The following is a 72,089-nucleotide window of genomic DNA, read 5'->3' on the forward strand; positions in this document are numbered from 1 at the left end:
TTGAGGGATTTTCCCCAAATCGTAGAGCTGACAACAGGTTCAAGTCCCCAGGTCTTCTTTGCAATAACTTCTACTTCCTTGATGATTTCTTCTGTTCGTGGGTAATTCTTAGCCTTCTGCTAAGACTGGGGCCAGTTTTTCAGGGACAGCCAAGACATTTTACTTAGACATGGTCAAGTCCATAGCAACTCACTTCTATATGACACTGGTTATATGGCAGATATCATGCTAAGAACTTTTATAGGCATTGTCTCTTTTACTCTCTATAAGCACCCTGTAAAGAGGGACTCCACTAGTGTACCATTCTACAGATGAGAAACTGAAAACCACAGAGGCCAGATAACTTGTTCAAAGTCACACATGTATGGAAGTGGTCAAACAGAAACTGAAACTAAGTCATTCTGATTTGAAAGCCCATGCATTAAACCACTTTACTACATTGCCTTTCCACACAAACAAGAACATGCCAAACAATGAAAATCCACATTATTATTTTAAAACAAGCACATTTTCATGTCTATTTTTTAAAGACAGGTACATGTGAACAATGGCAATATGAAGTGTTTCTGAAATATGAGTTCAAATTTTGGGAATGCACATCTCAAGAACTCAGTACTTTATTTATTAAATTTTTTTTTCTTTAATGCTTATTTATTTTTGAGACAGAGAAGGGGGGTAGAGGGAGAGAGAGAGAGAGACAGAGAGAGAGACAGAGAATTAGCAGGGGAGAGGCAGAGACAGAGGGAGACACAGAATCCAAAGCAGGCTCCAGGCTCTGAGCTGTCAGCACAGAGCCTGACAGGGGGCTTGAACTCATGAACTGTTTGAGATCATGACCTGAGCCGAGGTCAGACGCTCAATCGACTGAGCCACCCAGGCGCCCTGAGAACTCAGTACTTTAGTGTCTAGGGATGCTCATGGTGGTTTTACATAAATACACCCTTTCTGCAGGTAAAATATCAAATGATGTGTAAGACACATGTGTAGATTATTTTTGCACAGGTATTAGCTACTATTTGTAAAACCCTATTAAGAAATTGTTGCCAACAACAGCTAGCACTGGGGAGCTGAACCAGTTTTTTAGTCATGTCAGTGATGTTCTTGTAGCTGACAGAATATTTATTCTCAGAGGTAACTGCTATAAATTGCATTTTGCCCCTTCAGTTGCTACAAGCTTGAGATGGTGAGTAGGCGGAGAGGACAACCTGTAATTCAGGATGGTTTGGAAGCTAGTTGCCTAGGAAACTGGGAAAAGTAACATCATGCACACCAAGACTGTCAACAGGAGAAAGGATTTTTTTTTTGATCCATGTTGCTTTCCAAATACATATTTTGTGACTTTTGTGAGTCTGATTAGGGCCATTGGTCCTTGGTGGGCAGTGCACGCCAAGTGGGACAAAGGTTAGTCAGAAAGGACGGGAAATTCTTTATAAATATTGTGCTGACAGAATACTGTGGGGGAAGAGATAATGGTGTAGTTCAAATGAGTTTATAAGATGACAAAGTTATCAACAGGTGAATATTTCACACAATGTGACATGCAAGCAATTCTTAGTCATAATTTACATCTAAATTTATAGCAGTGAAAACTTACTTTTTTTTAACATAAAAGTTTTATTTGCTGCAACCCACTCTTTGCTGCTTTTATGCTACTTACACCAGAAATTTTGGTTTACAAGGGAGTAGTTATTTTCAAGGGTAGCACTTGGAAATTCACAAATATTTGATGAAAATAATTTCTTAATATTTTAAAAATATGCATATTTAATTTTTTGTTTTTATTTTTATTTATTTTTAAAAAAAAATTTTTTTTTTCAACATTTATTTATTTTGGGGACAGAGAGAGACAGAGCATGAACGGGGGAGGGGCAGAGAGAGAGGGAGACACAGAATCGGAAACAGGCTCCAGGCTCTGAGCCATCAGCCCAGAGCCTGACGCGGGGCTCGAACTCACGGACCGCAAGATCGTGACCTGGCCGAAGTTGGACGCCCAACCGACTGCGCCACCCAGGCGCCCCGAATTTTTTGTTTTTAAATGTATCACACATGTACACATATACATTTTATAAGTGTGTATATGTGTGCACACTATTTAAGTAAATCATATGAAATTGCTGATTTTAGCCTATATTGGGTCTATAAAAATGACAATTTTATATATTTCAACTTATAAATAAATAGCAGAGATCACAGAAGGTATTTTTTTTTCTTGTCCTTCTTTGCTTGGGTCCACATTCCCTCTTTTTTCACCTCCACCTTACCCCTACCCTATATCAGTACTACCCTACCCTTCTCATATATCCTTGCCCTATTCTTGCCTCACATGAATAACCTAGTGTACATCTCTCTGGGCTCACAGAATCATGACCAGGTGCAAATATGTCTGTGCATCTATGTATGTGTTAGTGACAAAAACTTACGATGTAGAATCTCAGGCTTCCAGATTAATTTTTTCCCATTGATATTTATAGCTAAATATTCTCTTTCCTGTATTTGAATACTGCTTATCTTCTCTTCCTTGCACTTATTCTTAATGAATCTCAGCCTAATTTTAAGTAGTTTCTTCACTTTTGACATTCATTCACTTGAATTCTATTTCTCTCATATGTGGTAGCAACAGCTCACAAATGACTCAAGCTGCAAAATGTGGCAATGTGTCGCACAGATGGATTAGTAATTACTTTCTGGTTTCTGGCTTTGCATCCACAGAATAACCTATTACTTTGTAAAGTAAAGAGTAAGGAAAAATGAAAAAGAAATACTTTGGATTATTCTACTGACCCTAGACCCAGAATTTCTCCTGCAAGGAAAAATGTCTTCCTCCGGCCATTTATCTGGTTTCCATCTGTCAGAACCAAGTTAATGATTGGTTAGGCAATGGAGTCATATGAAAAGACCTTAGAATTTATGTTATGGATGACACTGTTTGAAATCTTAAAGATGTACAGCTTCACTGAAGATGTGATAGGAGACCTGATGCTCTCACTGTCAGCCAAAGATGACTCTCCCTCCCTGCTACTGCAACTGCCATTGAATCCCATGTTCGTCTTCAGAGACAATATTTATTTTATTAGGCCATTGTGGCAGATTTCTGCTCGGTACGGTGGGCAGATTCCCAAGATGCTGGGCAACTGGGCTATTCCATGACTACCCTACTCTGAGTTTTCTTACTAGAAAGTGAGTGTTGACAGAAGGAGAAGAAAATGAAGACTCAGTGGTTGGAGTTTTATGCCCTCTTCTCCAGTCTGCACTCACCCTCACCCCTCACGTGCATCTGTTCCGGTCCAGGATGTTCTTTGGCCTCCACACAAATGCTACCACAAAGGCCTATTGCCCTTGGGCTACAGTCACTTCTCTTACTTGGAAAGGAAAGTGCTGTATAATGAAATAAAATGTGAATTCCTAGGAGTTTGGGGGTTGAAGTTCTCTTGGGATTAACTCAGAAGATGCCATTCCTGAGTTGTCATTTGTTTGCCTGATAGAGTTTCCTTGAGTGAGTCTTTTATCCTTAGCAGAGGATACCCTGGCCAGGGAGAATATGGATCATTCCAGTTCTTGTAGGTATGATTGAGGGCTGTTACATATTTAGAAGCTGAGTCTGCCCTTTACCTGCCTGTCAAAAGGGCTTCAAAGCTGCTGCACCAGGAACTGTTTCAGATTGCAGACTTCGGTAACTAATGACCCATGTCCTCCCTTCAGTCGTAAAATCCCAAAATGGTCCTAGGAGAGGAGAAGTAAATCCTGATGGCTGCTGAGAGGTCATCTTAGAACTAAATCTCAGGAGAAATGCTTTTGGGTTGAGAGAGAGAGGGCCCCCTCAAAAAAAGGAAAGGAAAAGAAAGGGGAAACATGAGACTAGTATACAGAAAGGTGTTTGCGGTTCACCCAGCTGTATTCTAAAGACCAAACCCCCACATCAGCAATTAGCAGGAAACCTTTGAGCTCTTCTACCTCTGAGGAAGCATGATGGAATCAGATAGCATGGGAAGCGTGGGCACACACACACACAAACACACACACACACTTCACCTGATTCTACCTGCCTGTCTCCATAGGAAAGGAGTTTCTGGGGGAGAGAGAATGAGACCAGCTGACAGTCCAAGGAGGCCGTAATTTTAGCAGACCTACCAAGAATATTGATGTAGGAGGCTTGTTATTCTAAATCCCGGAAGCCTTTTTATTTTTTCTTTGGAAAGTACGTGAAGGGTTGTAATGCTGCTTTGCCCCCCAAACTGGACAGCAAGGTAAACAAGAGCAGCCACAACAACAGCAAGGAGCAGAAGCTCTCATCCTGACCACCATGGAGTTTCTTGAAAGAACTTATCTTGTGAATGACAAAGCCACTAAGATGTATGCCTTCACCCTAGACAGGTAACAGACATCTGTTTCTGCTTCACAATTTTCTGTCTTGACTAATCAGTAAACCCTTGGGTCCTACTGCTTCAAAATTGAGAACTTTTGCTGTGCAACTCAGAGGCATTTTGTAAACTTTGGTAAACTTTTGACTGACTTGTATAATTCAAATCCTGAAGAATTCATGATTTAATTCCTTAAATACCCTAAGTGCACAAAGGATACATTTTATTAATATATTTTTCATCTGTAGTTTATCTTCCAGAAAATAGGCATATATACGATCCAATGTGTTTACCTTTCTTTTCTTCAAGTTATTCCATTTTTAAAGTCCTAGGTAAATTTTACTAAATTACATTTAGAAAAAAATTAAGGCTTTTAAACTATGTGACTGAATTGTGATTATACTGATCTTTAAATTAATTGCTATTTTCTTAATCACAAAATAACATAATCAAATATATACAACTATAATAAATATAGCTGAATTTAATGTGATATATAGTTCTGGTTCCATTTAATATCTCCACATTACTACATGCAATATATTCATTCATTTTCCCCTTATTTAACTACTATTGATTAAATACACCTGGATATATAACAGGAAGAAGATATTCCTACTCTCAGATCTCTGTCCTCTTGAAATTTTGAGTCTAACGTGGAACCTATATAGGGAATAGGCAATTGCAAAACATCATGCAAGTGTCATTCTGGTGGTGTTTAATGAGAATATCTCAAAGAAAAGGTATTAGCTAGGCTTTAAGGGTCAGAGAAAGCTTTTCAGAAGTGCTAGAGTAAGAACTGAAAAATGAAAAGGAATTAGAGAGTAAGGTTAGGAAAACTCCACAGAGAAAATAGGGTTAGAGAGAGAGAGGCAAACCATAAGAAACTTTTAACTATAGAGAACAAACTGAAGGTTACTGGAGGGGAGGTAGGTGGGGGATGGGCTAAATGGGTGATGGGTATTAAGAAAGGCTCTTGTGATGAGCATTGGGTGTTATATGTATGTGATGAATCACTAAATTCTACTCCTAAGACCAGTATTATAGTATTTGCTAACCAGCTAGAATTTAAATAAAAATTTGAAACACACACAAACACAAAAGAGAGAGAGAGAGAGAAAATAAAGTTAGGGGACATTTTCCAGACTGAGATAATTGCCTGGAAAAAAACAGAGACATATAAGAATAAGAGTTTGGTGTGTTTGGGGAGTTCAACCTGAATGAAGAGCAAAGAGAAACATGCTTAGTACATATGGATGAATGAATGGAAATGTGAAATGAATTCATGTTAGGAGCAGAGCTTAAGAGAATACATACCCACTAATAATATGTATAATGTTTTTGTTTGTTTCGTGGAACCAAATTAAAATTCTGAAGAGTAATAACATTGTGTTTGAGAGCATCAAATGTTTGAACAACAGTAAAGGGACTTTTTATAGGACATTTATAATTTTGGTTTAAAAATATATGATAGATTCTAGCACATCTATTATCTCACATTATAAAAATTATTTTTCTTAGAAAAATAATATTAGATGTGATTTATTAAGACCATAAATAACCAAACCTCATTTTAGGTCAGGCAGAAATTAAATTTTTTTTAACTTTATTCATTTTTGAGAGACAGAGAGAGACAGAGCATGAGCAGGGAAGGGGCAGAAAGAGAGGGAGACACAGAATCCGAAGCAGGCCCCAGGCTCCAAGCTGTCAGCACAGAGCCCAACGCAGGGCTTGAACTCATGAACTGTGAGATCATGACCTGAGCCAAAGTTGGACGCTCAACCGACTGAGCCACCCAGGCGCCCAGGCAGAAATTTTAGACAACCAATTGTTAACACTATGGACACTATTAATAAAGCATCTCTATGTTATTAAAATAACACTATTTCCCTTCTCATTAAAATAGACCATTAACACTCTGTTACACAAATAAAGCCAATCATTTATAGTTACAGGGTCTCTTTCACTTCCTAAATGGGTATGATTTTCAGGATATGGTGATGATAAAAACTGTCAAACTCATTTTAATTTTGTTTCCATATAAAAACAGTTAAACCTGGGAGAGATGATTTATCCTGATTCCTGATTTATCAGTTAGGAACCTGAATGCCAAAGAGAAAAACTGCCTTTCTTTTTTTTTTTTTTATTTTTTTATTTTTGGGACAGAGAGAGACAGAGCATGAACAGGGGAGGGGCAGAGAGAGAGGGAGACACAGAATCGGAAACAGGCTCCAGGCTCTGAGCCATCAGCCCAGAGCCTGACGCGGGACTCGAACTCACGGACCGTGAGATCGTGACCTGGCTGAAGTCGGACGCTTAACCGACTGCGCCACCCAGGCGCCCAAAACTGCCTTTCTTAAGGTCAGATATCTAATTATGACAGAGTTGGGGTCTGGATCCATGCCTCCTGTTTGTGAATTCAGTGTCTGCTACCTCCTCCATATCTCCTGCACACACACTTTCATCTTGTGCCCTCCTGAATCCTTAATCTATTTCCTCCTGAGGTCACATAGACTTTGATTTCCTCAACAATCATTTTATTATTCGTAGTTCTGTGGGTCAGGATTTCCCCAAGGCCCCATATGAGGTCAGTGAGGTTTGCTCATGAGGGTGCATTCTGCTGGTGTCTGAACTGTGCCAAAAGATACAAGATGGCTTTGCTCACATGTCTGGGAGTTTTGTGTCAGCTTTTGGTTAGTCTTCATTCTCCTTCCTATGGCCTTAAATATCCCCTCCTTGTAAAGGAGCCTGCTGTGGACTGGATATTTGTATCTCCCCCATCCCCCAAATTCATATGTTGAAGCCTGAACTCCCATGTGACTTTCCTGGAGACAGGACTTTTAAAAGGTGATTAAGGTTAAATGAAGTCATTAGGATAGAGCCCTGATATGGTAGAACTGCTGCCCTCATAAAAGAGGAAGAGACACCAGAGATCTCTCTCTCTCTCTCCACCACGTGAGGATGTAGCAAGGCAGCTATCTATAGAATAGGAAGAGAGCTTTTGCTAGAAACTGAATTTTCCAGCACTTTAATCATGGACTTTCAGACCATGAGAAAATAAATTTCTGTTGTTTAAGTTACCCAGTCTGTGTTATTTTGTTATAGCAGCTTAAGCAGACTAACAAATGGTCCAGCTTTAATTGGATGGGATTGTGGAGAGATTTATGCCTCAGGGCATTGTTGAAAACACTAATCAATAAATGATTACATAGGTCAACTGTTAGATATGATACCCATTTAAGCAGAGTATCCAGAAGCTTAACAATGAGACCATGGAAAGAGACAGTCACAGCAAACATGATTAAAAAAGATCAGCATCCCTGGGCTGGGGTGGGGGTAGGAGGTAATGATGACTGTGTGCATCCCCAAGGCTGCACCCTTTTGCAAATGATAATAGAAGCTGTACATGTAGGGGATGTCAGAGGAAATAGATTCCACTTAAGTAGACAAGTCATTGCTAAACAAATAAAAAAGCAAACAAGTAAACAGCAGCAACAACAGGCCCACAGGAGATCAATATCCAGAATTGTTGTAGTGTATTATCTAAAACATCCAATTTTAGGCAAAATATTTTAAGACCTGCAAAGAAACAGTGAAGAATAACCATGAAAGAGCAAGTAATAGAAACTGCCTTTGAAAGGGCCCAGAAATGGAACTTAGAATTCAAAGAATTCAGAGCAGTCATTATAAATATGAATAAAGAACTAAATGAAATCATGTTTAAAGAATTAAAGAGAGGTATGATGCAATGTTTCATCAAGGAGAGAATGTCAATAAAGAGACAGAAATCATAAAAAAGAAAAAGAACCAAATGGAAATTCTGAAGTTGAAAAGACAGCATTACCAACAATAGCCAAATTATGGAAAGAGACCAAATGTCCATCAACTGGTGAATGAATAAAGAAGATGTGGTGTGTGAGTACAATAGAATACTACTCGGCAATGAGAAAGAATAAAATCTTGCCATATGAAACAATGTGGATGGAACTGGAGGGCATTATGTTAAATAGAATAAGTCAGTCAGAGACAGACAGATATATATTTTCACTCATTGAGAAACCTAACAGAAGACCATAGGGGAAGGGAAGGTGAAAAACTAATTTCAAACAGAGGGAGGCAAACCATAAGAGACTTTTAAATACAGAGAACAAACTGAAGATTGATTGAGGGGTGGGAGAGAGGGGAAAATGGGTGATGGGCATTGAGGGGGGCACTTGTTGGGATGCGCACTGGGTGTTGTATGTAGGCGATGAATCATGGGAATCTACTCCCGAAGCCAAGAGCACACTATATACACTGTTAGCTAACTTGACAATAAATTACATATTAAAAAAAAAGAAAAGGACAGTAAGTAGAATAAAAAAATTGTTAAAGGGGCTCAGCAGTAGATATGAGCTGGCAGAAGAATGAGTGAGCTTGAGGATAGATCAATAGATATGCAATATAAAGAACACAGAGAAAAAATAAGGAAGGAAATGTAACAGAGTCTTAGGGAAATGTGGAAATCATTAAGTGCCCTAACATAAGCATAATGGGAGTACCAGAAGGAGAGGGAAAAAAAAGGAGGAGAAAAATATTTGAAGAAATAGTGGCTGGAATTTCCCAAAATTTGGTGACAATATTAATCCACACATCCACAATGGTCAACAGACTCTAAGAAGAATTAAGGAAAAATGGATCTACTCTGATATATCACAGTGAAAATGCTGAAAGGAAAACACAAAGAGAAAATCTTGAAAGCAGTAAGAGAGAAGAAAAAGATTCATCATGTTCAAGAGCATCTCAGTAAGATTCACAGCTGACTTCTAGCAGAAACAAAGGAGCTGGAAGGTGGTAGAATGTCATATTTAAAGGGCTAAAAGAAAGGGCTAAAAGAAAATGACAAAAAGGGCTGTCAACCAATCATCTTATATCCAGCAAAACTATCTTCTAAAATGAAGGTGAAATGAAGACATTCCCAGGTGAACAAAAGCAGATGTTTTTTTTGCTTGTAGACTCACATTTCAATAAATAGTAAAGAAAATTTTTCAAGCTGAAAATAAGACACCAGACATTAACTTGAATCAACACATAAAAACCAAATAGCATCAGTAAAGGTAATTATAAAAGATAGTGTATTTACTTTTCTTTCTTCTCTTAACTGATAATAAATTGCATATATAAAATGTATACAATATTAGATGAAATGGAAAATTTATACAAAGATACAAACTACCAAACTAACTCAAGAGAAAATAGAAACTCTGTGTGGATCTATAATAAATAAAAATAATGAATTAGTAATAAGGAGATTTCATGCAAAGAAAATCCCAAACCCAGCTGTCTTCACTGGTGGTTTTTACCAACATAAAAAGTAGAATTAATAACAATTCTTCACAAATTCTTCCAACAAATAAAAAAGAATGAGCATTTTCCAATTCATTTTATATTTCAATATTTCACCGATAGCAAAACACAAAACTATCACAAGAAAATAAAACTACAGGTCAATATACCTTATAAATATAGATTCAAAAATCCCTGCTCCTACTACTAACAAACTGAACACAGCAAGATATAAAAAAATTATAAACCATGGCAAAGTCAGATTTATCCCAGTAATGAATTCTTGATTTAACATTTGAAATATATTCAGAGTAATATACCATATTAATAGAATAAAGGACAAAAACCACCATATGATTATCTCATTAGATGCAGAAAAAGCATTCAACAAAATTCAACAGCCTTTCATTACAGTGTTCACCAAACAAGGAATAGAAGGTAACTTCTTCAACTTGATAAAAAGCATCTATGGAAAATCTGAAGCTAACATTATACTTAGTGGTAAGGCCTGAAAGCTTTCCCCTAATATCAGGAACAAGACAAGGATGCCCATTGTCACCATTTCTACTCAGCAATTTATTGAGTGTTCTAGCCAGGGCAAACAGGCAAGTCAGAAATAAAAATGAAAATAAAAGCCATCCAGATTGGAAAGGAAGACATAAAACTTAACACCACGTGCAGATAACATCAACTAGTATATAAAAATCCTAAGGGATCCACTAAAATCTTTAGAGCTAATGAACAGGTTCAGTAAGGCTTCAGGTAGCAAGATAATATCCAAATAATAAATTGTATTTTTATATGGTAGCAATGACTAATCTGAAAATACAATTAAGACAACAATTCAGTTTATAATAGCATGAAAAAGAATAAAATACTTAGGAATAAATTTAACAAAGTACAAAACTTGTACACTGAAAATAACAAAATGCTGAAATTAAAGAAGATTTAGATCTTTATTTAGATCAATGCAAAAATATCCCATGTTTGTGTATTGAAAGACAATTTTAAGATGGCAATATTCTCCAATGTAATGTAGAGGTTCAGTGCAATCAGTACTAAAATCTCATCTGCCTTTTGAAGAAATTGACAAGATAATCCCACAATTCATATAGAAATAAAAGGGGCCTAGAAAAAGTGAAACACACTTGAAAAAAAATATTTGAAATCATTTCCTGATCTCAAAAGTTAATATAAAGCTACAACAAATGACAGCTAAATGTAAGAGCTAAAACTATAAAACTCTTAAAAGAAAACACAGGCATAAAACCTTATGACCTTGGGTTAGGCTATGGTTTCTTAATATGGCACCAAAAGCATAAGTGATAAAAACAAAAATTGATAAATTACAGAGCATCAAAATTAAAATCTTTTGTTCTGAAAACAATACAATGAAGAAAATGAAAATACAAGCCACAAATTGAGAGGAAATATTTGCAAATTAAATATATCAGAATATATAAAGGACAATTACAACTCAATAATAAAAAGATAAATTGGCCAATTTAAAAATAGGCTTTGGATAGACACTTCTCCAAGAAAATATACAAATGTGTAATAAACACATGAAAGATGTTTAACATCATTAGCCATCAGGGGAAATGCATGTCAAGACCACAATGAGATAGTACTTCATACCCACTAGGATGGCTATAATCAAAAAACCAAAAACAAGTGTTGGTGAGGATACAGAGAAATGATAGCTCTCAAGTATTGAATGTGGGAATGTATAATAGCATAGTGTTTTGAAAAACATTCTGGCAATTTCTACAAAATGTTAAATATAGAGTTTCCTTATGACCCAGGAATTCTACTGCTAGGTATTTTTTCAATAAAAATGAAAACATACTTCCAAAAAAGCTTGTATACAAATTTTCATAGCAGCATTATTCATTATTATGAATAAAGTAAAAACCCCAAATCAAAACCACCTAAATACCCATCAAATGATTAAAGAAAATGTTGTATATCCATACAATGGAGTGTTATTTGAAAATAAAAAGCAATAAAGTACTGATGTATTGATACTTTCTAAAACATGGATAAACCTTGAAAACATTATGCTAAGTGAAAGAAGTCATTCATAAAAACCACATGTTGTATGATTCCATTTATATGAAATGTCCAGAATGGGAAAATTTATGGAGGCAGAAAGCAAATTAGTGCTTGCCTAGGGTAAGGTTGTATGTAAGGAGATTGGGACATTGGGGAAATACTGCTAACGGGTACAAGGTTTCTTTTTGGGATGATGGAAATGTTCTTAGATTATGGTGATGGTCGCACAACTCTGCAAATATGCTAAAGCCAATTAAGTTGTATACATAAGTGGGTCATATGTGTGGTATATGAATTATACTTTAATAAAGCTGTTTCAAAAAGGAGAGGGTAACTGAATTCCTGTTCTGGGATAAGAAATTACATCTGATGCTGCAAACATTTCTATTCTCCACTCCCTCTAGCTCTCCCCTCAAAACACTTCTTCACATCACTCATATATTTCATAAACATCGAATCAAGTATAATCTCAGCAAATATGTACTGATATTTACTGTGTTCAAGACAAGGCCCCAGGAGCTGAATACTTAGGACTCTTTCTAGTGCAGACAGAGCACAGTGGTTGATAAGGGGAAACGGGCCAGGAACAGCTAAGGGATTTATGACTGTTTTCTCCTTCTTTGACATTTATCCTCTCCTTAGGATTAGAGAATCAAGCCCCGGGGTCAATTAATACAAAACTGATGATTTGTATGATTTATTGTCATTGGAGTAGAATCTAGAATGATAGATGTGGACAAAGGGGCAACAAAAGAAAAGCCTGCTTTTTGTTTATTCAAGCTCTGTTATAAAAATGCTTAGCCTAAAAGTTATTTCACAGTAAAACTTGCTTTATTCTTTCTCAAGAACAATGACAATAATGTAGTTTGTGAAAATGGTAGACTAACTTAAAAATTCACATTTTTTGGTGCATTTACCTTGTTCCAAACACACTTTGAAATATTTATATGAATTAACTAAAATATCACAGCTGCCCTGTGAGAGAGGTGTTATCATTATCACCATTTTGCAGTCAGGAAATTGAGGCACAGAGAGGTTAAGTCATTTTCTTACAGTCATATGATTAGTGAGTGGTAAAGCTGGGAGGTGACTTAGCAATGGGATGTCAGAGCCCAAATTCGCAGCCCCCTCACTGTGCTGCCAGTCACTCAGCCCATCTCTGAAACTGGTATGCCCTTATCCTAGCTGCTGTAACCAGAAATCCATGAGCCATCCTCTGGTCCCTCCCCTTCCTCATTCCCCCTTAACTGATGCTATTGATTAGTATGTCCTGTGGATCCTACGTCCCAAATAGCACTCAAATATGGCTACTTCTTCCCATTTACTTTGTCACCGCACTGGTCCAAATCATCAGCCTCTCTGCTTCAGCCAAACGTGGTCTCCATGTTTTGCCCCTTTATACTCAAACCTAAGCATCACCCAAAGTGATCATTTTAGAAATGTGAACCACCTAATGTTACTTCCCTGCTCAAAACTTGCCAACTTCCTTCCTGTAGAATTTGAAGAAAAGTAAATCCTTTTTTATTATTTTTTAATGTTTATTTTTCAGAGAGAGAGAGAGAGGAGAGACAGAGACAGAGCATGAGCAGGGAAGGGGCAGAGAGAGAGGGAGACACAGAAACAAAAGCAGGCTCTTGGCTCTGAGCTGTCAGCACAGAGCCCGACATGGGGCTCGAACCCACTAACCGTGAGATCATGACCTGAGATGAAGTCTGGCGCTTAACTGACTGAGCCACCCAGGTGCCCAAGTGAATCCTTTTTTAATGGCTCAGAGTTGTGCATGAGCTAACATCTGCCTACTTCTCTGACATCATCCAATGTTACTCTTTCTTCACACCACAGTGACCACATATGTAGTTCCCTTTCCATTAAGCCAAGCTTTTGAACAAGACAATCTCTTTCTTGCCTTTGTGCCCTTGCCCCAGCAACACCCTCCACTTGATGTTTCTCTTGCATGTAGGTCTACTCCCGGTTACCCTTGAACTCACCATGGCAGTATCTCTACAGAAGTGCACCCCCATTACCACTCTGTTTAAAGCAGCCCCACCTTCCCTCACCCAGTCACTGCCCATCATACCACACAGCCTCTGAAACTATCTGCTGGCTTACAGTTTGTGTCCCTCTGCTAGGATACAAGCTTCTTAGGTCAGGAGCTTAGTCTCAAAGACTATGGTGTCATTAGCACCTCTGATAGTGGAGGCATGTTGCAGGCATGCAGCACATATCTGTTGAATGAATGAATGAATGAATGAATGAATGAATACATGAAGTGTGGGAAATGCGTGGTGGGACCCAAGCTTTCATCTCCTGTTCTAACAGTCATAGTGACTGGAGGTTCTTGGGAGAAGTGATGTGAAAGTACAAAATGGGATTGATTTTATATGGTCAACATATGAAATAAGAGGGTGAAAAGTATTACCAGCTCTATTTTTAGAGACATAGAATAAAGGAGTTTAATGTCTATCATCAAGCAAAAATGAAATACAAAAGAAAAAGAAGGCTTCCCCAAGATTACAAAACAAAGCTCCATTTTCTAATTCATATTTTAAGAAATAAACTCAAATTTGTAGGCTATTACAAGAAAAATTTGGAATATTTCCCTATTTCTCCTGTTTTTCTCCCCCCCTTTTTTTTCTTTGATACTACCGTAAATTTCTTTGCTCGGGTCTACTATTCCTATCCTTCTGAGCTTCAACCATCTTTGAATTTGTGGGAATCTATGGTAATTTATTCACAATTCATTTTTTGATGCATCATAGCATTTGCTTTTTAGAACCTTCTTAAAATTCTTAGGATTCACATCATTTTTTATATCAAGAGCCTATTCTGCATCTATAGGTACCCAGGCCATTTTGCTCTAATGAGGTGATGAGAAATGTATTTTAATTTTGGATTTCAAGTTTGGGGAGGATTATGGACCCTTTTAGGAGCCCAGAGAAGACTGTGGGATCCTGCATCCCCCCCCCCCCACCATAAAACACACACACACATATGAACACACTGCATCCAATTTCAATGGACCCTCTGAAGCCCACCTTTGGATCCCCTGCTTAGTACCTCGAAGAGCAATCTCAGCTCATAGTAAATCCATATTGGTTAATCTCAGAGTCTGGGACAACAAAGCAGGGTTTAAAAGTAAAATTGGCCAGGGGCGCCTGGGTGGCGCAGTCGGTTAAGCGTCCGACTTCAGCCAGGTCACGATCTCGCGGTCCGTGAGTTCGAGCCCCGCGTCAGGCTCTGGGCCGACGGCTCGGAGCCTGGAGCCTGTTTCCGATTCTGTGCCTCCCTCTCTCTCTGCCCCTCCCCCGTTCATGCTTTGTCTCTCTCTGTCCCAAAAATAAATAAAAAACGTTGAAAAAAAAAATTAAAAAAAAAAAAAAAAAAAAAAAGGTAAAATTGGCCAGATTTCTTGTACTTTTCTTCTTGTGGCATTGCCCAGAGGCTGCACCCTTAGTGGGATTCCTGCCTTGGTCTGCCTTCTGCACTGCTCCAGAATAAGTTCTTTCTCCTGGTCACCACCTGGTTTTCTCTGACCACAAGATTCATGAAAAGTATAAAATAAAGCAAAGCTTCCTATGGCTTCAGCAAATCATATGGTCATATGAACAGTGCCAGAACAATTGGTGACCTTGTCTTGGTCATGTTGCCTTCTCTGCACAAAGGAAGGGAAACTTCTATCATGCTTCCTTTTTAGTTCTCATGCTCCTCTGAGTTGATGGCCATTGGTGACCCACACTGCTACATGACATGTTTTTTTTAATTATTATTATTCTAAGGGTATGTATCACATTACAAAGGCAAAGACTTATAAATATTCTATGTGCCTATTGCCAAATGGCTCCTATTCTAAAAAAGGAGATTATTTGGAACTGTTCAAAATCCTGAATGCTATTAACATCATCAGAATCCCAGTTCTGCTGTTTGCTGGCTATTTGGCCTCGGGCAATTACTTAACCTCTCTGAACCTTAATTACTTCAGCTAACAAACTACAAATCAAAACCACACTGAGATATCACCTCACACCAGTCAGAGTGGCTAAAATGAACAACTCAGGAAATTTCAGATGCTGGCGAGGATGTGGAGAAATGGGAACCCTCTTGCACTGTTGGTGGGAATGCAAACTGGTGCAGCCACTCTGGAAAACAGTGTGGAGGTTCCTCAAAAAATTAAAAATAGATCTACCCTATGACCCAGCAATAGCACTGCTAGGAATTTACCCCAGGGATACAGCAGTGCTGATGCATAGGGGCATGTGTACCCCAATGTTTATAGCAGCACTTTCAACAATAGCCAAATTATGAAAAGAGCCCAAATGTCCATCAACTGATAAATGGATAAAGAAGATGTGGTTTATATATACAACGGAATACTACTTGGCAATGAGAAAGACTGAAATCCTGCCATTTGCAGCAATGTGGATGGAACTGGAAGGTGCTGAGTGAAATAAGTCAGTCAGAGAAGGACAGATATCATATGTTTTCACTCATATGTGGATCTTGAAAAACTTAACAGAAGACCATGGGGAAGGGAAAGGGAAAAAAATGATTACAGAGAGGGAGGGAGGAAAACCATAGGAGATTCTTAAATATAGAGAAGAAACTGAGGGTGGATGGGGTGTGGGGGAGAGGGGAAAATGGGTGATGGGCACTGAGGAGGGTGCTTGTTGCCCTGGGTGCAAGCGATGAGCCACGGGAATCTACCCCAAAAAGCAAGAGTCCACTTTACACACTGTATGTTAGCCAGTTTGACAATAAATTGTATATATATAAAAAAAGAAACTATGGGATTGACTAAATGGTATCTATAATCTTTCCATCTATGAAATGCTAGAATTCTATTCCAGCCTGTAAATAATGCTTTATACTTGAGAAGAGCTGATATATACTGCCTGCTTTAGGAAGTGTAAGTAGGTTCAACTCACAATACAGCTTTGATAGATTGGTAGAGAGTGTGTGCAAAGCTGTGTTAAGAAGGATTCTGGGGGTCAACAGGGACTCAACAGGAGAAAGTGCTGTGGTCTATTAACAGTGCTGGTGTGGAGAAGAAAGGAAGAGTTTGGGCATGTGATAGTATTTGAATCTTCAGACTGGCTCATACGCACATACCTAACATTGCTCTTCACCCCTGCTTTTTAAAATTTGTAACACAGGGTCCAAAATCCTTTCAAAGTGGAGTAATTTGTAAGGAAATGCATCAAAATGTATCTGCTTCCTTTCTCCTGTTCCTTTAACATCTCTTAATCACTGCTGGTATAGCTTGGCTGAATAAAAAAGCAAAACCTTTAGTAGTTGAGACTTCAGAAGGAAATTTCTTGCTTGTTCCTTACACTTGATACTTCTTATAGAAGGAGCTGTGAACTGTAACTTCCTATCTAGTTAGCAAATGTCCTTCTATCAGTTCTGAGAATGGGTAGGGCTGTCAGTGAGGTATTTGTTTGCAACCGTGTTCACTTCTTGCTTCTGTCAAACTCATCCATAGTGTGGAACTCCAGCAGAAATCCTTGAATAAAAATCAATGTCCTGGAGAGAAGCCAGAGGAGCTGGACTCAGGAGCCATCTATCACTGCCACAGCAACTCCAAGGCCACAGAGAACAGAGCAAGCGAGCAAGTCTACGCCAAGTGGAAACTCTGTGCTGCTTCAGGAATATGCTTCGTTTTCATGATTGCAGAGGCCGTGGGTGAGTATTATTCAAAAAGACTTCTCTGATTAAACTAGCAAACAGACAAAACCCCACATCATTGCAGGAGGGTTACGTAAGTTCTTCTTTTAAAGAAAGATTTCATATTTTCTGTAAGTATGGAGTAACAATATGCTCATTGTAGATAAGTTGGAAAATATTAAGAAACAAAATAAAATTCATTACCATCCCACATTTGAATACTAACCTCTAATAACATTGTGGAGTATTTTTTATACAATATATTTTTCTATTCATAACTCGATTTTTAAAATATAACTGAGGGCATACTGAATGCTTTTGACCATGCCATCAAATATCCTTCAAAAACATTTTTATGCCTGAACAATATTCTATAATATGCTCCACTGTAATTTACATAACCATGTCTCTACTGTTAGAAATTTAAGGAGTTTTTTTTTCCCCCTGCTATGAACAATGCTGCAATGAAAACTCGTGAATAAAACTCCGCCTGCCTCTCTGGTTAATCCCTTGAAAGAGATTCCTAAAAGTGGAAAAATTGATTGAAGGATATAAATATTTTTATTACTTCTTGATTCATACTGCCAAACTGCTACCCAGAAAGCTTAAAACAATTCATATGTCTGCCTGCTGTACATGAGCATTACTGTCCAAATCTTTATCAAAACTTATTTTAATCTTTTATTTTTTAAGCTTATTTATTTACTTTGAGAGAGAGAGAGCACAAGCTGAGGAGGAGTAGAGAGAGGGAGAGAGGGAGAGAAAGAGAGAGAGAGAGAGAGAGAGAGAGAGAGAGAGAGAGGGAGAATATGAGAGTCCCAAGCAGGCTCCACACTGCCAATGTGAAGCCCAATGTAGGGATCGAACTCACAAACTGTGAGGTCATGACCTGAGCTGAAACCAAGAGTCTGATGCTTCACTGACTGAGCCACCCAGGTGCCCCTTAATCTTTTATTTATTTATTTTTTAAAGTTTATTTATTTTTTGGGGGGGGGAGGAGAGAACATGCAGTAGCAGGGTTGGGGCATACAGAAAGGGAGAGAGAACCCCAAGCAGGCTCTGTGCTGTTAGCGTGGAGCCTGACATGGGGCTCAATCCTGTGAACCATGAGATTATGACCTGAGCCAAAATGGGGTTGGATGCTTAACTGACTGAGCCACCCTGGTTCCCCATATTTTAATCTTTTAAAAATCTTTATTCATGTATAGGTGAATATGCTTTATTTTAATATTCATTTCTTTGTTACTGTTAGAATATTTTTTGCAAGCTTATTAGTAATCTGTATTTCACTTTGTTGATGCATTTCCTGCTTGCCTCTTAATGTCTCCTGATCATTTGTTTTTTAGATAATTTATAATGTTCTGTTCTGATCTCTGAGAGCTCTTTATAACTGTTAGGATATTGAAATTTTTATACTTGTTATAAGTACTTTTCTAGTTTTTTGTTTACTTTTTAGTTTTTGGTTTGATGTGGGTAAGTTTTAATGTTTTATATATGTAATTGTATGAAACATTCCATTTTGAGCTGATTTCTTTTATTGCTCTCACTACTTTAGTGCTTTGGTTCCTGCCTACTGAGAAGACAAATACCATGTTGTTGTTCAATTTTTTGCATGTAATTTCAAATTATTTTGTGAGATTAAATATTCTCTAAGGACTAAAGATTCTTTTTCTAAATAGTTAACAAAGTTTTCAGCATTATTTATAGAATAATTAATCACTCCTTCCATCAATATTTCATAAAGAACAGGGTTTGGTTCTAAGGTGGGTTTCATCAATCTGTATTGCTATTCTCTGTTAGTAGTAACGTATTTAAATAATGTACATTTACATGTTATAATATCTGTTCTTTCCTTATTATTCCTTGTTTAATAGAAAAAAGGAAAAGGCTACTTATTTCTGTTTATTATTCTAATTGAACACAAGAACCATTGTATTCTGTTCCCTCCAAAATCAAATTATGATTTTACTGGTATGTAAGTTGATTTGGAAACAAAGATCTTTTAAAAATACTCAGTTTTCTCTTCTAGGAACATGGAGTTTCTCCATTTATCCAAATACTCTATGTCTCTCGTCAATATCTTGCAATTTTAGTTAGTTTGCTTATTTGTTTGTTATAGTACAGGGACAGCCTGTTTCTTGCTAAGGTTATTTACATGTGTTTGTTTTATTATATTTCTCTTTTTTTCAATAATAAAAATATGTTTCATATTTTTACCATGTTAAATAATATCTTATGCTAAATCAAATCTTATGTTCAACTAGTTAACTGTTAAGTGAAATGCTTCCTGAGAGGTTAAGTATTTTCACTATGTTAATGAAGTGGGTTTTTTTCCCCTTAGTTTTTAAACGATAAACAAATAATCAAGGATGCTTGTTGACTTTTGTCAAGTACCTTTTCTTTTAAACATATTCTGTTAAAAATGTTTTTGACACATTGCTGGTGTGTGTTATATTCAGAGATTTCCTAATATAGTACAATCTCTGCATTTCCGGCATTACGATGATAATAACTAATATTTATTTAATACTTACTATGTGCCAGAAACTGTGATGAATGCTTTGCATCGTGTTACTTTACTTAATCCTGTTGAAATCCCTGAGAGGTAGGTCTATTATTATTTGTACTATGTAGATGAGGAACCTGAAACACAGAGAGTAAAGGTCTCTACTGGAGTACCACAGCTCGTAAATAAGTGGGCAGGCAGTCTGAATTCTGGGGCTCATGTTCATAGGCTCTCATTACAGTGCCACTTAAATGGACTGTGGTGGACCATTCTTTCAACGCATTGCTCAATCTGGGCCACTCATATTATCTTTAGGATTTTTTTTATCTTTATTGATAATTGAAATTTAACTATAGTTTTCTGTTATGGGGCTATTTTTCTAAGTTTTTGAATTAGAGTTACACATATGAAAATGAAAAGTTTAGTTTTAATGACACTTTTTATAAGAAAATGGAAACCATTTTTGTAACATTGTAACTATCTCTTCTTTTTTAAGAACTACCTGGTAAGTTGTCTAGCTTTGGAGACTTTCTTGGAAATAATTTTTAACATATGTTTGTTTGTTTCTTCCTCATTTATTGATGTACTCAAAATTTGTACTTCATGAGTAAGTTTGGGTCATTTGTGTTTTCCAGAGTCAGCCATCTCAATGAAATTTTCCATCTTATTATCATACAATGGAACATGACAATTTAATACTAAAACTCTCTAACTTATTCTACTTTCTCATTTTAATATCGTTTAAATATTTTCTTTTGCTTGATTTAACTTGGTAGATGTCTAATTTATTGATATATCTATCGAATATATTATTATCTAAATTTTTTTATTTTTAATTCATAATTTTGCCTTTAAAAATATTTGTTACTTCCTCCATCTTTCTTCAATGTTGTAGTCTTATTGCATGTTTTAATATCTTGAGTTATATCCTTCTCTGATTATTTTTATCCCATATTTTTATTAATAATAAAATTATGTTTAGCTATGCACTTAGTCTAAAAGTTTTGACTTTATTATTTATTTGACTTAATATTTATTTATTTAAAATTTTTGAATTTATATATTATTTTTGAGTTTATTTTATTTTTTAATGTAAAAGGAATACCAGAAACTACCTGGCATATAGTATCATAGGCTATGACTACCCTATTACCACTATTACCATTATACTGTTACTAATTTTTTGCCTTCATTTTCTATTACACAAGAGGCGGACCAAATTAGTAATTATTTGAGACTGGAAGAAAACAGAACTTGCTAACTTTTGTTTGTTTGTTTGTTTTTCTCATTTTTGTTTGTTTTTTGTCTTTTGCACTATCATAGATAGCAATCAGAATTAATTGGTTTCTTTTTTTCTGCTTTTTGCATTTATATTTTTTTATATTTTTTTTATATGAAATTTATTGTCAAATTGGTTTCCATACAACACCCAGTGCTCATCCCAACAGGTGCCCTCCTCAATGCCCATCACCCACCCTCCTCTCCCTCCCACCCCCCATCAACCCTCAGTTTATTTTCAGTCTTTAAGAGTCACTTATGGTTTGCCTCCCTGCCTCTCTAACTTTTTTTTTTCCCTGTCCCCTCCCCCATGGTCTTCTGTTAAGTTTCTTAGGAACCACATAAGAGTGAAAATATATGGTATCTGTCTTTCTCTGTATGACTTAATTCACTTAGCACAACACTCTCCAGTTCCATCCACGTTGCTACAAAAGGCCATATTTCATTCTTTCTCGTCAAGTAGTATTCCAGTGTGTATATAAACCACAACTTCTTTATCCATTCATCAGTTGATGGACATTTAGGCTCTTTCCATAATTTGGCTATCGTTGAAAGTGCTGCTATAAACATTTGGGGTACAAGTGCCCCTATGCACCAGCACTCCTGTATCCCTGAGGTAAATTCCTAGCGGTGCTATTCCTGGGTCATAGGGTAGGTCTATTTTTAATTTTTTGAGGAACCTCCACATTGTTTTCCAGAGTGGCTGCACCAGTTTGCATTCCCACCAACAGTGCAAGAGGCTTCCCCTTTCTCCACATCCTCTCCAACACCTATAGTCTCCTGTTTTGTTCATTTTAGCCACTCTGGCGTGAGGTGATATCTGAGTGTGGTGTTGATTTGTATTTCTCTGATTAGGAGTGATGTTGAGCATCTTTTCATGTGCCTGTTGGTCATCTGGATGTCTTCTTTAGAGAAGTGTCTATTCATGCCTTCTGCCCATTTCTTCACTGGATTATTCGTTTTTTGGGTGTGGAGTTTGGTGAGTTGTTTATAGATTTTGGATACTACCCCTTTATCCGATATGTCATTTGCAAATATCTTTTCCCATTCTGTCAGTTGCCTTTTAGTTTTGTTGATTGTTTCCTGTGCAGTGTATAAGCTTTTTATCTTCATGAGGTCCCAATAGTTCATTTTTTGCTTTTAATTCCCTTGCCTTTGGAGATGTGTCAAGTAAGAAATTGCTGTGGCTGAGGTCAGAGAGGTTTTTTCCTGCTTTCTCCTCTAAGGTTTTGATGGTTTCCTATCTCACATTCAGGTCCTTCAACCGTTTTGAGTTTATTTTTGTGAATTGTGCAAGAAAGTGGTCTGGTTTCATCCTTCTGCATGTTGCTGTCCAGTTCTCCCAGCACCATTTGTTAAAGAGGCTGTCTTTTTTCCATTGGATGTTCTTTCCTGCTTTGTCAAAGATTAGTTGGCCATACTTTTGTGGGTCTAGTTCTGGGGTTGCTATTCTATTCCATTGGTCTATGTGTCTGTTTTTGTGCAATACCATGCTATCTTGATGATTACAGCTTTGTAGTAGAGGCTAAAGTCTGGGATTGTGATGCTTCCCACTTTGGTCTTCTTCTTCAATATTACTTTGGCTATTCGAGGTCTTTTGTGGTTCCATACAAATTTTAGGATTGCTTGTTCTAGCTTCGAGAAGAATGCTAGTGCAATTTTGATTGGGATTGCATTGAACGTGTAGATAGCTTTGGGTAGTATGGACATTTGAACCATATGTATTTTTCCAATCCATGAGCATAAAATGTTTTTCCATTTCTTTATATCTTCTTCAATTTCCTTCATAAGCTTTCTATAGTTTTCAGCATACAGATCTTTGACATCTTTGGTTAGGTTTATTCCTAGGTATTTTATGCTTCTTGGTGCAATTGTGAATGGGATCAGTTTCTTTATTTGTCTTTCTGTTGCCTCATTATTAGTGTATAAGAATGCAACTGATTTCTGCGCATTGATTTTGTATCCTGCAACTTTGCTGAATTCATGTATCGGTTCTAGCAGACTTTCGGTGGTGTCTATCGGGTTTTCCATGTATAATATTATGTCATCTGCAAAAAGTGAAAGCTTGACTTCATCTTTGCCAATTTGGATGCCTTTGATTTCCTTCTGTTGTCTGACTGCTGATGCTAGAACTTCCAACACTATGCTAAACAACAGCGGTGAGAGTGGACATCCCTGTTGTATTTCTGATCTCAGGGAAAAAGCTCTCAGTGTTTCCCCATTGAGGATGATATTAGCTGTGGACTTTTCAAAAATGGCTTTTATGATGTTTAAGTATGTTCCTTCTATCCCAACTTTCTTGAGGGTTCTTATTAAGAAAGGATGCTGAATTTTGTCAAATCCTTTTTCTGCATCGACTGACACGATCATATGGTTCTTATCTTTTTTATTAATGTGATGTATCACATACATTGATTTGTGAATGTTGAACCAGCCCTGCATCCCAGGAATGAATCCCACTTGATCATGGTGAATAATTCTTTTCATATGCTGTTGAATTCGATTTGCTAGTATCTTGTTGAGAATTTTTGCATCCATATTCATCAGGGATATTGGCCTGTAGTTCTCTTCTTTTGTTGGGTCTCTGTCTGGTTTAGGAATCAAAGTAATGCTGGCTTCATAGAATGAGTCTGGAAGTTTTCCTTCCCTTTCTATTTTTTGGAACAGCTTGAGAAGGATAGGTATTATCTCTGCTTTAAATGTCTGGTAGAATTCCCCAGAGAAGTCATCTGGGCCTGGACTCTTATTTGTAGGGAGATTTTTGATAACTGATTCAGTTTCTTCGCTGGTTATGGGTCTGTTCAAATTTTCTATTTCTTCCTGTTTGAGTTTTGGAAGTGTGTGAGTGCTTAGGAATTTGTCCATTTCTTCCAGGTTGTCCAGTTTGTTGGCATATAATTTTTCATAGTATTCCCTGATAATTGCTTGTATTTCTGAGGGATTGGTTGTAATAATTCCCTTTTCATTCAGCACCAGGAGGGAGGCAGGCCCGTCAGAGGGATGGATCCACAGGAGCACAGTGTTGGGCGTTTGCGGGGTGCAAGCAAGTTTGGTGACAGGAACTGGTTCCCTTTGGAATTTTGGCTGGGGGATGGAAGAGGGAGATGGCACTTGCCAGTGCCTTTGTTCCCCCTTGAGCTCAGTTCTGTCTCCCGGGGCTCATCCTCTCACCCTCCCCGCTCTCCGAGAGCAGAGCTGTTGACTTGTAACATTCCAGATGTTAAGTCCTGCTGGCTGTCAGAACACACTCCGTCCAGCCCCTCAGCTTTTGTAAGCCAGACTCGTGTGCTCTGCCTTGCCAGGTGGGCTGCCCCTCCACCGCCCCAGCACCCTCCCACCAGTCCATGTAGCGCGCTCCACCTCTCTGCCCTTCCTACCCTCTTCCGTGGGCCTCTTGTCTATGTTTGGCTCCACAGAGTCCATTCTGCTAGTCTTCTGGCAGTTTTCTGGGTTATTCAGGCAGATGTGGGTGGAATCTAAGCGATCAGCAGGACGAGGTGAGCCCAGCGTCCTCCTACGTCACCATCATCTCTCTCTCCCCCCAGAATTAGTTGGTTTCTTAAACCTATGGAGTCTAATGGCTTGTGTACTCGTATTCAGACTTTTATTTATTTTTTAAATGTTTATTTATTTTTCAGGGAGAGAGAGAGAGAGAACATGCACAGGTCAGAGAGGAGCAGAAAGACAACAGAACAGAGGATCTAATGTGGGCTCTATGTTGACAAAAGAGAGCCGACATGGGGCTTGGACTCAGGAACCATGAGATCATGACCTGAGCTGAAGTTGGACCAAATGAGCCACCCAGGCACCACTTTTTTTTTCTCTGACTTTTTTGTTTTGTTTTTTTCATTTATTTATTAAAAAAAATTTTTTTTCAACGTTTTTTAATTTATTTTTGGGACAGAGAGAGACAGAGCATGAACGGGGGAGGGGCAGAGAGAGAGGGAGACACAGAATCGGAAACAGGCTCCAGGCTCCGAGCCATCAGCCCAGAGCCCAACGCGGGGCTCGAACTCACAGACCGCGAGATCGTGACCTGGCTGAAGTCGGACGCTTAACCGACTGCGCCACCCAGGCGCCCCTTTTCATTTATTTATTGAGAGAGAGAGAGAGAGAGAGCACATGAGTGGGTAGGGGCAGAGAGAAAGGGAGAGAGAGAATCCCAAGCAGGTTCCATGCTGTCAGCACAGTGCACCACTCAGAGCTTGGACGCATGAACCATGAGACCATGACCTGAGCTGAAATCAAGAGTTGCGTGCTTACCCGACTGAGCCACTAAGGCACCCCTTTTTCAGACTTTTATACTTTTGAAAACTGGAAAAGAACTTCAACTCATCCAGTCCAAGACAAATCCAGGGTTGGCAAATAATTTTCTAGTCAAAGATTATAAAATTAATTGACACCACACAATTTCTAGACCCACAATAAGTCTTTTGAAGGAACCAACTTAATAGCTTGATGAGGTTGCAAAGAATTTACTTTTAGTAGTTCCAATTAGAAAATTCACTTGGAAAAGCTGCTGACACACATGCCAGATGTGTATTCTTTTTTAATTATTCAAATTCATAAGATCATGGACAACACTCTGTTGCTCATATAAGAGATGGACAAAATGGAAAATCTAAAAAACAGAATCCATTCAAAATGTGATTGGAGGGGCACCTGGGTGGCTCAGTCTCAATCAGTTGAATGAGACTCTTGATTTCGGCCTGGGTCATGATCCCAGAGTTGTGGGATTTAGCCCCACGTTGGGCTCTGTGTTGACAGTGCAGAGCCTGCTTGGGATTCTCTCTTTCCCTCTCTCTGTGCCCTCCCCAGATTCCATAGGTGCTCTCTCTCTGTCTCTCTCTATTTCAAAATAAATAAACTTTTAAAAGTGTGATTTTAAAAGGTGATGTTCTGGAAATTCATAGCTTTCCAGATAAAGTACTGACACCACCCCATGCAAACACAATTCAGTTGGATAAACTGGCTCGTTTTCTCCATTACTTTCTTCCTCTGCTTTCCCCTGAATCCAGGTACATGGTGAAAACAGATGGCATCTTCTTCCCAGTATGTCTAATCAACAGTCTGAAATGAGATGGTCTCCCATTCATAAAACTTACTTTTCTCCTCATACCTTTCCTATGCCCTGGCATTCTGCTTTAAAATGACATATTTCTAGGAGAGGAGGGAAGAAAAATTATTCACTTGGAGTGAACAAATCAATCTCCCTCTTCCCTCTCATTCTTAATAATTAATTCATCTGAGTTCTAATCTGGATGTTGTCAGTAGAGGAATTAAATGGATACTCATAGAATCATTTGGAGTTTGAGCTGCATTGATTTTAGGTTGATTTTCCTAAAACATAGCTCTCATCATGTTAATTCTGTCTCCAAAATTCTTTAGTGGCTCCTTCTTGCCTAATTCAGTGCTTCACACCCTTCTCCCTATCCTGGCAAGCACAGGAAATTTTACTGATGACTGGGGTACACCCACAAGGGTGTTGTAGCAGGAAGAGGCTGCTTCAGAGGCTTCCTCTGTGCTAGGTCCCACTTGGCTGCCCCATGTGAAAAGAGATCGGTATGTTCGAAAGCTCTGGCACCTTGGACAAAATGAAAAATTCTTACTTTGACTTTCAAGTCATTCCACCATGTGGCTGCCAAACTGACTATTAATCCTTTACTGCTTCACTACATGACTCTTCTGTTTCAGCTGTTTATTCATCCTATGCAAAATAATCGTGGCACCTTAAAGTCTCTGTAGCTTTTGCTTTTGTCTTTTCATTTGAATGGAAAAGGCCTCTCCTCATGCCCCACAATCATCAAAACCCTGCTCATCATTCAAGACCCCAACCAGACCTCACCTCCTCCCTAAAGCCATTCTCAATCAGGTCAGAGAATGCAACTGGTATTCTCAGGTTACTTTTGAGAATCTAGGATGTCCACATTCAGGATATAGGATTTGAGACAGGACTTGAAGTTTGTGTAGGAATTGAGGGGTGGCTAAAAGAGGGAGGTAAAAAAAAAAAGGCCTTGCAGAGAGAGGTCCCTGACTATTGCTGTGGTCCAGGAGGTAGTAAATATCAGCCTTGCCTGGAAAGAGTTTAAGTGGGTAGGTCTCAAAAGGACAGGAAATCTGTATTCTTAGAAAGTAATTCAACTGAGGGGCACCTGGGTGGCTCAGTCAGTTGAGCATCCAACTTTGGCTCAGGTCATGATCTCAGGGTTCTTGGGTTTGAACCCCACATCGTGCTTTGTGCTGCCAGAAAGGAGCTTGCTTCAGATTCTCTGTCTGTCTCTCCCTCTCTCTCTCTCTCTGCCCCTCCACTGCTCGCTTGCACACACACTCTCAAAAATTAATAAACATTTAAAACAATTAAAAGAAAAAAAAAGAAAGCAACTCAAGTGATTCTTGATGCCACTGTAGCGGTAAATATTGCCTATTCAGGAAGCTTCTTCCTACTCACTGTGCTAATTCCATTTCTGGTCCTCCTGGACCAAAAACCTCATGCTCACAGGCAAGGCTGGGTATGAGATTCCAAGCTGGATTATTCCCTCTCTGGGTCTTTTTATAGGGAGGATAGATGGGGGACTCTCTCTATCCTCTGCAAATACTATGCTGTAATGCCATAAACCTGGAGCTTCCAGAGGCCAACCTTTCTTGCTAAGGGTAAAGTAGTCTATCTTCAGTAGGACAATAAATAACAATAGTTAGTGACAGAGCAGAGTCCCTCAAACATTATTTGAACCTTAGGATTAGCCTGCACTAGATCCAACCCCACCCTGATTTGTTCTCAGTTATTTGACCCAATAAATTATCATTTGGTTGTTGTTGTTGAAGCTAGTTTGAGTTAGGCATTTATGATTTACCATTAAACCTATCTAAGAATCTATCTAAGTCAGAGATGTAAGATAAAACACAGTGAATGGAGAATAAAACTAGACTGGTAGTTGGGGGTTCAAGAAAGAGGGTGAAGCCTGGCTGGGGAATCCGGATTAATTCTATAGGCCTTGTGGAATAAGCTGGCATTTAGAACAGGGGAGAACCAGGTCATAGGGCTGTGTTTAGAGAGAGAACTGGCCATGGAGCAGATTGGAGGAAGGAATTAAGGAAGGCCATACGCATCAGCGTGTCCACTCCTAATGGGCCTTTGAGCCTGTTGAATTGGGACTCTTTCTGACTACTTGTGAAAATTACTAGTCATGGAAAGGCCCTAACATGCACATGTATGCATGTATCCCTATTTGAAAAGGCAGATGTACAGACACTGAGACCTCACAGAAATCAGCTCAAGTATGGCTATTACTGGCAGCAATTGGGAATGGTCAGAGAGAGATGCCCCGATGCAGGACTGTTTAGAGTGTAAAGAGTGATGGAGAATGCATGACATTGCTAGATTGGAAAAAAGCTGGGGGCTGGCTGGGGAAGACAGTAAGTAGCTCGGCGTACAAAAAATCTCTTAGAGAAAGCTATGGCTGGGGGGTTTGATACCCACAAGGTTTACTGATAAGGGCGCTGGCTTCATACTATAGTCAGGGTGTCTCAGAGCCTTAGGCTACTTATATTCTTTGAGGTTCTTGGTATTAAAAATTTAAGAAGTGTCAAAACACACCTATGTAAACTGTGGTGTGTTTTAATTACTTGTTAAATAATAACTCCATGTGTTTTTTTTTTTTTTAACGTTTATTTATTTTTGAGACAGAGAGAGACAGAGCACGAATGGGGGAGGGTCAGAGAGAGAGGGAGACACAGAATCTGAAACAGGCTCCAGGCTCTGAGCAGTCAGCCCAGAGCCCGACGCGGGGCTCGAACTCACAGACCGTGAGATCGTGACCTGAGCCGAAGTCGGACGCTTAACCGACTGAGCCACCCAGGCGCCCCTAACTCCATGTGTTTTTGATATGCCACGTTATATAGTATAATAATGCTATTCATAAGATAGTTAAAGGATTTTAGAAACATGAATTAATAGCATACAGTAGTTGTCCAGTAATAGGACACAGCCTGATGTTGTCAGAGAGACATTTGCTTCTTTCAATCCTGTCTCTGTCTCCACACAAAATGTTATGTGTACGTAATGCACACCTTCTGGAGCTGAGGTGAATATGAGACCCAGGCCCAGTGGCTCCCCTGATGACCTCCTGTCCTGAAACCCCACAGGCCCTAATAAGAAAGTGTTTCTAGAAGGTAGTCCTTAGTGCCTCTTCTATCTTGTTACCAGTGCATTGCTTTCTACATCTTGCCATATCCATAAATGAGTGCTCCTGTCTTACTTCATGACTTCATGGCATTTTCTTGGCTATCACTGTTGTGTCTTAACCTCCAGTTCCTTCTCCCTCTAGGTCAGCCTCCACACTGCTGGCAAAGATGTGTCTCTTAAATACAACTCTGAGCATGTCACAACCTTATGCCTCAATATCACATTAGATTCCCATATCCCATATACTTATCCATGGAATAGCATTCAAATTCTTTAGCATGACATAATTTCCTATAAGGGGGTCCCCCAACCCACTTTTCAACTCTCATTTCTGGTTTTTCCTCCAACATTCCACACCTCTTGCTATTCCACAAAAGTGCCATTTTCTTTTTTTCTGTTTTTGCTCCTGTTCTTACCTCTTCCTGAAAAACCCTTCCCTTCTGGCACATTCTTACCCTTCTGTCCTCTGAAAAGCTCCTCAATGCTGCCAAGGAGGGCAGCGTTCTGATCCTCTGGCCCATTGTACATGTCTTCAATACAGAGAATGTTAACAGTGAGACCACTGAAGGGAGGGACTGTGATTTGTTTAACTTGAGCACAGCAAGGGCTCAATAAATACTGGCTGGATGACTGTGTTAATTGTTGGTAATACCCCATGCTTTTAGAAGCAAACACAAGTTCAGTCAGAAACTACCTCTTGCAAACAGTTTTATCCATAAAATTCATCTCAATGGCTCACAGTTTTCTGGACTATTCTTATATATAAGCAAGGATGGTTGCAAAAGAGTTCTCACTTCCCAGACCTCCATCTAGGTATGTTTCTTCCAAAGTAAGCCCTTTTTCTCTCTCAGTTGCCTCCTCATTCAGCTGAGCCTGTTGAAGGACCCCTATAGGACTTCATTTCCTTGACTTAGGCTACAATTTGAGCCCAGCACATGGAATCATAACCACCATTCGTTGTTGAGATTGCGGCCAACTATTTACCTATATGTAGTCATTCTCTGTGTAAGAAATAATGCATTATTAACACAGCTTTATTATCAGACCCGAGTTTGGCAGATAGAACAACATTAGAGGGTAATTGGAAGAAAAGCTGACTTGTTAGCAAAATGTTGCCTTTTGGCTAATGAATCATTCTGATTTTTTGCACTGACAGCTCAGTAACAAGCTTGAAGACTACTTTGCTTCAGACCATTAAACTTTGACAAACCAGTGATTAACTACAGCTAGAGCCAGTGGTCTGTGGGGATTATTGCAATTATGAGCCATATCTATAACTTTTCAAAATCATTAGTTGAGACAAGGTGGGTTTGATGATGGAGGGGCTACTGACGGATAGGCTCCATTGCCTCGTCGTACACAGGCAATAAACAGCTGCTGGAAGACAGTCAGTCAGCAACAGCTCTGTTTTGGGGGAAGCTCTAGTGAGAGCAATAAAGACTGCTTTCAGAGAATGAGCCCTGTTTGGGAAGGAAGAGACAAGAATTTCTTCTGACTTGTAGTTGGAGGCTGGAGGTCTTTTCTCTAAGGAGAACTCAAAGGCAGTAGAGAAGGCAAACCAAACAGACAGAAAAGCAAGGTGGGACCACCATGGCTTGGGTTCTCTTCCTATGCTTCATTGGATTGTTGTTACACTCAGGGGCCCCAGTGGAAGGTGCCTGCCCTTTTCTTTACTGCTCCCTACTATTCATAATAGGGATCTTGAAATAAGGTGAATAATATAAATTAGTAGGGCAGAAGGAAGTGGTAAAAGAAACTGTGGTAAAATTGCAAGTCAAATACAAACACAGCTGTGGGCTGTGACTCCTGGGTTACAGGCAAAAGTCCAAGTCCTCAGCCTTACGTGTAAGACTCTTCAAATCCAGCCCTCACGTCTCCAGCCTCATCCTTTTGTATTTTTGAACTCTTATGTCCCAGTCCAACTGTGATGTTCTCTAAATGTGATGTGACCCACACTTTCCAATCTCTGTACCTTTGATCTCCCAGGAATGGCTGCAACCTTGAAATTCATTTCTATTTGTTCAAATCCTATCCACTCTCTGGGTATCTGTTTCTTATAAAATTGGGAAGAAGAGGTGGATTAAATCAACATTAAGACCCTTTCTCTGATCAAGTTTTGTGAGTCTGTGGCATATTTCACCAACTACGGTTAATATGCATGTGAATCTACTTGCATTCTGGGGCCCTTAATCCCATGTAATGTTCTGTATCCCCCAGGTGGGCACATTGCTGGGAGTCTTGCTGTCGTCACAGATGCTGCCCACCTCTTAATTGACCTGACCAGTTTCCTGCTCAGTCTCTTCTCCTTGTGGTTGTCATCAAAGCCCCCTTCAAAGCAGCTGACATTTGGATGGCACCGGGCAGGTATAGTTCACCCACTGAGCATTAATGTCAAGGTAGTGCTGAAAGGTCAAACCAAGGATAAAGACAGAAGAGACAAAGCAAAGCCTTGTTCAGAAATCCCTTAGAGGCACGTCTGATGTTCAGGATAAAAAGGATGTGTGTTGTCAAGGGCACTTTGGCAACAAGCCAGATTAATTGCGCTACCTCTATTTCAGTGGAATAACAGGAACACAGGTATCACTTCCGCAACCGCCCTGGCCCAAGGGTAACAGCCACGATACCATTCATCATGTTACTCTGCATCTGGGAGGGAGGATGGGATAAAGCATCTACCATTTTGCAAAGTCAGGCACAGAGAGCCCAAGAGAGCTAGAGAGATTGAAGAACTTCTCACAGGTAAGTCGAGAATAGAACGTGAAGGAGAATTTAGGGCAGAGCAAGGGTGGCCGACATGCTGACACGGTGGCCAGCCTTCACTGGTGCCTCTAGATACAGACCACAACTTACACACTGACAATTGTGGGCTGTGGTTTTTCAAGTTTAGAATGGTAGGAAGTTCTCGTTTCACACGAAACAATTTATCATAGCAAGTGTTTTGGATCGCCTTTCCTTTAACATTCGGCCGTGGGGGCAGAGAGAGAGATGAGACAATAAACATCAATAAAAAGAATTTGTGACAATGTGACCTGAAGATGCTTTTCAGTCCCTGAACAGTGCTCCACTTGGGAAACATGTATTTTTGGCTGAGCGCCTGTCATTTGTACGCATTTTTACACGTACTCTCCCCTTTCTGGTACTATTGGTCAAAGCTCTTTGGTAAACATGGGATGTTTTATAAACACAGGCACAACCCAGAATTTAGAATACTGCTTGTACTTTCTCATCTTGGTGATGGAAGCTCATGAGCATTGATGCTGTAGAAAATCAGGGCTGTTCAGTAGCATTCTCTGCTTTAAGACAAATGTTCTATGATACAGAGTATGATGTGGCCATAGAGCACTTTAAATGTGGCCACTGTTACTGAAGAACTGGATTATTTTATTCTATTCTATTTTATTTTATTATATTTTAGAGAGAGCACATACCTGCATGTGAGCAGGGGAGGGGTGGAGGGGGAGAGAGAGAATTTTAAGCAGCCTCCATGTTCAGTGCAGAGACCCCGACGTGGGGCTCAATCTCATGACCACGAGATCGTGACCTGAGCTGACATCAAGAGTCAGACATTTAACTGACTGGGCTACCCAGGCACCTGGAAGAACTGGGTTTTTAATTTTTTAATTTAAATGGATACAGCCACATGTGATGATGGTTACTGTTTTAGGCAGGACTGCTTAGACACACAGGTGAAAATGAACTAGCTTGTCAAATAGGTAATTTCATGGATGACTTTGTTTAGGAAGAAGCTAAGTATAAAAAGTGAATTTATTTAAAAAAAGTGTGAAGTGGCTAATAAGACAGGTGTCATGTGGACAGGTTGCATGTAAATGATTGAAGTCTGGGATACAATAGCCCCACACTGGGAAACAATACTTTACATTGTTCTGCTTTGACAGGGGAAAGATCAAAAGTAGGGAAAGTCCCCGGCAACGGACTCTCAGAATACTTCTGTGCCCTGGAAGGCTTTTAGTACCTGCCTACAAGGTTGAGTTAAAGATCAGGGAGAGGTGTTAAGGAACTCCACAGTGAGCAAATGTGCTTTACTCAGCCTGCAGACTGAACACTATCTTATCTTTAAATATTAATATACATGTCTCTGCTCTGATACTTCTTTTCGATATAGTTGCTCTTAAAATGCAGTTAGAGTGTTGATATACCTCTGAGCTTGCCTCCGTGTTTATAATATGTTGGGTTGGCAAATGAAACTCATTTTCATCATGTACCCTCCGAAGCCCTCCCTTGTTACTATTTTATTCCACACAAGGTACCGCTACTGGCAAATTGTAAATGTTTTATGGTGAAATTAAGAGTTTCTAAATACATTTTACTCTTTGCCTCTCATTATTTCATCTCCTAATAAGTTTCAATCATTTTAGCACCTGTTTAAATTAAAATCCCCGAGGAAAATAGCAATGGCAGATAGCAATTAATATGCTTTAAAAATTTGCTAGAAATTACTTACTAATATGGAGCATAATGAACTCAGATGCTGGTGTTTAATGAATGCAACACTAAAGTGAATCATCTTAGTGCTAAAATCCATCCACACATTTGTAACTAGTAAGTTTAGAGCCTTTTTTCACAGGGGGACAGGTGGGGGGGAAGCAAGGAACATCAATGTCTTATGACTCTTGGGAGATCAAGGTGATCCACAAATTCTTTGTGTATGGGTGTCTGTGTGCTCGAATCCCTAGAGATCCTTGGTGCCCTGCTGTCCATCCTGTGCGTCTGGGTGGTGACGGCTGTGTTGGTGTACCTGGCATGTGAGCGCCTGCTGTACCCTGATTACCAGATCCAGGCGACTGTGATGATCATCATTTCAGGCTGTGCGGTGGCAGCCAATATTATGTAAGTCACCCCGCCCATAAAAGCTTGTTTTTAACCCTGTGTGGACATAGACAGTGGGGTTTTTCTTGATGTTCGTTTTTGCTTGATTTTTCCATTTGTGGAGATGGTGAATCGAATAAACTGCCAATGAGGTAGTGCAAAGGCCGGGATCTGAATCTAGACCCAAGAGTCCCAGGATTGAGCTCCTAGCCAGTCTGCGCTCTCATACATATTGATGGTTCCATATGGGAAATGACTTACTCCTATTTATTTAAAATTTTTAAAAAAAAATGTTTTATTTATTTTTGAGAGAGAGATAGAGAGAGAGAGAGAGAGAGAACATGAGTGGGGGAAGGGCAGAGAGAGAGAGAGGGAGACACAGAATCTGAAGCAGGCTCCAGGCTTTGAAGTGTCACCCCAGAGCCCGATCCAGGGCTCAAACCCACAAACCGTGAGAGATCATGACCTGAGCCGAAGTTGGACACTTAACTGACTGAGCCACCCAGGTACCCCATCCGATTTGGTTTTTGTTACATGATCACATTATGGGTTCCCAGAGTGCTGGGTTGGAAGGGATCTTAGATTTTGTTTACTCCAGTCCCCTTTCTACTTTTGAATTCTCTTTTGCAACATCCCCATAAAATAAATAGTCATTAGTGTCATATATTTTAACAGAACTAGTAACAGGGAATTTGTTCCTCTCAAAAGCAGTCTATCTTATCTTTGTATCATTGTAAGACTGCCTGAAAACTCCTTCTTAAGCTCTATTAGCTAGTCGCTGTCTTTAGTTTCCACCTTTTGGTCCATTCTCTTATCCAGGCAGTCTTAATTCATTCTTATGAGACATGTGATGTTACTGGACATGTGATCATTTCTGTATTGGTCTGCTCTTACCCAAGTAAGCTACTTGATTGTTCATGACAAGGGTGTGGGGTGGGTGCTGTTAAGGCCAGGCCTTTGGTCTTTTTTGGTTGATTTACTCCTTCCAATCTGATAGCCTGATTCTGGGCAACCCGAATTAAAACTGCATCATCTACCTACCTACCTACCCTACCTATCAATTATCTGTGGTGAACAGAATAATGGCTCAAAGATTTCCTCAAAGATTTCCATATTCTAATCCTTGAAACTTCTGAGTATGTTAACTTACATGGTAAAGGAACTTTACAAATGTGATTAAGTTCAGGATGGATCTTGAGATGGGGAGATTATCCTAGGTTATCTAGACAGGCCAAATGTAACCAGAAAGATCCCTGTGAGAGGGACACTTGAGGTCAGAGTAAAGGGAAGATGCTGTATTGCTGGCTTTGAGGACAGAGAAAGGATCCTGGAGCTAAAGAAAGTAAGTGACCTCTAGAAGCTGGAAAAGGTAAGATAATGAATTCTCTCCTAGAATCTCCAGAAGGAATGTAGTCCTGCATACCCATTTTAGAACTATAAGACAATATATTTATATTGTTCTAAGCCACAGAAGTTTTGTAATAATTTGTTATAGCAGCAAAAAGAGACTCATATACACTATCTGTGTATCATCTATCTATCTTGTGATGCAACATGATACATGCTATGAGATAGGCTTATACCTGAAAGTGAAGAAGAATCACATTTTAAACAGTGTCTTTTAAGGAAGGCACAATGCAATCTCTGATATTAGAGGAAAATCCGAATGTGTACATCTTGAAAACGCTCCTCAGGTCACTCTAATACCCATACCTTTTGCCTGTGTCAGTTCCTCACCTCTTAGTGTGCAAACTGTTGCTCGAAATATCTAAGCTAACCAATTAGAAGAGTGGTATTTGACGCTATTACTGAGTAGATCCCTATTTCCATCCAGCTAACTTGAAAATGTGTTTCATATTGGCACTGGGAGAAAAAGTGTGTAGAGTTCAATGCAAATCTATCAGCACAAGGAGACAAATAAGGCAGAGCACATGTGCTGCTGACTGGGGTCAATAACATTATCTTTGCATAAAGAGAACAATATGTCCCCAAGACAGCAGGGACAATGAAAATATTAATAATTTCCCAAGAGGCATATGTCACATAGGTTGTGTCGATGCTACATGAATATGAAGGATACAGCTAGCTAACTTCCCCATAAATCTAGAACCTTGATAATCGAGTTTGACTTTCTAAATAGATGCCATCCAAATTTTCTTCCTACAGCAACTGCTTTTGAACTTTGATCTTAACATTGCAGGTGCTTTTCCTACTTAGAAAGATAAGGAAATTGAAAAGTGGTGACTTCCCTGTGCAAGTAGGTAGTTATTTATAGAAAAAGATATTGAGTGACTATAATGTTTCTCCTAGAACTGGGACTATAGTTTCAAGTGCTGCTAGATGCTGTGTTGTCTGAATACAGAAATATCAGAACCATAATTTGGGAATAAATCAAATCCTTGCAGACTCCAAATCAGGACAGAAAGTTCTAACAAAAGTTGCAAAGGGATTCTAGGATAAAGATTACTGACAGAGCCTTAAGGCTATTGCATGCTAAGTTTTCTCTGCCTGAAATATTCCCTCCTCTCCTGCCTGTAATTTAAATCTAACATAATCTTTCAAATTCAACTCAATTACTTTGTTTAACTAAATCAGACTTCCCTGTTATATTATCTATAGTACCTGTTCTTACTAGAACATTTTAATAATGAGAATTTCCCACTTATGGGTGTCTTTTTAAAATCTATGCTATCTCCATCATACTTAAAGCCACACCGGGGAAGGTTCACGTCTGTTTCATTCACCTTTATACCCCAAGCATTTAACAGTGGCTGGCACACAAGAGTCCCTAAGTTGTTTTTTTTTAATAAAATGAGTAAAAGAATGAATGACAAGGTGATAAGCACACATGGATAGATCTAGAAAGAGAGTATGTTAACTGCCAGCCATATTAAGCTGTCTGAGGATTCATAAATGGTAATTATTAATTAAGGGTGAATTTCTGTCCAAACACTGACCATCTAAAAAACTGTGCATTATGTAACGATCAAATATTGCTGGATAGCAGTCATTCTACTTTGTGGATAATGACCTTGGGTTTCACAGACACTTTACCAGCAAATAGACTGGGATGTGTAGTACTAAATAATATTTTTTTAAAACTTTTGTTCCAAAATAAAATCAGGTGCATAATTTATATGCCTAATACTTTTCTCTTTGACTTGGGTAGGAGATGTTAAATTTTGTAATATGTTATCTATAGAGAGAGAATGAGGCCACAGCTCATACTCTTAGGACTGTATATACATATGTGTTTATATATATATATATATATACACATTTATATATACATTTGCATATATATACATTGATATATATTTACACACATATATGTGATACATTAATATATTTTAGTCTCTTGTTAATAGCTAATATACACAAATGCATCATTGGCCATTAAAAATTATTCAAATTTTAAATTCTCATAGAAATAAACAAAATTAAGTAAAATACAATGTTTTTAAAAATCCAAACTTGATGAAATTTTCTTATTTTGTTTTACCCCTTTCTGCTGCTTTTTGTATTTGAAACCAGTACATTTAATTAATCTCCCACCAAAGCTCAGCTTTAAGCTTAGCTCAGTGCCTCGCATTCAGTAGATGCTCAATAAACATTTCCCCTCCTTATTGTCAAATAGTTTCATCTAGGAAGTGATGCTTTCCGGTTTTAACGTGAACCAGAGTAACATTAGGTAGATGGAAGAGAAAACAGGTGAACCTTTGTTGTCTGTCCTTGTGTAAAAATTTAAAACTTGTATGATACATTTGTTTTCAAAATTAGTCCAAAATAGTACATTTTACAGCATTAATATTTCAACTATCTTCCATCTTGGATAACACATGCTCTTGTCAACTGCTTCATTATGCCACATAGGTTTTCAATGGCTAATCTCATGTGTGCCAAGAACATGCTTTTCTCTTTCAGACTAAGTGTGATTCTGCACCAGAGACATGCTGGACACAATCACAAGGAAGTGCAAGCCAATGCCAGTGTCAGAGCAGCCTTTGTGCATGCCCTCGGAGACCTATTTCAGAGCATCAGTGTGTTAACCAGTGCACTTATTATCTACTTTAAGGTGAGTATGTTTGAGTTTACTCACTGTCATAGTAAGTTTATAGATTAGGTACTGCAGAAGCTGACCTGCCAGTATGAACCTAAATGAGGGTGGCCAGCCTCTATTTACCTATACCAACTACTTTGCAAGGTTTAAACAAACAAACAACACATATTCAAAGCCTGAAACCTTAGACTTTCCAGATTCATAAGTACTATGTCTCCAAATGTAGGTCTGCCAGTCTTCCAAGAAAGTAGTTCCTTTTGTCATGGAGTTAAGGTGAACGGCAATGGAACCATGAATACCTTAGGATTCTTGGGTTGTAAGCAACAGAAAGGATGTCTAGCTTACTTAAGCAAAAATATATTTATTAGTTGAAATGTATTGGATGTACTCGTGGATAGAAATCAAGGTAGAAATAAGGACATTAGGTATCTTAGATTTCAGAAACTATCCAAATTCTGTCCCAGGTACCAGTGCAGAAATGACTGCGAGTCAACCAATTTTTTTCCATTTCTTGGCATTCTGCTGGAGATTCTCTTTCTCTGGGAAAGAGAGCCTACCAGACCTAGCTTGGGTCTTGTACCTGCTGCTTGGCTGGGGAGGAAGAGCACCTGACTGACTGTCCCACCAATATCACCCCCCAATGGGGGAAAGATAATTCTCCCCCCGCCCCCGACAAATCAGGGTGTTAATGGAAAGTTGAGATGGATCTTGGATGAAACTCTGACCCTAAACAAACATTTACTATAGATCTGTGTTTCTTGTACCAAGAACTAACAGAAGTGGGTTGGGGTGTAGGTGGGGGAAATGGAAAAGAAGAGCATTTAGCTCTGTTGTTTGCACCTTGATTGTCCAGTTATCAAGGACTCTTTATTTTTACTAAAAAATGAAAACACATAAATAAAAATTATAAAGACATATCTGAATTCAATTGAGCAAATATTCACTGAAAGCTTTAAGTTTAAGGCAAAATCATTCACACTTGTCCTGGGTAGTGGAGTTTGAGAGTTTCTCAGAGGTAATGAGGCATGGACTTTTCTGTGGGACAAAACTTCATCAAAGGCAGAAGGACACGTATCTCTTCTGGAGCTAATGGCTCCAGTGGTGAGACAGGGCAAGAATGAGGCCTCAGCTCATACTCGTAGGACTTAATCAAAGATGCCTGTCTCAAACATTTCTCCAAAGAAGACATCCAAATGGTCAACCAACACATGAAAAAATGCTCAACATCATTCATCATCAGGGCAATGCAAATCAAAAGCACAATGAGATACCACCTCATACCTGTCAGAATGGCTAACATTAACAACTCAGGCAACAACAGATGTTGCCAAGGATGAGGAGAAAGAGGATCTATTTGAACTGCTGGTGGGAATGCAAACTGGTGCAGCCACTTTAGAAAACAGTATGGAGTTTCCTCAAAAAATTAAAAATAGAACTACCCTATGGTCCAGCAACTGCACTATTAGGTACTTATCCAAGGGATACAGATATGCTGTCTTGAAGGGGCACATGCACCCCAATGTTTATAGCAGCACTATCGACAATAGCCAAAGTATGGAAAGAGCCCAAATGTCATTGATGGGTGAATAGATAAAGAAGCTGTGGTATATATATACAATGGAGTATTATGTGGAAATCAAAAAGAATGAAATCTTGCCATTTGTAACTACGTGGATGGAACTAGAGGATATTATGCTAAGCAAAATTAGTCAGAGAAAGACAAACATCATATGACTTCATATGAGGATTTTAAGATACAAAAAAGATGAACATAAGGGAAGGGAAGCAAAAATAATATAAAAACAAGGATAGGGACAAAACATAAGAGACTCTTAAATATGGAGAACAACAGAGAGATGCTGGAGGGGTTGTGGGAGGGGGGATGGGCTAAATGGGTTTGGGGAATCTACTCCTGAAATCATTGTTGCACTATATGCTAACTACTTGGATGTAAATTAAAAAAAAAAAATAAATAAAGATGCCTGTCTCGAATATGTGCCATCCTGAGGAGGGAAAGAAAGGAAACAACCCCAGTCTACCATGACCAAGCTCCAGCTGGGCCTTGGTCATGTGCAACCTCTGGGCAGGTGATACCCTTTCTTCTCATCATAAGGAAGGCTGAAAAGCCATTGACTATTATATAAATGTGTGCATATTTTCATCACATACTCTGTGCTTCTATTAACAGAAAAGTCAAATCAGGCCTTTGGAAAGAACACTCAAGGCCCCTCTCCTTTATGTCTTAAATTTAATTTTTAAATTTCTTCAGCCACTGATAGTTTAAAGCTTAAAAGAAGGATTGAATCTTCAGGAAATCTTGCCTCTGAGTTGGATGTCAAGTTTCAGGGAGGTGAAAGGGTGATAGAGAGAAAAAGAAGCAGGGAGGTTTACTCATTTTATTATAAATCAGAATTTCTGCATGGAAGGCCTGAATTCAGTTAACCTAAGTCCCTATATTTTCTAGCCAGACTATAAAATGGCTGACCCAATCTGCACATTCGTCTTTTCCATCCTGGTTTTGGCCAGCACCATCACTGTTTTAAAGGACTTCTCCATCTTACTCATGGAAGGTAGGAGTGATTTTATTATTATTTCCAGGATCGGTGTTTCTCTTCCCTATAATCACAGAAGGGAATGGCATCAAGGCAAATCCACTGTTAATTTGCATTACAAGGAAAATCTAAATTTATAAGGATTTTTTGTGAAAACAAATATTATGATTTTTCTTCATATGGGAACAAAAAGAATTGCCTTCTCTTTTTTCCTCCAGCAACTATTAAATGATATGGCATACGATAAAAACAATATGTACAAATAATAAGGATAGGCACTGAGGGAGATATTGTGAAAATATAAATTTCTCCCTAGATATATGGAAAAGGCCTAAGAAAAATTGAATAAGCGATCTCTTAGGCAGCATTATAGCTACTATGAAGGGCTTGTCTAAAACCCTTGTTAGACCAGGCCAGCACTCAAACTTCAAGGCATCAGAATCACTTGGGGTCTGTTAAAACACAGATTTCTGGGCCCATCCTGATAGTTCCTGAACTGGTGGGTCTGGGGCAGCAGCTGGGAATTTGCATTTCTTTTTCTTTTTTTTTTTAATGAAATTTATTGTCAAATTGGTTTCCATACAACACCCACTGCTCATCCCAACAGGTGCCCTCCTCAGTGCCCATCACCCACTTTCCCCTCCCCCCACCCCCCATCAACCCTCAGTTTGTTCTCAGTATTTAAGAGTCTCTTATGGTTTGTTACCTTCCCTCTCTGTAACTTTTTTTTCTCCCCTTCCCCCCGCCCCTGGTCTTCTGTTAAGTTTCTCAGGATCCACATATGAGTGAAAACATGGTATCTGTCTTTCTCCGCCTGGCTTATTTCACTTAGCATAACACTCTTCAGTTCCATCCACGTTGCTACAAATGGCCAGATTTCATTTTTCCTCATTGCCAAGTAGTATTCCATTGTATATATAAACCACATCTTCTTTATCCATTCATCAGTTGATGGACATTCAGTCTCTTCCCATCATTTGGCTATTGTTGAAAGTGCTGCTATAAACATTGGGGTACAAGTGCCCCTATGCATCAGCACTCTGGGAATTTGAATTTCTAACAAGACGCTGAGGCTGCTCGTCCAGGGACCACACTTCGAGAACCACTAGAATGACCTTTTCACACTACTGAAGGATTACTACACAAAAGGCACAAGAATGGAACCTAGAAAAGACCATCAGAATTAGAGGTTTGCATCATATCAAGCAGTTGGATGATCAAGAATATCCAGACATTGGCTTGAACTTTTCTTTTTTGTCCAGCACATTTTGACGTAAGGCAGACAGAGTCTCAGAGTGCACGTGCCTTCACAAAAGCCCACATTTCCTTAGTGTTCACTGCTGAGTACACGTTTAAGAGTTTTGTTCCTTTGGACACTATAAACGTTGGAGGAGGATGATGCTGACAACGGTGAATCACAAGATGGAGTCAAGCGTCACTAACAAATGAACATCCTCTCTCTGAAGGTGACAATATTTGGTTTGTCAAGTCACAGATGCATCCATTTCCTTTCCTGAGGGCCAAGCACTGAGCTGCAGCTGTTGTTCCTATTAAGGAACTTTGCTGACTTACAGGTGGATAAAAGGCAAATGGGTATCCATCGGAGATGAGTATTTTCCATCCCTGTCTCGCAGCATAGCTCTTCTCAGGTGATTATCTCTTCTTATTTAAGGAAAATGTAGCTAACTTAAACAACCTTCGTAAACATTTATTTTTGAAAGAGAGTGTGAGAGCGAGTGGGGGAGGGGTAGAGAGCGGAAGACAGAGGATCTGAAGCTGGCTCAGACCTCAGGAGCTCTGAGTGCAGTACTCCAACCCACGAATTGTGTGATCATGACCTGCGCCGAAATCAAGAGTCACTTAACTGACTGAGCCATCCAGGTGCCCCAGGAAAATGTAGCTAATTATTGAAGCTGGCAGGTAACTCCTACCTGGAAGATGCTTTTTTTCAATTTTAATGTTTATTTATTTTTGAGACAGAGAGAGACAAAGCATGAACGGGGGAGGGTCAGAGAGAGAGGGAGACACAGAATCCGAAACAGGCTCCAGGCTCTGAGCTGTCAGCACAGAGCCCGACGCAGGGCTGGAACCCATGAACCGTGAGATCATGACCTGAGCAGAAGTCAGACCTTAACCAAATGAGCCACCCAGGCGCCCCATTTTTTAAACTGGGTTTTCAAATTACATTAGCATACAATAATACTTGTACTTAATAAAGTTTTATAAAAATATAGAAAGGAATAAAATTATAAAAAGTCTTTCCATTTTTTTACCTTTGAATTTTCAGTCCCATTCTTCAGAGGTAATACCTACTGATAAGTCATCCCAAAATATCTGTGCATTCACACACACACACACACACACACACACACACACACACGTCTTTTTTTATACAAACAGAATTTTGCATTGATACATAATTTTGCTCTGCACCTTGCTTTCTTCACTTGGAGGTCTTTCCATATGAGCATATATAGAGATACACCCTATTCCTTTTCATGGTACAAAGTATTACACTGTATGCATGTACTTGCTTATTGATGATATTACAAATTATGGTGTAATTACCATGTGCATATATATATATATATATATATATATATATATATATACATATATATATATATATATTGCTTGTATGTCTGTGGCATAACTCCTAGAAGTGGCTTTGCTATTTCAAAAGTGATGTGCATTTAAAAATTTGATAGATGTTGCCATTTCTACCAAAAATGCCATATCAATTTCTTTCCCACCAATAGGATTTGACATTTCCACACATCCTCACCATCACTGAGTATCATCAAAATGTTGATTCTTTTCTAATATGATAGGTGAAATACTATATCTTATTGATTCCATATGCAATTCTTTCATTATGAGAGATATTCAGTGATTTTGCATATATTTATTAACTTGGGTAATTATTTTTTAAATACTAATTAGCTATTTTCCTGGATGCATTGATATTTTGCAGGCTCTCCCTCAGGAAAAAAAGTTTCTAGTATATGATGAAGCACTGAAGCCAGTGGGAACATATCTTCTTGTTTGTTGATATTATTTTACAGAGTAAAATAAGTAACAGTGGACTTGTGTTCTCCATAAAAGTAAAGAGATAACAGAGGCAAGAGAGAAGGGGGTAGTGGAATAGTGCGATTTCATCTCAAGGGTCCTAGATGAATGACAATAGGTCTTCAAAGGGTCAAATGAAACTCCTCAGAGGTGACACATTAGGCCTATTAGTCAGCTTTGGGTTGGGATACTTAGAGTCTACTATTTGCGCAACATTTCACACTGAGAGCCTGGTCTTTAGAATCTGACATCTCCCTTATCTATATATCCTAAGCAATGCTTCTTAACCTCTCTGATTCCCAATTTCCTCTCCCCAGTGAAATAGGAATTGTAACATTGATAATTAGCTCTTAAAGTTCTTAGAACTACTAAGTAAGATAATCACTATGAATACAGTACTTAGCACAAACCTTGACATATGGCAGTTTCTCAATAAAGGTGTGTTATTATCATTATAATATAACAATGTTACAATATAACAATGCCACCCACGAATCCATTCTATGGCTACTCTGAGAACTCTTTCAATTTGTTTCTAATGCCTGAGTTCACAGAGTAAAAGAACATGTTGACCAGCTCTTTGTTACCCCAAGAAACAATATGAAGTGGGATTAAACTAAACTCAAACTGTACAGAATTTTAATATTAGCCTCAAGGAGGAAGTCTCCATGAGCAAGGTTCTTAAATCCTGAAAAAAGAGGGTTAAGGATTCCCTATTCCTTTAGTCCTTTAAAGTTATTCTTGGGGCACCTGGGTGGCTCAGTGGGTTAACTGTCCGACTTCAGCTCAGGTCATGCTTTCATGGCTTGTGAGTTCAAGCCCCGCTTCAGGCTCTGTGCTAACAGTTCAGAGCCTGGAGCCTGCTTCGGATTCTGTGTCTCCTCTCTGCCCCTCTCCTGCTTGCACTCTGTCTCTCAAAAATTAATAAACATTAACAAAAATTTAAAGTTATTCTTGACTAGCTGCTCATTATAATCATTTGGGAAGCGTTTTAAAAATACTTGTGCCTAGGCCCCCCATACCCAGAGATTCCAATTTAATCGACTGGGGTAGGGACCGGTTTTGTGTTTTTTAACATGCAGCCAAGCTTGAGAACTACTGCAAGGCACAGCTGCCCAGTGGCTCTTAATGTTAGTGCAATGGTTCTCAACCTTGGTTGTATGTTAGAATCACCGAATGAGCTATAAAAATACTGATGCTTCATCTTATCCCCAGAGGGTCTCATTAATTGGTCTTGGGTGTAATCTGGTGATCAGGATTTCTAAAATCTCCTCTGATGATACTAATGTACATTCAAGTTGGAGAGCCATATCAACCATATCGAAAGTGTGTCGATTTCAGAGCTCATCCATAGAAATTTTCTTTAGGGGGACTGGAATGAATATATATATGTATGTATATATATATATATATGTGTGTGTGTGTGTGTGTTATTATATATATATATATATATATATATATAACAAACACACCAGGTGTTTGTATTGTGTCTATATGATTGAAGTAGAAGCTGAAAGGTGGTCATCCTTAATAATCTTTTCATCCTCTTTGGGTTAGTTGGCAGGGATTTAGTTATTGCATCAAATAGCCTTATCATTGTCATTCTGGTTGAGTTGATTTAAAAAAAATAGCTTTATCATCGTTATGCTGGTTGAGTTGATTAAAAAAAAACAACTTATGTTAAACTGATGTGTTTTCCAATCCTAACCACCCATTAACTTGCCCTCTCTCTAGGCAAGGCTAGGACCCTTAACACTTCCATATCCTCTCATCTTCCAAATGACAGTCCTTGTGATGTTTGAAGAAAGTGATCCTTCTTCCCTTAGCCTTCACTTCTTCAAGCTAGAGAAACCCCAGTTCCTTTAGTCCAAAAGAATAGCTGATTGGCTGCCAGGGTCCCTCCCTCCCTGTGTGCCCCATACTATTCCTTTAGAAGCAAGGATGGTGTCAAACTTTGATCTTATATGACCCAGACAGTAAACCCTGACTAATGTACCTAAATAAATGAGAATTCTATAAATAGATGGTATTACAATGTTAGGATCATCTATTAACTCAGTTTAGTTAGTGACCTGTCAGATAACTACTATTATGTAGCATTGCAGTATACAAAGAACAGATATTTTCCCATTTTCTCCTCAAAGAATTTAGTGTACATATTGCTCTTATCACCCCTCTTTTACTACAGATGTGCTGAGGATCAGAGAAGTTCCATGATTTGGGTAAATTCATGGTAGTTGTGGTCAGAGTGCTAACCAGGAATTATTTGATTCCAAATCCCACGTTCCCTCATTTTGCTTTTTAGAGCGTATGCAAAGATAACTGGAAAAAGCTCAGTTGGTTTAATAACACACTCTGAAAACCAAGAATGATTACTATTGTTGGTTATTGCATAATAAAGTCTTTCATGTTGAACCCTTTGAAAGAGTCAGGTGAATTTAATTTGTAAACATCTGAAGTAAGAAACCAGAAAAGCGGAAGACAAGTTGATAATCCTGGGGAAAATTTTGCAGCCCCACTTAGCCATGTTAATTAGCTGTATTTAGTTAAATAACAAAGAGCCTCCCTCCCTTTCCCCTTGTCAGGTGTGCCAAAGAACCTGAACTACGATGATGTGAAAGAGCTCATCTTAGCGGTGGATGGAGTGGTGTCTGTGCACAGCTTGCACATCTGGTCTCTAGCAATGAACCAAGTGATTCTCTCGGCTCATGTTGCTGCAGGTCAGTGAGTTTTGTAAACACCCTGCTAAAATTCAGTCCTTGCCCTGTAAACTCAATTTCCCTCCTTTCTGTACAGCTGCCCTTCGTGTCTGTTGCCTGTCAAAACAACCGTGGAGTGTTTCCTATTACCAAAGCCCTTTGAAAAAAGCCCTTGTCAATGTTATCATGGCAACAGTGATACTGAGGACATCCCTTGAGGCAGACTGCAGAGGGTAGTGGGTAGAATGAATGGCTAAAATGCCACCCAAAGTTCAAGGTCTTCAACTCGGAAAATTAGATCTCACCTGTTTGACTTGGTGCCCGATGAATTAAATAATGGGATGAGCTCAACAATAAACTTCATTGAATTATTTCGTGTGTCTGAGATGCTCTGCCTATTACAGAAGATTAAAAAAATGAAGGAGACCTAGGTCCCATACTTAAGATTCTAACAGGTTAAAAGATGTGCTAGTAGGAATTAATGGTGATTCCCTCACTGGATGGTTAGAAATTCTGTAACCATGTGAGATAATTCTTAGGATTTGGGGTTTATTCTAAAAAAGTGCTTTCTCAACTAGAATGTGATTTGTGCACCATGTGTCCTAGAGCTGGGGAGATAGGCAGTGGGGGAGGGGAAGCCTCTCACTGCTTCAGGAGACAGCTCAGGCCAAATGATATGTTAGGCTGCTAAAAAAATAATTCAAGAAGTTACTTAGAGGCAAGGTACAGGATCACTGGCGACAGGCATTTGAGGACTATGCTTTCTCCGATATCCTCGGCTTTGCTGAGAGGCTCAGATGTGGCTACAGGTAATTTATAGCATCTACTACACCAATATTTCACTTCAGATGGAAGAATCTAGTAAACAATCAGGTTACTATGGAGGGAATCTTACAGCTTCCTGATATCTTTTGGGACAAGAGAGAAGATGGCAGTGAGGTTCCTGCTCAAAGAAGAGTCTGTAGGGAGCTCTAAATGCTTCCCTGTTCCTATCACTAGTCTTGGTATAAATGCTGATTAGATACAAGATCTTCAACGCAAAGATCTCTGGGGACTGGTGGGAAGGGCTATATAAAAAATCAGAGCTTTGTCTTGGCTTTTTTCAGGCCTTATCTCCCCTTCCATGGTCAGGTTCTAGGAGGGCCAGACCCAACAGAGAACTGTGGGCAGGAAGAGTTTCCATAGTGATGGGTACTTTGTTGCACTAGAATTTCCCCCTGTCTTGTCTGTGTGGATATAGCTGATTATCAGAGCCAGAGTGCTTCCCCTGAGTGCTCCGGCTATGGCCCTCCCCACCAGGTTAAAGACAAAGTGCTTGAGGCTGGAAGTTTAGCCGTCACCCATGTGTGTGCAATCAGTGCCCCTCTCACTGTGGTTCTTTCTCAACAGCAGCCAGCCGGGACAGCCAGGTTGTTCGAAGAGATATTGTAAAAGTCCTCAACAATAGCTTTACTGTGCACTCACTCACCATTCAGATGGAATCTCCAGCTGACCAGGACCCTGACTGTTTTTTCTGTGAAGAACCCCGGGACTAGTTCAGTCACAATGTCAACTTCCAGAGTTCAACGGCCTACTACACACTGCTCTGCAGTTTCTAGAATATAAGAAATAAAGAACCAAAGGAAGAAGTTTGAGAAATTCATGATACAGTACAGTGCACATTTTATTCTTCTTTATTTAGCTCCATCCACCATGAATGAAGATGCATATAGATTCATTGATCAATTGGATTATAACTCATCAGTAGCTGTGTTCAATCATAGGAATGTGTGTATGGACTATTCCTGACTGGGGCTGAAGTAACAGCTGTTTGTAACCATAGGCAATAAAAAGTTCATCTCCCTTCAGTGATGTATCCTGAGGATGAGTGGGTAAAATTGAACTTGGGAAAGTCTTATTAGGAATCAGTGCCCAGGAAAAGTCACAAAATTCTCCTCAAATGGGAGAAAAAAGCAAACTAGGAAGAGCTTAAGTTAAAAGAGATGCTGGAAGCTTAACACCCCACTAGAACTTGACTCTCTGGCCAGTTTATAATAGGATTTGGAGCAGTTTCTTTTTACTCCCTATCAGCATCACCATTCCCTAAATGGGGTAGAAATGTCCTCTTTCCTTCTCACAAATCATGTTTTAACATGTCTAAAACTATTGAATGGTATTTTGCTTCTCTGTGTAAAAGCTCTGGACAAATGAAAAATTATGAAATTGCTGCTTTTTGAGTGTTTTCACTTGGTGTGACCTAATAACAAAACAAGGAGGCACAGAGCATCAGAGTTCTTATTCCAGATCATATGGAAAATAATTTAGTCAAATAATTAAGAACTCCCAGGTCTTAAATAATATTTATGGAATACCAACTATTTTCCAGGTATTGTACTAGGCTTTTCAGATGTGTCACCTCATTTCATTTGAGTGACAACTTTGGAAAGTTGCAATTAATACCATCGTTATATAGACAAGGACATAGGCTCACAGAAGTTAAGTAATTTAACCGATATCATTATTCATTCATTTAAAAACAATTTTTCAGAGCACCTGGGTGGCTCAGTCAGTTAAACATCTGACTCTTGATCTTGGTTCAGATCATGATCTTACGGTTCATGAGATGGAGCCCTGGGTCGGGCTCCGAGCTGACATACTGGAGCCTGCTTGGGATTCTCTCTCCCTTTCTCTCTGCTCCTCCTTCTCTCTCTCTCAAAAATAAATAAATAAACTTTAAAACAATAGATAATCTTTCAATACAGGTTATGAGCTAAGCATTGGTGAACTATGTCAGTATGGCCTTTGTGTTCATGGAGCTCCTCCCCTTTTGTTGGGAAGACAGGCATTCCACCAATAAACACCAAAATGTACTACAAATAGTGGCAAATGATGAAAGGAGAGAGGCTGATTTAGGTTGGTGGAGGTCGATGGGGAGCCTCTCTGAAGAAACAGCACCCGAGTTGAGACCTGAACAGTAGGTGGTAGCCAAACGAATTGTAAGAACATTCTAGATGAAGCAAGAGCATGAATGGATACCATGAAGAAAGTACTTGGTGTGTGGGAGGAAATGAAGATGGCCATTGTGGCTGGAGGGTAATAAGTGAGGGGTGAGTTAAAAAAAACATTGAGGACATGAAGCAGGAGAGAATGACAAGGCCGGCTGGCAAGGCAAAATTCTCTCATTCTGAGTCATTGATTGTATAATACCATGCTTCTAGCCCTGATTGTAACTCAGCATCACTTGTAGAGAGTAAAATAAAATAAAGATGTTCAGGCCCACATCCTGGAAATCCTGAATCAATGGATCTGATTTGGAACTTAAACTTCTGTACTTTTTTTTTTTTTTTTAACATACCCAGAGATGTTTTAAAGAACAGCCAGGGTCTAGAAGAACTTCAATCAAAAGAAGTCACTGAGTATGGGAATTCAGACACATAACCGGGAAACCTACAATAATATCTTGAATTGCAAACACATGGATGGGGCACAGAAAAAGTGATGGGCATTGCTGTGTGGGCATGGCTGTTGAGGCTTCATGTCATTGAGGTGACAGTCATGTTGGACTTTGAATAGATCTGGAGTTTCTGTAGACAGATGAAGAAAAGGGCATTGTAGACAAAGGGAAGACTGTATGGAAGGCATAGTTTTTAATTTGAAAAGCAGAATATATGTGGCAAAGGAAACTTTCAGCTCTGATTTTAAAACTATATACTTTTTACCACTTTACCATTATTAATATTGTAGAGAACAAGAGTTATGTCTCTGATGATTTTTATGTCACTGTCAGCATCTAGCAGGGTGCTGGAAACCTAACAGGCATTAAATAATTGTCGAGACAATGACTCTGGGGTCGTTCGTGGGTCTTGTCATTATTTTTCATTTACATTTGTATTTTGCTGGAAATTTGAGGGCCAAGAAAACATTGACTTTGACTGAGGAGGTCACATCTGTGCTATCTCTGCAAATCAATCAGCACTGCTGAAATAGCTACTTAGCATTCTGCTGACAGCTCGCCCTGCTCAGTGGAGACAAATAGACTTGTCCCCCACCTCAGTGAGCACGTTTAGGCAACCAGAATTAGAGCCACTAAGGTTCCTAATGTCTCCTGCCTCAGCTGGCTCTCCAAATTCGAGGGATAGTTCATGCCAAATCATATCTCCTGTCTCAAAGACCATTGAATGGTTTTGCTTTTCTATATTTTGTGTAGGACAGAGCCCTTAAGACTTGGCAAACACACAAATTCTGGTGTAATTGTTCACTCTGCTTTCTTTTCAAAATCTCATTTATCTTTTATGTCAGAAACACACTGAATGCCAGGTAATCATAAGGTAGGGGGATTTGTATGTCAACCAAAGGAATTGCCCCATGGCTCCTAGCCATTTCTTCTGTCTCCCTGAAATTCTACTTCTTTTGTTGGCTAGATTGAAAACTCTGGATGGTAGATGTTTTGGGGATAAAGTGCAAGACAATCTGCAATGGGGATTTTAAGGATTTGAAGATGAAAGGGCAGATGACACCAAGGGACTTTATGCGCCATGTGTCAGTTTTGAAAGTCTGCTTCCCCCTTTGTCTCTTCCCTGCAGTTCAGGATCATGAACTCTAGGCCACTGACATTACTGGAATAGTGTAATGGAATTCTTTACTTTATGCCATTGCATTCTCTCTGCCTGTCAAAACATCTTTCAAGTCATTCAAAGCAAGACGCTTTATTCTTCAGGCCAACTTCACCGCCACCCTCCACATCTTTAATATGCTTCTCTGTCATCCAACATCCAGTCAAGATTTATCTAGGACTCTATGGTGATGTTAGGGCCCATAAAAGAAATTGATGTGTTCCATATGTTTGGTTACAGATGGGAAATGGGAATGTCGAAGGACATGAAGGAGAGAATGTTTGCACTTTGAACATCGTGTTTGTAGTTAGATTGCCTGAATTTGAATCCTAGCTCTTCCCATTATTAGCTCTGTGGCTTCAAGCTGGTTACTTAAATGCTCTGTCCCTCTGTTTGCTGATCGGTAAAAGCTCGCTATTCAGATGTGTGAGAATTTAATAAGTTAGGACACTTAAAGACATTGGACTTGTGCATAGCATGTGGCTAACACTCAGTAAATACTAACTTCTATTTATTCTTATTTACAAAGGGAGTGCATATGAATGTGTGCATGAACACAGATTTATATCATCCTGGCTTTTAAAAGGCTTTGAATCTTCAACACAACTCCCACAAGAGAGTGGCAGAATTATTGGTGAGAATTGAACAGCCCTTTCTCTCATGGAGCAATTGATGCTTGCTGAGATAAAGGTGTCTACTGAGAGCATTGCCTAGTGAGGGAGGCATGGAGTCATTAAAATAAGTCCCTTTCTGACACACTCTGAAAACTTCTACTTTTATCTTTAAAGTAAATGCCTAATTAGTCACTCAAAGTACATTTATTAATAAAATACAGCTGTCCAGTTCAAGAAGGCAGAGTCACAGATCTCCCAGCCCTCTTCCCCTGCTCCTGAGATATATCCCTTCCTTGGTTTCTTTTTCTCTCCCAGCCGCAACTTGGCTCTAACCATGTGTATTTCCTCCTTTTGGTTTCTAAATTGTCATTAGCATGTAGGCACTATTTCCTTACCTGTTAAGTTTGGCAGAGCCAACAAAGACCTTTAGCACTCAGGTGTCCCAAAAAAACACCTGGTATGTGCATTTTATAGATTCTTGGAGAACACGGCTCTCTAGCTATAGCTCCACCCCATGAACTATGAGCCAGAGAATCCTACACAGAGACAAGCCTCATTTTCTGCCATTAGGTTTAAAGTACCTTCAGGAAATGATTTTCTCAGCTCATCTCCCTGAATTCCCTGTTTTGGATCACAGGGCAATCTGTTTAAATGACTAATTAGAGAAATCATTAAAGGCACCAAGCAAATGTCTTTGAATACCCACATCCCAAGTTTTACAAGTCCTGCTTGATGTGACAGTGATAAAACCACTTAACAGTCCAGCACAGGCGGATATTTTAAAAAAAAAGAAAAGGTGACCATATGTAGCTCAGTTTCTTAACTTTCAGATTTCACACTTAACGTTTGTCATTCTGTTATTGGGCACCTGTTTGAATTCTATTTTAAAATGTTAATGTATGTTGTTTAAAACAAAATCAGGAAAATGAGAGAGTTTGGTTAAGTCATCATCTTTTTGTCACTAAAATCATGGCATAAAATATTTCTCATAACACCAGTCAAGGCTGTAATGAGAATATATTCTTCCACTCTCAATCTTTTATTGGAGGATAGAACCCATTGAGGAAACAGATTGGTCTAAGGGAGATGGAAGATGATCTAAGAATCGTGGGCACTGTTGAAATCATCTTGGTCATTGGTATGAAACTCCAGTGGGGAAAAAGATGGTGGTCAGGGACAGTAGTAGCCCTTGACAGTTGTAAAAAACAAACATACTTGTGCTTCTTCACCCATAAAGGCCAGGAAGCGATGAGAGATGTCGAGCTGAATTGCACTCCTTTCATGTATGTCAATCAAGCCCTAGGAGACAATGTTTCAGTATAATTGCCCTATATTTCCTTTCTTCAAAGGGATACCCATTTGCTAAAAACATAATTATCCTATTTGAAGCCATTGAAACCATGTGGTTGTTGTACACAGTCCAATGGTCCCTTCAAGTGTTATTTTCCTAGATCGTAGAGTTTAGAAGGTTTTGGGGGTATTACAGAAGAAGAAAGGGCACCAGCCGTACTGAAGAGATTATAAACCACGGTGAGTTAGCTTGTACAAAAGAATCAGGATCAGATGTGACTTTGGGATCTTGTTCAAAGTTGAACAGCATTCTTCAAATGGGAATCTGTAGGCACTTAAGAAGCTAATGCCCTGCTTCTTTTCCATCCTCTCTTTTATTTTTTCAGAGATGAAGAGTGGATTTTATCTGGCATGTACAGGAAAATGATGAACAGTAATTTCTGTTACTGTCCCATTCTCCACTCCACATTTGTCTTTGACATGAAAGAAGCCTATAGTAAAAAAATATGAGTACCCTATGTTGATATTTCTTTAGAGAAATACTTTCTATGAATAATTAATGGCCTAGACAGATTTTTCTAGTTTCCACTTTCTCATAGAGTTCAGCACCTTGTATGAATTTGGATGGGGAAAGGACAGTTCAGATTTCCTTGGCTCCATGAGCTCTGAATTCATAAACAAGAAGCAGATTCTCTTTCTATTCAATCTCTAATCCTTTATAAATATAAAGACATAAAGAAGATTTTTTAAGATCTTAGATTAGGTCATCTTTAATGTTGACTAAAGGGAAAATTCTGAGGGAGGCACTGTGATCAAATGCAGTTGATGAAGACATCTCCTCCTCCTCTTCTCCTCCTCTTCCTCCTTCCCCTCCTTTTACTCCTTCTTTTCTTTCCCTTCCTCCTTTCTTCTTCCCCTCTGTTTTCTCCTCCTCTATTATAATTATTATTTTCATAGCTTTTAAACACTCTGGAATTTAGCATTTATACCCCAATGATGGAGAATGTTTTACTTAAGTACAAACATTTGCACAATAGTAGAGACACTTCAATATACAGAGTTTGAAGAATATAACTAATCTCCTACCCTGAGACTTCATTTTATTAATTTTTAACTCATACAATTTATTTTCCAACTCATTTTACTAGTATTTATTGATCAACTACATGTCAGACACAAGGTCAGAGAGTACAATATTGCTTTAGATATGTTTATGTTACTCTAGAAGAGTTCCATTTCTATCATGAGTTAAGAAATGACTGCATTACTAAATGCTGAAGGTCCTAAAAAAATTTATACTCAAATGCTACACATCAACTCTGAGAAGTAAATGCACCTGCATAGCTTCTCCCCTGGAAAATATATTTCATAAAGGTATTTCTCAGGTGCAGTCAAGTCATGAAATTAGTCACGTTTCCTGATTAAATCTTACTGATTGTTCCAGAACTTGAAGTATTTCACTTGACTTCTTTCTCCAGTTACTGAGATATCAGTGTGTCTCATTGTATAATAGCAAATATTGGGCAATGACTTGAGGGTTAGATGAGCTTGGAATGTTAGTACTGGAACAGGTAAGATTAAATAGGAAAAAAATTAACAAGAAGGGAAATAATGTGCATGCTGAAAACAATATGGCATTGATGAAAGAAATTGAAGAAGACACACACAAATGGTAAGATACCATCTGTTCAGAGATTGCGATATTGTTAAAATGTTTATACTACCTAAGGCGATCTACAGATTCAATGCAACCTCTACCAAAATTCTAATGACATTTTTCACTGAAATAGAAAAAACAATACTAAATTCATATGGAACCATAAAAGATCCTAAAAAGCCAAAGCTATCTTGAGCAAGAAGAACAGAGCTATAGGCATCACACTCCCTGATATCAAAATATATCACAAAGCTACAGTAATCAAAACAGTATGGTATTGGCATAACAGCAGACATATAGACCAATGGAAGAGAGATCATAAATATAAAGCCATGCATTTATAACCAAATGATCTTTGACGTGGGTGCCAAGAACACATAATTGGGAAAGGACAGTCTTTTCAACAAATTGTTTTGGGAAAACTGGATATCCACATGCAGAAGAATGAAACTGGACCCCTGTCTCACACAGTGTACAAAAATCAACTCATAATGGATTAAAGACTTAAGGGTAACTCTTGGAACACTAAAACTATTTGAAGAAACATAGGGGAAGAGTTTCTTGACCTTGGCCTGGGCAATGATTTTTTAGATATTACCCCCAAATCACAGGCAACAATAGCAAAATAGACAAGTGGGATTACATCAAACTAAAAAGCTCCTGCACAGCAAAGGAAACAATCAGCATAATGAAGAGACAACATATGGAATAAAAGAAAATATTTGCAAACCATAAATCTGATAAAGGGTTAATATCTAAAATATATATGGAACTCAAACAACTCAATAGCAAAAATCAAATAACATGATTGAAAAATGAGCAAAGGGTCTGAATAGGTATTTCTTAAAAGAAGACATGCAAATAGCCAACAGGTATTTGAAAAGGTGCTCAACTTCACTAATCACCAGGGACATGAAATCAAAACCACATGAGACATCACCTCACACCTTTTTGAATGACTATTCAAAAAGACAAAAGATAACAAATGTTGGTGAGGATGTAGAGGAAAGAGAACCCTTGTACACTGTTGGTGGGCATGAAACTGGTGCAGCCATTATGGAAAGTAGCATGGAAGATCCTCAAAAGTTAAAATAGAATAACCCTATGATCCAGGAACCCCAATCCCACTTCTGGGTATATATCCAAAGGAAATGAAATCAGTATCTTCAAGGGATATATGCACTCCCATGTTCTTTGCATCACTATCAATAGCCAAGATATGGGAACAACCTATGTTGTCTGCTGACAGATAAATGGATAAATAAAATATGGTGTGCACATGTGCACATGCTTGCGCATGCGCGCGCGCACACACACACACACACACACACACACACACACAGGAATATTATTCAGCCTTAATAAAGGGAAATCCTTCCTTTTGCAACAGCAGGGATGAACCTTGAGGGCATTATGCTAATGAAATAAGCCGGATACAGAAGGACAACTACTACATGGTGCCACTTATATGTGAGATCTAAAAAAGTTTGATTCATAAAAGCAGAGAGTAGAATGGTGGTTACCAGGGCTGAGGAGTGGGGAATGGGGAGATGGTCAAAGGGTACAAAGTTCCCATTAACGCAGGATGAATAAGTTCTGGAGATCTGATGTACAGCATGGTGACTATAGTTAATAATACTATATTATTTATCTGTAATTTTTTTTTTTTTAAATTTTTTTTTCAACGTTTTTTATTTATTTTTGGGACAGAGAGAGACAGAGCATGAACGGGGGAGGGGCAGAGAGAGGGAGACACAGAATCGGAAACAGGCTCCAGGCTCCGAGCCATCAGCCCAGAGCCTGACACGGGGCTCGAACTCACAGACCGCGAGATCGTGACCTGGCTGAAGTCGGACGCTTAACCGACTGCGCCACCCAGGCGCCCCTATTTATCTGTAATTTGCTAAGAGAGCAGATCTGAAGTGTTCTCATCACACGTACACACATACATGGTAACTACTAAAGTGATGTAAATGTTAATTGGCTTGATTGTAGTAATGTTTTCACATAGTCAAAAAATCAATGTGCACATCTTAAATATATACAATCGTTATTTGTCAATTATACCTCAATAAAGCTGGAAAAAAAAAGAAAAAGAGAATGGGGAAAGCTGACAGGGTGGGGTGGGGTAGGACTGGGAATCTTGAATTATACAATTTATTAAACAAAAAAGTGAATGGAGCCCCTGGGTGGTTCAGTCAGTTAATTGTCCGACTTCAGTTCCAGTCATGATCTTATGGCTTGTGAATTTGAGCCTCACATCGGGTCCGTGCTGGCAGGGCAGAGCCTGGAGTCTGCTTCAGATTCTCTTTCTCCCTCTCTCTCTACCCCTCCCCTGTTCATGCTCTGTCTCTCTCAAAAGTAAACATTAAAAAATTATATAAACAAAAAAGTGAAGATGTCAAATAGGCAGTGCTTAGATGAGTCTGCATTTCAGGAAATAAATCTGGGCTACAGTTACAAAAGAAGTGGTTTTGCTGGCTCCACATGGTTATACAGGAGGCTATACAGGATAGCCATGAAGGCCATCTTATAATGGTGCCATGTGGAACATTTAGCCTTTGTGGTAAAGGGGGAGAGAGAGGAGAGATATGCTTGTTTTTAACCACATCTTAAACTTGTCACTTGCAGTGCCTTTAAACTGACACATCTCATTTCTGCCTTGAGTCCACTGGCCAGAATTCATCCCAACCCAACTGAAAGGAATCTGGGAAGTATAGGTAAGCACATGGATTATTTGTACTAATGGTCACTCACTCAGAGAGAGGAGACAATTGCTAGAGTGGTATACGTGGATAAGCAGGAGAGGAAGGATTCTGTGGTGCAAGTGTTGGGACTGGCTCTAGGGGGGCACTGGGTAATTTACCTACAAACCTGAGATTGTACAAGAACAGAGCTCTGCGGGTTGGTGGGCAGATGTGGTGGAGGCAGCCTGGCATGTTCCTCTGGTTGCTTCAGTTTTCTAAGTGAAGGAGGAAGAAAGGTCATTAATAGAGTGTGACAGTGGAGGAGGAGGTATTGGGGATTTAAGGCAAGAGGAGGAAGAGTGAAATAGTCACCAAGGATGGGGAACAGTGGAAGGGCAATGATGAGAGAATGACAGTGCTAAGCCTTTGTCTCTCAGCTCCCAGCTGTCTACACTTGGCTTCACGATGCTGGGGTAGGGATGGTGTTTCTTCTGCTTTGTTGGCTGCTTCCTGTTCAGAGGCCCTGGAGGGGGACCAGAAGCCTGCAGGGAAGAAAAGGAGACTTTCTTCTTGTTAGCTTCCTGCCTGATTTTCTCCTGATCAGTGTCAACCAGCAATGCTTCTTTAGCCTGGCTTTGGCAGTTCATTCTGGTTGCAGCGGTATTTCCAGTTTACATTTTATCCGCCACTCACAGAACCAGCCTCATCACAGAAACTCAGAGCAAAGCAGCAGCTTGCTATATTCCTTCCTCAGGGGTCTAGACCCCAGCTGCACCATGGCCACCCCAGGCTAAGACACCAGCATCAACTGCTCAGTGCCTCCATCTCAAGGTACAGAGTTTTAGTTTCTTGGGGGTTTCCTTCTCTAGGTCTGAGTTCTATTAGTTTCTCAAGTCCTAAAAGTGTCAGCTGCTTATGGGGTTCTGTGTTTTATATTTTAGTGTTCTCTTTTTGCCTTCCAGTTCTTCAATACCTAGTTAATATATTTATATGAAACATAAAATAATAGAGAATAACTAATGGGGTCTCATTGGACCCTGATCGACACAATGGCTGTCTGACCATGAGAAAGCTTATTCAACCTACCTAAGCCTTCATTTCATCACTGATAAATGGCTTAATAATACCCACTTTATTTTGTTAGTCATGACAATTAAATGAGTTGTGAGGATTAAAGTACTTAGCACAATGCACTACTTGGAGTAAGTTCTCAATAAGTTTTAGTTTTTTGAACTAAAATATAAAGTTTACTTTTTTTGGGGGGGGGGACCTACTTAGATGGTCCCTTGTCCAGAAAGCTTTCCCTGACAGTCTACCCAATGCCAATCTCCATCTTCAGTGCTATACTTTCAACTAGATACCTGCTTGTGCTTTTGCCTTTGACTCTCTGTATCATGTCTGTGGTGTTTATATTTGTTTCCCTCCCTGTTAATCATATTTATGATGAATAATAACACCTAGCATATGGCCTAACACAGAAAAGTCTTCAGTGAATTACCTTATTCAGAGTAATATACCCTTGTCCAGCAGACTTTAATGGTTATTAATTAAGATGGCAAAACACTTAATTCTTTCATATGTTTTCTTTTAAACACTAAATATGTGCACTTAAATTCTAGCCTTGGATTCATTCACTCCTGGTTCTAATCCTGTACATTTGTCTAGCTGTTTTGACTACATCACGAAGTAAAATTTGTCACAATAAAATGGGGATACCGACACCTATACCACAAGGTTGTTATGATTATTAGATAACTAATGTGACATCCTCATTATGGCCTGCACATAGTATGGACTGCGAACATAAAAAATTTCCTCTTTCTGTGAACTAGAAGCCTGCTTTAAAGATAAACTTGTTGGGGCGCCTGGGTGGCTCAGTCGGTTAAATGTCCAACTTCGGCTCAGGTCATGATCTCACAGTTCATGAGTTTGAGCCCCACGTTGGGCTCTGTGCTGACAACTCAGATCCTGGGGCCTGCTTTGGATTCTGTGTCTGCCTCTCTCTCTGCCTCTCCCCCACTTGTGCTCTGTCTCTCTGTCTGTCTCAAAAATAAATAAACATTAAAAAAATTTTAAAATGAACTTGTAAATAAGAACCCTGATGCAGTGTCATAGAAGGTATGGGTTCTTTATTTTAGAAAAATTAATGTGGACACCTGGGTGGCTTAGTGTTGAGCATCTCACTCTTGATTTTGGCTCAGGTCATGATCCCAGAATCTTGGGATCAAGCTCTGAGTTGGGTTCCATGTTAAGCATGGAACCTGCTTGGGATATTCTCTCTCTCTCTCTCTCTCTCTCTCTCTCTCTCTCTCTCTCTCTCTCTCCCCCCCTGCCCCTCTCCCCCACTCGCGCTCTCTATAAAATAAAATAAAATAAAATAAAATAATGAAAGATTAATGCACTCACTTAAAGTATCATATGATCAAAATATGCCAGAAAAAAATCTCTGGCCCATATCAGATGACCTTTAAAAATTAGATTAGTTCTGTTGAGTAAACTATTATTTTAAGGAATTGGTAGAAATAAATAGGAAGTGGAAAAATAGAAGGGAAGAAGGAGTTTCCAAACAAAAAGAGTGAGGCAGTTATAGTGCAAACTTGTGGGATCTGACAACATTTAGAAGAATAGATGGAGAGCACAGAAATATGGGGTGAAGGATGGGGTGTGGGGTAAGAGAGAAGGCTAATAGGTTGGGGATAACAAAGGAAAACTGCTTTCTAAGTTACATACAACCTGACCAGGGGACAATGAAATAATGTGATGCAAGGAAGACGAGGTGGCATTTCCCTCCATGATTACTGACGTCAAATAGATATTAGGCATTTGAAACACTAATGCTGATGTAGGGCAGAATTTAAGTCACCCTAAAATTGTCTTTGCTTTTTCATTCATTTGTTTATTTAATGACTGTTTGTTTAGTGGTTGCTGAGTATGCGCTAGGCTGTGTGATAGGCATGGGATCTGAGAGAACCGTGACACTCACTCTCTAGTGGGGAGTATGGACAACAGACCAATCAATGAAGACTTTAATGAGAAATTTTCACATAACAATAAATGGTGTGAAAATAAAGAAAACTTCATTTAAAATGGAGTCAGAAAACCCTGAAGTGGGAGATCTCACACACACGTGGTCCTCACTGCAGCTTGCATCACCAACAGGAAGGAGGAAGATGAAAAATATTTCAACAAGGGAGGGCACTTCTCACATAGGAATTCATCTCCTGCCTTTACAAAAAGGCAGGAAGATCCCTCTCTGCCCCAGCAACAACACACTACTGACCACCTGCAGCCAATGAGCAGCTGCACAACCTCAAACTATTGTTCTCCAATCAACTTTTGTTCAGAATAACCCTCCCCAAGTTTCTCCTAAAACCTAATAAAAGTTGACCTTCCCCTTTCTCTTCAGACTCGCCTATGTTTCACCATAGTTTGCTTTCCCTGAATTACAATTCCTCTGTTATTCTCAAATAAACTCTTTTTTTTTTTTACTTAAATAAGATTGATCTTCACTCTGTGTAAAGTTAGCAGTGGTAAGAAGAAAACCAAATCAGATGATACAGTAATGAGTGAGATGGCATAGAGGGAAGCAGTTATCTATACAGCATGGTCACATAGGTCCTTTACGTTAGATGACATATGGGCTGAGCCTGAATGTCCAGAAGGAGCCAGTCTTGCAAAGGAGCAGAGGAAAAGGGAGGCCAGCTTGAGCAAAGGCCTGAGGTAGGAAGAGCTTGACAGGCTTGAGGAAAAGAAAGGCAGTCACTGTGCCTGAGCCTTGTGAGCAAGGCTGGGGGAAGAGGGACAAGTGGGGCTGGAATGGGTAAGGTCTCTGAAGGCCATGGCAAGGAACTGAAATTTTAGTAAATGCAAAGCTCTCCACTGGATAGAAGGGGAAACTGCAGACGCTTGGCAGGCTGCAGTTGGGTAGGTTTGTATTGTTTTGGCAAAACACATTTTCAAATAAATTGATCAAAGATTGACCAAGTACCCTAAAACCCCTTATAAAGAAAGTCTTTGTTTTTAACACATACTCAGACTGACACACACACACACACAGTAAAGCACCACTCTCGGGGAAATATAACCCATGATCAGTGTCAGGAGAATCACCAGGTGGAGGTGGGGGGGTGACATAAGTAGTCAATCACATCTCCACGCTCCTGAGATGCATCTCTTGTTTGGAGTCCCCACCATTTAAACAAGATAATTATAAATAAACCCATACTTGGCTATCTTTCCTTTTTGGCTATGATGCCCTGGCTTCCTCCTCTGGGTCTGCAGAAGCTGTCCCTTTTCCTTCATACAGACACCAGGGAAAAGCTATGGTACCCAGTTGATCCTTACCATGGACTTTAAGACCCATATCCTATCCACACCTGATCTGGGACAATCTTGGCCTCCCTCCAGAGAAGGAATTTTAAAATTTATTAACCAAGTACATAGGTACAACACTTATTTACAAATCTTGTGCCTTTTTAAAAATTAAGTTCTGACAATATACATTACACACAGGATTAAAACCTGGACTTCTCATCTGACATGATTTCATTTTCCAGTTTCATCCACTATCACTCTTCCCAAGCATCCTATACTTGTGGCTCACTGAGCGTCTCAAATCTGTTCCCAAGTAGGCCATACTTGTTCATGACTCTGTACTCTGACTCACTTCCCGTACCTAAAATACCCTCTCTTCTCTCCTCCTCCTCCTCAAAATCTCGTATTCCGCAAACTTCAAGTTCTAAGATAAATACATTTCAGGGATGTAATGTACAGCATGGTGACTACAGTTAACAATACTGTATTGTATATTTGAGAGCTGCTAAGACAGATCTTAAAAGTTCTCACCATAAGAAAAACAATTTTGTCAGAGTAACGGATATTAACTAAACTTACTGTGACAATCATTTCACAATATATACATCTATCAGTTCATTATGTTATACCTTAAATTTATACAATATTATATGTCAGTTATATCACCATAAAACTAGAAAAAAATAAAAACTCCTATTCATCCTCTCAGCCCTCGCCAAAGATCACATCTTTCCGAAGCTTCTCTGACTTCCACCCTCAGAAGACAGCTCCTCCACCTTCTTTACTTATTCAACACTTTGTAGGCGTTTATTATATTCCACAAAAAATATTTCTTTCCAAATCTGATTTTCCCAGTTAGGCTTCGAGTCCCTCAAAAGCAGTGATCTTTATTTTGTTTAGCTTTTTATCCTCCCCTAGAACCCACTCTTGTGCCTGACATCCAAGTAATCACAGGATTGCTTGTTGAACAAATAATTATTATAATAATTATACCATATTATATTATATTATATTATATTATATTATATTATATATCCTACATTAAAATATAGGAGTGGGTCATGAATCCCTGCTTGAGCCTTTAAGGAAGTGGGGTGCAGGTAGCAGATGGGAATAAGGGGTGGCAAAAATAACAAGACAGGTGTTGACAGAGCCAATTCTATCATTGTAAGTCATTCATAGATAACTCTGGAGCTGTGTCACTACAAGTAAAATGAGGATAAGCATCTTCTTGACCCTTTTTACCCCTGCACTTGTTGTGGAGATAAAATGGGAAATCATAGGAAAAAGCACGTTGTAGACTGTAAACTATCATATAATCAGCAGTTGTTATTATTATTATTATTACTAACTGCCATGAATTCTGCATGGCACTACCTTGTAGAAATTGTATTTTATAGATTTACCTCTTTTCATGGGAGTGTAGCTGCCCCTTCTCCCCTCCTCAATGTTCAACACATCTAAAACACACACAGTCATATACACACTGACTATTTGCTTCTCTGAATTGTGGAGAATTGCTTATTGAGGTCTTCCTGTAAGACCACTTAACCATGAGGTTGCAAATACATATCCATTTAAGCTGCAAAATAATTATTTTGGTAGTAACAATTGTGCTCTGTTCAGCAAACATTGACTGAGCAGCTCTTATACGCCTGACATTATATCTGAGAAACTTAAAGTAATTCATGGAAAATGAGGCAGAGGTTCTGATCTGAATTTTCCCCCAGTACTGTAAGTCAAATTTATAAGACAAGGTTTTAATAGGAAGGTCTTGCTTAGCTTATTGGGGAGTGTGGACACAGTTAGCCTTCTTGGAATGCCATTTACCTGGCTTAAGCAGATGATAAAGTAAAGAAAGCAAATGCAGGATGCATTTTATGACTTAGAATAAAATCCTGTTACTAATTAATATGTTGGAGGAGACAGCTTCTGTACTGGTGTTATGTTGGAATTAAGGACACCCTTGACCTTCCAACAATTTTTGGAAGGGTTGGAGGTCAAGGACTGCATGGTTCTAGAAGGCACTATTGGCCTGGAAAAAAGCCTGCCCATTTTCCTAACAAGAAAGGGAATCTGTCATCTATTCCAGAAGAAGTATTATTAGAGTGGCAAAGCCATAAACTCCCAAATGTGTTTAGACCTCTTAAAGTGAGGGTTTGGCAGTGGTGTTTATTCAAATTAGGGATTTGATTTATTATAAGGGAAAAGTCTCTATTTTCCAGTGGATCAATCCAGCTGACAGAAGTGAGATGGGGCAGAAGAAAAAAGCAGCAGGCTGATTGATACGGGCTCCTATACATCACATGCCTCTTTATGAGAAATTAGCATCTTAGACAGGAGGGCTTGGAGAATTTCAGTGTTAAGTTGATTAGAAGCCAAATAATTTGGTTTAGTCAGAGGCCCCACAGGTTTCTTGGGAGCCCTGATTGCTCTGGTCCAGATGGTCTTTTTTGGCTGTGCTATTCCCAGCCACACACCCCGCCAGCTCTATGCTCCCAGCTCTTCTCAGAGCCAGAGAGGCTGTCCCCACAAATGCTGTAACTTCTCAGTGCTCAGTGAATACTAAATAATAAAAATAGCATTAATACCTCAAGCTGGCATATCCCTTCAAAAGTCAGACAGAGGTAAGGTACTATCTTGAACTGGCTGCTAGAGGGAGAGAATAGGGTCCAACGTGTTCCTCATTATAAATGATTATCATGATAGCAATATATTATTTTAAAATTTTTTTAAATGTTTATTTATTTTTGAGAGAGAGAGAGAGAGAGAGAGAGAGAGAGAGAACAAGCTGGGGAGGGGCAGAGAGAGAGAGGGAGACATAGAATCTGAAGCAGGCTCCAGGCTCCGAGCTGTCAGCACAGAGCCTGATGTAGGGGTCGAACTCATGAACCATGAGATCATGACCTCAGCCAAAGCCGGACGCTCAACCGATTGAGCCACCCAGGTGCCCCTCAATAGCAATATATTATTGATATAATATCAGTAATAATGATAACAGTAGCTGGCCAGGTGTCAGGCATTGGATGAGAAATTAAACACATTTTCTTATTTAACCCTTAACAAACTTCATGATGTACATATGATATTCTTCACATTACAAATGGGAAACAGCTCAGAGAGGTGAAGTGATTTGCCCAAAGCTAGTTAAGTAATAGAGAATGACGATTCAAACCCAGGTTTCTGTCATTCCCAAACACATGCTCTAAAACTTTATTCTATGCTCCTTATTTCTCATTGTGGCTACATGCATAATGTGAAAAAATAACTTGGGGGGTCAAAGGTCAATTCCCTCATTTGGCACCAAAGGGGCAAAAGAAGTTGAGATGACAAGGCGGGGGCTGGAGAAAGCCAACTCTAGGTGAAGTGATGCCATTCTTGCTCATTCTGACTCCTGAACCCCCTACTTTAAGGAGAAATGAATCTTACCTATTTGAGAAAGCCAATTGTACTAAAAATGGTGATGGTAATGGCCACATAGCTTCAGTGAAAATTCTCCTAACTGTTGGATAATACCCAAAATGTTATCAAAGTTCATTAGCTGTAGAACTGTAAATGCAACCCACACATGCTATGTCCTGAAAACATTGAATGTCCCAGGAAACTCATTGGTTTTAAATATGCCTCAATTTATTCTACTTAAAGAATGGGAAGTAGACTTTTATACGTATATAAATATTTATGTATTTTTATATGTATATAAATATTTTTTACTGGGATGGATGGAAAATTGTGTTTGTGTTGTGAATATATTACTTATTTTAAAAATAAATTTTGGGGGCACCTGGATGGCTCAGTCGGTTAAGTATCTGACTTCGGCTTAGGTCGTGATCCCCCAGTTTGTGGGTTGTGAGCCCCACATGGGGCTCTGTGCTGACAGCTTGGAGCCTGGAGTCTGCTTTGGATTCTGTGTCTCCCTGTCTCTCTGCGCCTCCCCCACTTTCACTCTGTCTCTCTCTCTCAAAAATAAGTGAATGCTTAAAAAAAATTGATGAAAATAAATTTTGAAAAACAATCACCTTCAACAGCTTAAAATAATTAATACACACTTAATGTAGCGTTCTACATCTATAGTCTCTGAATTTTCCATATGCAATAATACACAAAACAATTAAATGATTGGCTGTTTCTACTGTATTCCCCTTGTTTCTCATACTCAGGATTTGGGTGGGGCAGAGTTTTATTTAGAACTTAAAAAAAGACACCTTTGCATACGAGGGTGACCACTGCTCTCTTGTACAAGTCTTTTGAGGGAAAGAGAAAGTCAAAACTTTCACCACGTTCTAGCCATCATTAAAGGTTGGTTGTAGTTGGTAAATGATTCACAACCACCCAAGAGTCCAGGATATGGGTTTGACCTTGTGCATCTCACATTAAAGTAATTAGACTGTGCTATCAGGAGCAGACTACAGGATGGCTGGGCAGGTGAAGGGGGAAAGTTCCACTAAGTAAAGAAGATATTAATCCAAGGCTTGCTATAAGGCAGGAAATGCAGGGAAGGTATATGACAGCTTAATGGAAGTTGCTGAAATATGGACTGCTTCCCATTTTTGCAGAGCCTCTTAAGTGCAAAATGTCTTATAGGTGCAGAAAGTACTTCTGCCAGCGATGTTCACATTTGTCAAAAGGCCTCCTCCTGCAGTACCTACCCAAGGCAGATAGATGACTAGTGATTTCTTCTTGAAATCTTACTCTACTTTCATTCACTCATGAATCCGACTGATATAATTGATGTTTGAAACACGCTTATCAATCCACTCTCCTCTGAAACACAAAGCTAATCATTAGAGGCAATGTCAGGTAACAGTTCCGGGGAACTGGAGCCAGATTGCCCAGGTGTGAATCCCAGGTCAGCTTTTTGCTGGTTGTCTAACATCAGTTATTAAAACTTTGTATGGCTGAACTTCCCCATGTATAAAAGAGGGATGCTCAAACTATCTGCCTGGTAGGGTTGTAGAGTTAACACATATAAAGTACTCAGAAGAATTCCTGGCTTGTTATTATTATGTCACACCCCAGCTTGACATCCTTCCGGTAGCTTCTCAGTGCCCTTAGAATAAAATCTGAAATACCAACTACAATTGACAAGGTCTTCCATGACCCATCTTTACAGTCTCATCTGGCAGCTCTCTTCCTTCTGTGCTTACTCCAGCCACACTCCCATTCATCGGATGTCCCAACTTTCTCCTTCAGGCACTTGGCATATTCTAATCCTCTACTTGGAAGAGTCCCACCTTCTGCTTTACAGAATAAGGTCTAAATTCTCATTCAAGTCTTGACTTAAATGACACACAGTTAGGCCTGGTTTAGATCCCCTATTTTGCTCTCCCATAGCATCCTGGACTTCTCCTTTGTGGCACTAATCAGATTTATAATTAAACACAGATTTTCTGCATTTTTAAAATAACTGTTCCTCCACCCTATATTGACATAAGTATTTGCCAGTGATGAACACAGTCACTGCCATTTAATAAGAGGCTCGAGAAATATTGGATAAATAAACTGAATGAAAAAAATGCAAGCCTACCATGGGTAATGTTTGGTACCTTTGTTACCTAATAATAAACATGGTTTGCAGTTTATCAATGTGGGCCTGATTTCACAAGTCTTTGTAGAAACATTTTGAGGTAACAGATAGGTTTACGGCATAGATTGTGGCCATAGTTTCACGGGTGTGTACTTATCTCCAAACTCATCAAGTTGTATCCATTAAATATATAGAGCTATTTCCATGTCAATCATAACTCAGCAATGTAGTTTTTAAAAAATACTCAACTATGATAATTCTAGACTGGTTTTTAAATAGATTCCACTAGCTGTTCATGTGCCTATCTCCCCATGAAATTCTATAATCCTCAAAGACAGAAACCAGTGGCTGAAACATACTGAATCTAACATAAAGCATGTAGATATTACTTAACTAAAAATAATAAAACAAGATTGGCTATTCTGTACAACAACAAGTATTCACTATTACAAATGTACGTGTAATATGTATGAACTCAACTGAAAGTTGACACTTTAGGGGTGTTGTTACTTATAATGATCTAAGCGCTGATCCCAAGGCTAGGAGTACAGCACCTGACCTCTCTGTGCCACATTCCAGATAAGCAGCTATGCCTTGCTGTGTGTCCCCTGTCACTCTGTTCTCTGCTCCTTTGCCCTGGCGGCTGTCAAATGCTCTCTTCTGAGAGTCGGCGTATCTCAAGTTACCACATACTCCAGTTTGTGTCTCTGCCAAGAGAGGGTTTAGGCTGCATTATGTTGCTTCAAGTCGGCTGTACGGATCTCCCTCACCGGTGTTTTGGCCTGTACTGTATATTGTGGCTTCTTTACGAGCTAGGCTTGAGCATCTGTAGGTAAAGTACCAATAATCTTGGCCCAGTGCTTTCAGCCTAGTGCTTGTGCAACAGGCAAGCCAGCATGTTTTAGCTTCTCTAGGAACGATACAGAGAATTAGTTAAGAGCATGAACTTTGGAGTCAGATGGACCTCTGTTCAATCCTGCCTCTGCGATGTATTAGGCGTGTGGTTTTTGAAAACTGGATCCAGTTTCTTCATCTCACAGGTTATCATAGGACTTAGTGAGACAATATCTATAAAATGATCAACATGGTGGCTACTATTATTACTAGTATTACTAGTATTAGTATTATTACTAGTATTACTCATGGTACCATGATTATTTTTTCAAGCTAACTGTGAGGCTGAATTGAATTTCACCAATCCATGTGGCATAGGGCAGGTGTCCAGAGACCACTGTTCTACAATTAAAAGTGCATTAACGTATCTGAATGGATGGTTCTATACCCCTTTAGGGAAGACTCCAGGCACTTCTTTAGCATCTTCATGCTGATGGAACCGCTGTGGTTCAAATAATGTTGAAGGGAAGAAGGACCGATAAAAAGTGAGGACAGATGAAAGACTTGTAAATGGAAAGTTATACTTGAGAATCACATAGAAGCCCTTGCTATCTATTTTGCAAATTAGTTTTCTTTCTAAACTTCCAAAAAGCTCAGCTTCCGCAACTAGCAAGTCAGCAGGAAGCAAAATTTTGGTGAGTTTCTTATTTTACACTGCATGTTCTCACTAATTCATTTCATAAAGTATATAAACACACATATAGTATATCTTTATGAACAAATGTTAAGGCTCCCGTTTGGAGTTTACTTTTATTTTATTTTTTTTTTCAACTTTTTTTTTTTTTTTTTTTAATTTTTGGGACAGAGAGAGACAGAGCATGAACAGGGGAGGGGCAGAGAGAGAGGGAGACACAGAATCGGAAACAGGCTCCAGGCTCCGAGCCATCAGCCCAGAGCCTGACACGGGGCTCGAACTCACGGACCGCGAGATCGTGACCTGGCTGAAGTCGGACTCTTAACCGACTGCGCCACCCAGGCGCCCCTGGAGTTTACTTTTAAAATCACCATTTGTTTAAAACAAAAAAGCAGGGGGGGGGGGGGCGGTGGCACCTGAGTGCCTCAGTTGGTTAAGCATCTGACTCTTGATTTCAGCTCAGGTCATAATCTCAGAATTGTGAGATTGAGTCCCTTGATGGGCCCCATGCTGGGCATGGAGCCTGCTTAAGATTTTTTTTCTCTCCCTCTCTCTCTGCCCCTCCCCCCACTTGCACGTGCTCTCTCTCACTGCCTCTCTCCATTTGTTGGCAGCAGGCAATTTTGTCCTGGGGCTATTGGGGTTGGGGGGAAACAACCACAGAGGTATGATGAATTTCTTTAGACATGGGTGCTATCCCTGCCCTCTGAGAAACTTCCTGTAGCTATCAAATGGAGGCCCTTCCTTCTGGTGACAAGGCAGGTCCAAGCAGCAGTTCAGGCTGTTGGAAAATGAGTAAAAAAAAAACCCAAAAAACAAACAAACAAACAAAAACAAAAACAAAAACAAGGGGGCTCTTTCTTATGGAATATCCAGGAAGGGGGACATAGACATGTTTTTCATCTTGGATGGCTTTTTTGGAATTTTATTTTATTTTGTTGTTGTTGTTTAGAATTTTAATCTATGCTGATGGGCATGGGTATGATGATAATGTAATCGACCCAAGTCTTTAATACCTATTCCAGGTGCTAGATTCAGGGTAGGGTCAGATTTACCGTATTTGCCTGTGGGGCTTTTCTGCTTACCTTCTCAGGACTTGGGACCCACTGCCATGCTGACTTTTACTTCATCTTACAGGTAGCTTTTATCTCAGCAGAATTTCAGCCTAAAACTTATAACATATTTAGAAGTATCTGCAATCATTGCAGGTAATTTATGGAGGTGTATTTATGACACATGTAAATACATATGTGCATGGATATACACACACACACGTATATGCAAGTATAACATATATATACAAACAAAAGATGCATACATATACATACATAAATGTGTTATGTGTGTGTATATATATATGATGTCTAATATAAATATGTTGATATAGTTTTTATAAATTTACTTTATATATTTTATAACTCACAAATAATATTTCTATAGCTCTTTTCAACCAGATCAGACATGGGAAGCAGTCTTCCACAAACACCCCTTTATACTGTACCAAAACATTCAAATTTACATATGTATGTATTTATTGCAAATATTTATTTATAATGTAAATATATTTTATATTTATTTATATAAAAATACATTCAAATATATATAATTAAGTATATTTAAGTACACTGTATATTTTATATATATAAAAGATTGAAAGAGAAGACCAAGAGCAAAGAAAGGGCCCAGTTAGGTTGTATTGTTTCTTTAAATCACTAGGAGCATTCTCCTGCTCAAATGTAGGAGTTGAAAGCTACAAGCTATTGGTTGGGTTAGAAATTATTTCTCTTAACACCCTGGCAATCTGATCCATTGTACATAATCTGAATCTTATTTAGTAGTATCAAGATGCTCTACTCTGAAGTCTAACAAACTGTGAGCCTTGGGAATTTGTAAGTCCCATTCTTGAAAGTCACCTTGAAAATCAAAATAAGCTAAAATTCAGTAATGAAAAATATTTTCAACCTGTAAATAACAGATAATTGTAAAGGTTTCCAGTGCACAAAAGACTAACTTTAGGGATACAGGAGTGCTGATGCATAGGGGCACTTGTTCCCCAATGCTTATAGCAGCACTTTCAACAATAGCCAAATTATGGAAAGAGCCTAAATGTCCATCAACTGATGAATGGATAAAGAAATTGTGGTTTATATACACAATGGAATACTACGTGTCAATGAGAAAGAATGAAATATGGCCTTTTGTAGCAGCGTGGATGGAACTGAAGAGTGTTATGCTAAGTGAAATAAGTCATACAGAGAAAGACAGATACCATATGTTTTCACTTTTATGTGGATCCTGAGAAACTTAACAGAAGACCATGGGGGAGGGGAAAGGGAAAAAAAAGTTACAGAGAGGGAAGGAGGCAAACCGTAAGAGACTCTTAAAAACTGAGAATAAACTGAGGGTTGATGGGGTTGGGTGAGGGGTATTGAGGAGGGCACCTGCTGGGATGAGCACTGGGTGTTGTATGGAAACCAATTTGACAATAAATTTCATATTAAAAAAAAGAATAACTTTACCAATAGTAGCACATATCAATGGTTTATGGTAACCATATCCTCTACAATGAATTTGTTCCCTACCTTCTATGAAGAGGTGGAGTATTTCCCCACAAGCCTTGAAATCAAACTGATCTGTGACTTGTCTTAGTCAACAGAATGTAGTGGAAGTGAAGGAAAGCTAGTTCCAAGTTTAGGCCTTAAATGGTCTTGTGGGCCTCTGTTCTCTTTCTCCCTCCTGTTTTTAGACTAATCTTCTAGAGGATGAGACACATGGTGCAGAATAGTCAACCAGTCATCTCAGTTGAAGCACTCACTAGTCATGTGAGAGAGACTATTCCAGGCCAGTGGTCTCCAGTCAATGCACCAGCTAACTGCTGACTCCAGCCAAGGTCATCCAAACCCAGACAGGAAAATTTCCCAGATAACCCATAGACTTGTGGGAACAACAATGTTTTGGAATGGTTTTTTACATCGCATTATTGTGGCAATCTTAATTGATATAGCCAGTGTACAGAAATTAAGAGAAGGACCTATAGATAAGACAGAGATAAAATTGTCAGTAGGGTAGCTGATCATCAAAACTTGGTTATTTCCTACTATGCTGAATGTCAGGCAAGAGAGGAATGTGGTTACCAATAGCTAAAATTACCTTTCAGTCCCAACCCCTTTAAAGATGAGCTACTTGGGGGAGCAATGTTTAATATAAAATCTCCATCTAAGATTTGCCTATGATTTGATGTACATTTCTGCCCATTGCATAAAAGTTGGACACTCTCAAAAATGTTAATGATGGAGCACAGGTCATCA

The 72,089-nt window shown here is 39.1% G+C and overlaps 1 protein-coding gene across 1 annotated transcript; it reads left to right on the forward strand.

Annotated features, from left to right (window-relative positions):
- Nucleotides 1-4,075: 4,075 nt before the first annotated feature.
- SLC30A8 (solute carrier family 30 member 8) lies at nt 4,076-49,841 on the forward strand. Its single transcript, XM_058698889.1, has 8 exons — nt 4,076-4,371; nt 17,218-17,417; nt 31,583-31,729; nt 34,060-34,213; nt 38,117-38,267; nt 40,717-40,822; nt 46,459-46,593; nt 47,962-49,841. The coding sequence occupies exons 1-8, from the start codon at nt 4,301-4,303 to the stop codon at nt 48,105-48,107; spliced, it is 1,110 nt and encodes a 369-aa protein (XP_058554872.1). The 5' UTR covers nt 4,076-4,300; the 3' UTR covers nt 48,108-49,841.
- The last annotated feature ends 22,248 nt before the right edge of the window (nt 49,842-72,089 follow it).

This window comes from Neofelis nebulosa, chromosome 14 (assembly GCF_028018385.1).
Source record: "Neofelis nebulosa isolate mNeoNeb1 chromosome 14, mNeoNeb1.pri, whole genome shotgun sequence".
Lineage (NCBI taxonomy): Eukaryota > Metazoa > Chordata > Mammalia > Carnivora > Felidae > Neofelis > Neofelis nebulosa.

Excerpts from the sequence above, each read along its gene's own strand:
- SLC30A8 (XM_058698889.1), top strand. The coding sequence starts at position 4,301 with ATGGAGTTTCTTGAAAGAACTTATCTTGTGAATGACAAAGCCACTAAG. Across the intron at positions 34,214-38,116 it reads GCGGTGGCAGCCAATATTAT|ACTAAGTGTGATTCTGCACC; the intron begins GTAAGTCACCCC and ends TTTCTCTTTCAG. Across the intron at positions 46,594-47,961 it reads CTCGGCTCATGTTGCTGCAG|CAGCCAGCCGGGACAGCCAG; the intron begins GTCAGTGAGTTT and ends CTTTCTCAACAG.